The sequence below is a fragment of the Physcomitrium patens genome, chromosome 16 (assembly GCF_059467195.1).
Source record: "Physcomitrium patens ecotype Gransden chromosome 16, ASM5946719v1, whole genome shotgun sequence".
Taxonomy (NCBI): domain Eukaryota; kingdom Viridiplantae; phylum Streptophyta; class Bryopsida; order Funariales; family Funariaceae; genus Physcomitrium; species Physcomitrium patens.
In genome coordinates, this window is record NC_143425.1 from 7,655,353 (window position 1) to 7,716,300 (window position 60,948).

At 35.6% G+C, this 60,948-nt stretch overlaps 4 protein-coding genes across 9 annotated transcripts; 1 reads left to right on the forward strand and 3 right to left on the reverse strand.

Moving 5' to 3' along the window:
- Positions 1-21,283: 21,283 nt before the first annotated feature.
- Positions 21,284-24,697, forward strand: LOC112293310 (senescence/dehydration-associated protein At4g35985, chloroplastic). Of its 4 annotated transcripts, none has more exons than XM_024542574.3 (3): positions 21,284-21,445; positions 22,367-22,844; positions 22,998-24,697. In XM_024542574.3, exons 2-3 carry the CDS (start codon positions 22,499-22,501, stop codon positions 24,095-24,097), a joined length of 1,446 nt encoding a protein of 481 aa, XP_024398342.1. In that variant the 5' UTR covers positions 21,284-21,445; positions 22,367-22,498; the 3' UTR covers positions 24,098-24,697. The 4 variants fall into 4 exon arrangements, with proteins under 4 accessions (XP_024398342.1, XP_024398343.1, XP_090112986.1 ...); XM_024542575.3 differs by having other exon boundaries at positions 21,284-21,442; XM_090256860.1 differs by lacking the exon at positions 21,284-21,445 and adding an exon at positions 21,467-21,945.
- Positions 24,698-38,701: 14,004 nt separating this feature from the next.
- On the reverse strand, positions 38,702-43,458 carry LOC112293891 (ABC transporter E family member 2). Its single transcript, XM_024543850.3, has 11 exons — positions 43,219-43,458; positions 42,974-43,059; positions 42,578-42,675; positions 42,169-42,286; positions 41,788-41,877; positions 41,368-41,672; positions 40,994-41,189; positions 40,562-40,747; positions 40,002-40,271; positions 39,523-39,768; positions 38,702-39,288 (listed from the first exon to the last, which is right to left on the reverse strand). The coding sequence occupies exons 1-11, from the start codon at positions 43,319-43,321 to the stop codon at positions 39,169-39,171; spliced, it is 1,818 nt and encodes a 605-aa protein (XP_024399618.1). The 5' UTR covers positions 43,322-43,458; the 3' UTR covers positions 38,702-39,168.
- A 1,357-nt stretch (positions 43,459-44,815) lies between these two features.
- Positions 44,816-48,184, reverse strand: LOC112293894 (putative apyrase 7). Of its 2 annotated transcripts, XR_016507026.1 has the most exons (3): positions 45,606-48,118; positions 45,298-45,460; positions 44,941-45,149 (listed from the first exon to the last, which is right to left on the reverse strand). XR_016507026.1 is itself a non-coding variant. In XM_024543853.3 (2 exons), exons 1-2 carry the CDS (start codon positions 47,599-47,601, stop codon positions 44,956-44,958), a joined length of 2,190 nt encoding a protein of 729 aa, XP_024399621.3. In that variant the 5' UTR covers positions 47,602-48,184; the 3' UTR covers positions 44,816-44,955. The 2 variants fall into 2 exon arrangements, 1 of the variants encoding a protein (XP_024399621.3); XM_024543853.3 differs by lacking the exon at positions 45,298-45,460 and having other exon boundaries at positions 44,816-45,149; positions 45,606-48,184.
- A 1,807-nt stretch (positions 48,185-49,991) lies between these two features.
- LOC112293892 (uncharacterized) lies at positions 49,992-52,438 on the reverse strand. 2 transcript variants are annotated; one of them, XM_073539489.2, is made up of 4 exons: positions 52,302-52,438; positions 51,200-52,177; positions 50,623-50,712; positions 49,992-50,481 (listed from the first exon to the last, which is right to left on the reverse strand). In XM_073539489.2, the coding sequence occupies exon 2, from the start codon at positions 51,917-51,919 to the stop codon at positions 51,269-51,271; it is 651 nt and encodes a 216-aa protein (XP_073395590.2). In that variant the 5' UTR covers positions 51,920-52,177; positions 52,302-52,438; the 3' UTR covers positions 49,992-50,481; positions 50,623-50,712; positions 51,200-51,268. The 2 variants fall into 2 exon arrangements, with proteins under 2 accessions (XP_073395590.2, XP_090112988.1); XM_090256862.1 differs by having other exon boundaries at positions 50,623-50,722.
- Between the last annotated feature and the right edge of the window lie 8,510 nt (positions 52,439-60,948).

A 60,948-nucleotide genomic window follows, 5' to 3' on the forward strand; every position in this document is an offset into this window, starting at 1 on the left:
GTATTTGTATTTGTATTTGTATTTTTTTTTTCTGTACAAATAAAAAGCTCTAGATAGAAATTTAGAATGGTGTATAATTTTTTTTTTCAAGTTCTTATCAATATATTTTTTGAGTGTAACTAACTTTTTTTTGTCATAAGCTATAAATTGGTCCAAATGGCAGTTGAATTCTTTCTTGAAGATTAATTGAACAATCATAAGAACAATATTTTAAAAAAATATCTACATTTTTTTATCAAAAATATCTTGATAATCTTAATATTGGCTTTAAATGCCACTTAATATTTTTTTATTATTAGAAATGAATGTTGCATTAATAGTAAAAGGTGATTCTTCTTTTGCAGCATGTATGAAAGTTCTTGCATCTATCAATAAGAATATAGTTGTATTAGACTTATGATTTTTTACTTGAATAATAGAATTTTGAATTAAACTATTGAAAAAATCATGATTATAAAAGATCTAATCTATTTAAAGATTACATCTATTTGACCACAATAATTTTAAGATAACTAAATTAAAAGGAGTGTTAGGGACATAGTCCTTAGAATCTTCTAGAGACAAGTTTCTAGAACCTTCTAGAAGCAAGTCTCTGGAACCTTCTAGAAGCTTCTTAGTTGGTAGAAGATGTTAGGGACATAGTCCTTAGAACCTTCTAGAGACAAGTTTCTAGAACCTTCTAGAAGCAAGTCTTTGGAACCTTCTAGAAGCTTCCTAGTTGGTAGAAGATGTTAGGGACATAGTCCTTAGAACCTTTTAGAAACAAGTTTCTAGAACCTTCTAGAAACAAGTCTTTGGAACCTTCTAGAAGCTTCTTAGTTGATAGAAGTCGCTTGAGAAGCTTCCTAAATAGGAATATATATTGGAATCGAGGCTGAAGAGTTCTTCAGTCTCGACAACACATCTCTTGGAGTTCTAGTTCACCTCTCTCGTGTTGTTCTTATATTCATCTGATTAATCTAGTTCTTGCTAGTTCTTCTTGAACTTCTTGTTAGATCTCGACTCTGTATTTTTATGTCCGTGACAGTTCTTCTTGAACTTCTTATTAGATCTCGAGTCTGTATATCTATGTCCGTGACAATTTGTCAAGACTTCACTCACCTCAGACATCAGAGCTAGTTTCTTCCTCGTTAGAGTGTGGATTACCCCTATGCTTGGAAGTGTACTAGCATTTTAGAGGTTGCAGATTACCCTCCTCTAAATTGATACTTCTTTTGTTACAATATTGGAGTCTTATTCTTCTTGGAGAGAGTGGATTACCCCTTTTCTTGAAGCTTCAAGGTATTTTAGAGGTTGCGGAGTACCCTCCTCTAAACCAATATTGTCTTCTTGTACAGTCATTTCTATCCTTCTCTTAGAATGGCCGCAGGCCAAGACATTACTATGACAAAAAGTTCGGAGTCCAAGTTGGATGCTATCATGAATGCCCTCGCTACGTTATCGCAAAGAACTGTAGAGATTGAAGGAGTCGTGGCAAGGCTTCATAATGATGGAGCATCTGGGATGGCACAACCTAGGTTGCACCAACCTCAAACTTCTGCACTTGGAGAAGCAACTTTGCCTCAAGTTCGACAAGCACCGCTGGTTCTACAACATAAAGAGCCCCAAGTTAGCCTTCGGAACAAATTCGATGGTACGCTTTCCAAGTTTCGAGGATTCGTCAACCAAATCAGGTTGATAACAATTTTACAGCCCAAATGCTATCCAACAGAGGAGTCGCGTGTTGGACTTGTTGGAACCTTACTTACAGGACAAGCTCTATCATAGTTTGCTCCTTTGTTTGAGAAATGATCATCCATACTAAACAACTTTGAAATCTTTTTGGAGGCATTTGCGGAAGTATTTGGTGAACACGACAAGGTTCGATGGGCTACAACAAAGATCCGGTCACTACGACAAGGGATGTGCTCTACATCAGTCTATGCATCAGACTTCAGGCAATTAGCATGCGACATCAATTGGGACGAAGAAGCATTGATGAGTCAATTCTATTGGGGTTTAAGGGATGATGTGAAGGATTTGCTGTTAATTCTTCTTGATCCGCAAACGCTCAATGAAGCTATTAGCTAAGTTGTGAAGTGCGATAACTGCCTATTTCAAGGCCGCCAAGACCAATGTTCAAGACAACATACGGTTCGCCACACCCAAACTATGTCGGCAAGCAGCATGAATTCACATTCAGAGGTAGAAGACATGCAAATTAATGCGGTACGTGTCAAATCCCTTACTCTAGAAGAAAAAAAGTGGTGTATGGAGGAAGGTCTATGCTTGTATTGCGGTGAAGAAGGCCACAAAGCTGAAAACTATCTCAAGAAGCAAAATCGACATATTGTCAGAACTAGAGGTACGTTTGTTCAGGAAAACGAGGATGCCCAGCCACAATACAAATCGTGCGATTGGACAGTGAAATATTGCAACAACAACTAGGTTCCTTTCTTTCCGCTCAATTTGCCCTTTGCTTTACAATCCCTTTGCTTATTGGCCCTCAGAAACTGAGAACCTTAGCATTATTAGATTCAGGAGCATCTGCTTGTTTCTTAGACGAAGAATTTGCAAAGCGTCATAAGATCCCTTTAGTACAAAAATCCAAACCTGTTCTCGTTGAGGTCATAGATGGGCGATCTTTATTATCTGGTAGTGTCACCCATGAATCAGAACCTATAGAAGTGACGTTTAAGGGCCATAGTAGTCATATTATTTTCAATATTATTAGAACTCCATCAAATCCTGTTATTCTTGGTCTTTCCTGGTTAGAAAAGCATAATTCATTCATAGATTGGAGGTTGCAAAAGATGACCTTTCCCACAAAACCACCTAAGAGCAAGCCTAATAAAAAACCCCAAATAGAAAAATCCTTATTCATTGGAGCGAGAGTGTTTATAAGATCGTCCAAAGAAGGTTCACCGTTTGTTATTTATGCATCTCCAACTACCGGGAAGAAGATCTCGACAGCAAGTATACCTGAGCAATATAAGGATTTTAAAGACGTGTTTCAAAAGAAGAATGCCGACATGCTACTAGAACACAAACCATATGATTGTGCCATAGACTTGTAGGAAGGAGCACAACCGCCTTTTGGCCAATCTACAATCTATCGCAGACAGAGTTGGCAGAGTTGCGGAAGTACATCGACAAGAATCTAGCCAAGAACTTCATCTGTCATTCAAAATCGTCAATTGGAGCACCCATCTTATTTGTAAAGAAGAAAGATGGCTCGTTGCGGATGTGCATGGACTATCGAGGCCTCAATAAGGTAACAAAGAAGAATCATTACCCGTTACCCTTGATTTCTGGTCTCTTAGAACAACTTGGACGTGCAAGGATCTTTACAAAAATTGATCTAAGGGGAGCTTACAACCTCGTACGAATCAAAGAAGGAGATGAGTGGAAGACAGCGTTCCATACAAGGTATGGCCATTTTGAGTATAATGTCATGCCCTTTGGTCTTATCAATACTCCAGCGATCTTTCAACATATGATGAATGATATTTTCCGACAGCACCTTGACATTTTTCTTGTCCTCTATTTGGATGATATTCTGATATTATCCAAAAATGAGGAAGAACATGAAAAGCTTGTTCGTTTGATTTTGGAGAAACTACGCGAGTGAGGACTATATGTCAAGTTGGGGAAGTGTTTATTTCACCAAATAGAGATGGAGTTTTTGGAGTTTATTGCGACTACAAAAGGCTTGAAGATGGATCCCAAGAAGGTGGAAGCAATCATGTCATGGGAGGTTCCAAAGACGGTTAGAGACGTACAATACTTTCTTGGTTTTGCTAACTTCTATCGAAACTTTATCCAGAATTACTCTCAAGTTGCTGCTCCTCTTACTCGGTTGACATGCAAGGATAAGCTGGAATGGAGACCTCTAGCGGAGAAGGCGTTTCAAGACCTAAAGACCGCATTTACTACGGCTCCAATCTTGGTACATCCAGACTTTACAAAGGCCTTTTATTTAGAAACTGATGCTTTGGATTTTGCTTTGGGAGCTGTGCTTTCACAAATTCGAGAAGACAAGAAGCTCCATCTGATTGCATTCTATTCTCGAAAGTTCTCTGCTGCTGAAATCAATTATGAGATCCACAATAAGAAACTTCTTGCTATAGTGGATTCTTTCCAAGAATGGCGTCATTTTCTTGAAGGAGTTACATACCCAGTGGACATATATACAGATCACAAGAATTTGGAGTATTTCATGTCGGCTCGAGTTCTAAATCGACGTCAAGCTCGGTGGAGTATGTCGCTATCTAGGTTCGATTTTGTTATCACTTATCCACCTGGAAAGCAGCAAGGACTATCTGATGCCTTATCGAGGAGATCGTATCTTATACCAAAGGCTGGAGAAGTAACGTTTGATCAATAATGTACGAAGTTATTGAAGCTAGAGTAATTTTGACTTTGTGCTACTATTGTGCCAATTGATGCTGACTTCTTGAACCAGGTATGTACCGTGACCATTAAAGATTCAATAGCCATTGATATCAAGCAGCGTGCCAATGACGACAAGTTCAAGGTAGAGGGAGATCTTTTATACTTTGAGGAGCAGTTGTATATCTCAAAAGGACCAAGACGACTCCGAGTTCTTCAATCTCGCCACGATTTTCCAGCTGCGAGACATTTTGGATTCAACAAGACCTTGGAGCTTATTTCTCGAGATTTTTGGTGGCTCCAAATGTGGAAGGATGTGAAAGATTTTGTCCTCTCCTGCGACATCTGTTCAAGATCTAAGAATCCTTGGCATCGCCCTTATGAACTCCTACAGCCATTGCCGATTCCACGTCGACCATGGTCTTCAGTTTTCATGGACTACATCACGGACCTGCCATCATGGAACTCATTTGACAACATTTATGTCGTAATAAATCGGCTTACAAAGATGGCGCACTTTATCCCTTGCAAGAAGATATTGTCCAGTGAAGTCACAACAAGGCTCTTTCTCGATAATGTGTATCGATATCATGGACTACCAGATGATATCGTATCAGATCGAGGAACCCAGTTCGTATCAAAGTTTTGGAGATCTCTCTTTGAGATATTGAAGGTGGATATCAAGCTTTCTTCGGCTTTTCATCCTCAAACTGACGGCCAAAGGAAACGAGTGAATCAAGTCTTGGAACAATACTTACGATGCAGCATCAACTAGTAACAAGACGATTGGACCACATATCTGCCGCTAGCCGAGTTTGCATATAACAACACCCTCCATGCGTCGACTCAATATACACCATTTTTTTTCAACTATGGGTATCATCCGAAGCTTGATTTATTGAGTCTGTCAACAAATAACAATCCAGCAGTTGAAGGATTTGCGAAATAACTATCAGAGCTTCAAAATACATTGAAGCTTCAATTACAATCCACTCAAGAATCCTACAAGGCGTCTGCAGATAGATTTCGAAATCAAGCACTTATTTTCAAAATTGGAGATAAAGCATGGCTTCTTCGACGAAATATCAAGACCAAGTGACCATATGATAAGTTGGACTATCAAAGATTGAAACCATTTATCATCCAGAAGCAAATCAATGTAGTGGCGTACCATCTGGAATTACCGGCTTCTATGAAGGTACATCCAATCTTTCATGTTTCTCTATTGGAGCCTTATCGAGAGTCGTCTTTTCCTAGAAGAGTGCTATGTCCGCCACCTAGTATTGAGATCGAGAACCACGAGGAATATGAGGATGAAAAGATGCTGGATTCATGGCGAAGGTGAGGCAAGTTGGAATATCTTATTCATTGGTGCGGCTACGACATTAATGAGCGAACGTGGGAGCCAGCTGAAAATCTTGCCAATGCACCGCAAAAGGTACAAGAGTTTCATCAACAACGTCCTCATAAATCTAAGTCGGTTCGATGATAGCTTCCTTCTAAAGCTCATCTAAGAATATAAGAAAAGGAGAGAGCACCACCAAAATTCGTAGTTGATGTAGTTATTTTTTCCAAGATAAAGTAGAATTTTTTCAGTAGTCATAGTTTGGTCTTCTGATATGGATAGCCAAGAGATAGATACTATGCCAATCAGATTATCTCAACCAACTAGTTCACGAAAGCGACTCCGAGATTAAAAACTGCCTACACCACGATGACGACGGAAGATACCAAGTAACCGATCATTGGTGATTGTATTTGAGTTCAAGCCTACTTACGATGGTCACTCAAAAGGCATGTTTGCAGGACAATTTCACAATGAGGACATGGAAGTTTATGCTTGGTCAGAAGTCGAAGGCGTGGGCCACTACCGTTAGCTTCAAGGGCCAATGAACCACTTGCCTCGTGAACAATAGTTGGAGTTCATAGCAGATGTTATGCAACAGATCTTCATTTTCTTGCGTTGGTATTGATTAACAACAACATTGCTTCTCAGAGACCTCGAAGCTAAAAGAGAGGGTGATGTTAGGGACATAGCCCTTAGAACCTTCTAGAGACAAGTTTCTAGAACCTTCTAGAAGCAAGTCTCTGGAACCTTCTAGAAGCTTCTTAGTTGATAGAAGATGTTAGGGACATAGTCCTTAGAACCTTTTAGAAACAAGTTTCTAGAACCTTTTAGAAGCAAGTCTTTAGAACCTTCTAGAAGCTTCCTAGTTGGTAGAAGTCGCTTGAGAAGCTTCCTAAATAGGAGTATATATTGGAATTGAGGCTGAAGAGTTCTTCAGTCTCGACAACACATCTCTTGGAGCTCTAGCTCACTTCTCTGGTGTTGTTCTTGTATTCATCTGATTAATCTAGTTCTTGCCAGTTCTTCTTGAACTTCTTGTTAGATCTCGAGTCTGTATTTCTGTGTCCGTAACAGGGAGATCTAATCACATTAAATATTATTGAGCTATTATGTTATTATTTGCTACATCTAAAAGAATAGTTTCATGAGTAATTGTCAAGGACAAAGACTCGATGAGGGAAAATATACACCAAAAGGCTATCTCGATATAATAAATCAAAATATAAACAAGTAGGTATATTAAAAGGAAACTGGAATGGCTATTGCCACAAGACAAGAAACTAAAGACTCTTGAACCTGGACTAGAAGCAAGAAAGGAGTTGACAAGAGTGAAGAAGCCTTCACTCTTGTTTCTATATATACTATCTAACTAGGGGCTACGTGGCGACGTTCTATAGGACCTCCAATATGTGTTGACTTTGTAGGACACATGCCTTGACTTACAAAGCAAGTTTTTCTACGTGTGGGCCACATACTTAGCTTGATCTTCAAGCTAACAACATGTGTGGCACATGGCCAACTTGTTGACCACGTTTCTAATCCAAAAAGTCAATTAAAGACACCTATGAAGTCAAAGCAGCATCTAAGAAGTTTCTAGGAAGCTTCTATATTAAATATTATAGAATTAACTTACTTTTATCTACTTTTACTTACTTCTACCTATTTCTATATGTAATTATTAGCTTACATGATTATGGCCGTGACATTACCCCCCCTTCTAGAGACGAGTTCCACGAGGAGCGGTCATCATATGTTGAGGAAATCTATGATGCGACGAATTGTATTTGTCACATACTCTGATCTTTGTTCTCTTCGAAGATGATTGATAGGGCCTCTCAACCATCGGTAGTGTCCCATACCAGGGCGGGAAGACCACCCAGTTATTTGATCATTGTTGAGGCCTTCGTAACTTCTTTCGAATAGAATATTCGGAACACCATCACGAGTTGTTCCTACCTCTAACAAAATCACCAAACATCGAGAGTCCCTTCCCAAATCGTGATACCAAACGCGTTGTATCTCACCATCTGTTCGAGGAAGAACATGTCATTCTTGAAGATCTTCATCTCGATTGCGTCCTCTTGAAGGTTGTGACAATCGTAATGTCTGGTCCGACAGGTCAGCAAACGAAGGTTCTTGAGTTGAATCCGCTGGTTGTTGGCTCTCCATTTAATTAGCATCACAAATGCAAAGAAGTTATAAACAAGGATAGGAAATTGAATGTTATCTTGCCTCAATCTTGTCTCTTTTATAAGAGAGATTTTCATCTTGGTTTTGATGGATGTCGTTGATGAAAAACTTTGACTTTAGCTGATGCATTTCCTAGATTCCTGGATGGCTCCCATGTGCGTTCACTAATATTATATCCGCGCCAATGAACAAGATATTCCAGCTTATTTCGGCGCCGCCTTGAGTCTAATATCTCTTCCACCTCAAATTCTTCATTATTATCTACTTCTATAGGAGGCGGTGGCATTTGTCTTCTTCCTTGTATATCCACTGTCTTATATGATTCAAGAACAGACACGTGGAATATAGGATGGATCTTCATTGACTCCGGTAGATGTAACCGATATACAACTGGGTTGATCTATTCAGAAACAGAAAAGGGGCGAAGCCTACGATAGTCCGACTTGTCACAAGGTCGAGTAGTCTTGATATTGCGACGAAGTAGCCATACCTTATCACCCACGTTGATTTGTGATTGCTCCTTACGATATAGATCTGCGTTTATCTTTTGTCGTTCTTCAGCTTCCTTCAATTGCGTCTTCATTATTGCATGTAACTTTGACAACCGATTTGCCATATCTTCTGCTGCAGGATTATCAACTTTTGAAAAATCAAAAGTATCAAGTCGTGGATGATAGCCATAATTGGCAAAGAAAGGTGTTTGTTGCGTGGAAGAATGTACCGTATTATTATAAGCAAACTCTGCCAATGGCAGAAGGGTTGTCCAATCATCTTGTTGGTAATTGATAGTACACCTTAAATATTGTTCCAAGACTTGGTTTACGCGCTCTGTTTGTCCATCAGTTTGAGGATGGAAAGCCGAAGATAGCTTTATGTCCACTTTTAAAATCTTGAAAAGGGTCCTCCAAAATCTTGACACAAATTGAGTTCCCGTGTCTGATATGATATCATTAGGTAATCTATGATAGCAATAGATATTATCAATGAAAAGCTTAGCTGTTTCTTCACCTGTGATAGATTTTGTAAATGGCACAAAATGTGCCATCTTGGTGAAACGATCTACTATCACAAATATAGAATCATAAGATCTTGAGCTTGGAAGATCTGTGATGAAATCCATAGAAACAGAAGACCATGGTTGTTTTGGTATAGGTAATGGCTGAAGAAGTCCGTAAAGTCGATAACGAGTAATTTTTGATCTTGAACAAATATCACATGATTGTACAAAGTCTTTGACTGACTTCCACATTTGTGGCCACCAAAAATCTCTTGATATGAGTTCCAAAGTCTTATTATATCCAAAGTGCCCTGTTGCTGGAAAGACATGACGTGCTTGAAGAACACGTAAACGTGCTCCTCCTTCTGAAACATATAGGCGTCCTTCAAAATATAATAGATTATTCTTGAACTCGAACTTAAAAGGATCATGAGACTTGGAAGAATCATTCTCGATATCATAAACAAGAGGGTCTGAGGACATACTGGACTAGATTTGCTTGAGAAAAGTTGAATCAATAGTCAATGTTGATTTCATTGCTCGGAGATGAAATTGCTCCGGTTTCAAGACGACCGTTCTTTGTTGCTCAAAAGCTGCATCTCCTTCTTTTGGTGCAAAATAAGAACGTCTAGATAGGGCATCAGACAAACCTTGTTGTTTTCCTGGCCGATAAGTGATAATGAACTCGAATCTTGACAAAGACATACTCCAACGAGCTTGACGACGATTCAACACGCGTGCTGACATGAAATACTCGAGGTTCTTGTGATCTGTATATACAGTGACTGGACTAGAAGCGCCTTCTAGATAATGATGCCATTCTTGAAAGGAATCCACGATCGCAAGAAATTCTTTATCGTGGATCTCATAATTGATCTCGGCTGCTGAGAATTTCTTTGAATGAAAAGCTATCGGATGAAGTTTGTCATCTATTCCCATTTGTGATAAAACTGCACCCAAGGCAAAATCTGATGCATTTGTTTCCATAAAAAATGCCTTGGAAAAACCAACACGATATAAGACTGGTGCAGAGACAAACGATGTCTTCAAGGCTTCAAATGCTGCTTCTGCTTCTTGATTCCATTGGAATTTATCTTTACTAGTCAAGCGTGTAAGTGGAGCTGCAACTCATGAGAAATCTTTGATGAAGATCCGTTAGTAATTGGCAAATCCCAAGAAACATTGGACATCTCTTACTGTCCTTGGAATCTTCCAATCCATGATTGTTTAGACTTTCTTAGAATCCATCATGAGACCATCATTTGAAATGATGTATCCTAAAAAGTCAACTTGAGTAGTGTGAAATACACACTTTTCCATGTTGGCGTACAATCCTACATCTCTAAGTTTTTGTAATACTTGACGAACATGTATTTCATGTTCTTCGACATTCTTAGAATAGATCAGGATATCGTCTAGATAGCAGACGACAAAATTGTCTAAGAATTCACGAAATACATCATTCATGAGATGTTGAAAAGCAGCTGGTGCATTCGTGAGTCCAAAGGGCATGACATTATATTCAAAATGTCCATACCTGGTTCGAAACGCAGTCTTCCATTCATCTCCTTCTTTGATCCGTATTAGATTATATGCTCCTCTTAGATCTATTTTTGTATAGATCTTAGTTTGATTCAACTGGTCAAGGAGTCTTGATATCAAAGGTAATGAATACCTGTTCTTGATTGTGATCTTGTTGAGTCCTCGATAATCAACACACATTCGTAAAGATCCATCTTTTTTCTTTACGAATAGAATTGGAGCTCCTGCTGGAGATTTTGAATGGTGTATGAAATTCTTCGCTAAATTCTCGTCAATATATGTCTTGAGTTCAGCCATCTCATCTTGCGATAAACTGTAAATTGGTCCAAATGGTGGCTGAGTTCCTTCCTTGAGGTCGATTGAACAATCATATGGGCGATGCTCAGGAAGAATATCTGCATTCTTTTTCTCAAAAACGTCTTGATACTCCTGATATTGACTTAGAATGCCAATTGAAGTCTTTACGTTTTCAGAAATAGGTGCAGCATAAATAGCAAAAGTTGATCCTTCTTTTGCTGCGTGTATAAATACTTTTGCACCTATCAGTACGAGTTTTACTATATTAGACTTATAATTTTTTACTTGGTTGGTAGAACTATTAATAACGCTTTGGAAAAAGTCAAGTTTATGCGAATTCCAATCTATTTGAGGGTTATATTTTTCTAGCCAGGATAAACCTAAAATAACTGGATTGGACGGGGATTTAATTATGTTAAAAGCTATGTAGCTATCATGATCGTCTATTGTTACTTTTATAGGATGAGTTTCATGAGTGACATCTCCAGAAGACAAGGGACGACCATCTATGACTTCTACATGTACTGGTTTAGGTTTCTGTAAAAAGGGTATTTTACGACTTTTAACAAATTGTTCATCTAAAAAACATGCTGAGGCTCCCGAATCTAATAGAGCAGAGGCTTTGTAATTCTTAGGTCCTAAATATAAGTCTATTATAAAACAAGGAGATGGTTCTGAGGAGAGGATAGGACCTTCATTAGGAATTGTACAAGGTTCCAGCTGCACGGTCCCTATTGTAGCTGGACGAATCCGTTTTCCGACATGTTGTCTTCTTTGACCGTCGTACCCCTCATTTTATAGTTGCGTCATTTCTTTGGACAATATTGAGCAGTGTGCTTAGGTTCTCCGCAATATAAACATAATCCTTTTTGACGACGACGAATCTTTTCTTGCTCAGTTAGGGGTTTAGAACGTACCGCGTCAATTTGCATGTCTTCTACTTCTGAATGTACGTTTGGCAAAGATGTTGATGTTGCCATTGAGTAATAACGTTGAGGTTCCCGTGAATGATTCTCAAATCGAAATTCAAAAAGTCGATTATCACATTTTACCGCAAAATCGATTGCTTAACTCAAAGTTTGAGGATCAGGTAAGTTGAGCATCAATTTCTTTACTTCGTATTGCAATCCATAAAGAAATTGACTGATAAGTGCAGCATCATCCCACTTGATGTCAATTGTAAGTTGTCGAAATTGTGAAGCATATACTGTTACTGAGCGATTTCCTTATCGCAGAATTTGGATCTTATTTGTTGCAACATGAGTTGCATCGTGTTCACCATACATAGATCAAAACTCCACCAAAAAAGCTTCCAAATTGTCCAATATTGGATTTCGTTGTTCAAGAAAAGACGAAAACCACGATAATGCAGAACCAGAAAGTAGAGTGCCAATAAACCTAACTTGTGATCCTGGAGTTGGATAGCTTTGCGGTTGAAGTTCAATTGCCAATTGTACTTGATTGATGAACCCTCGAAACTTTGATCTCGTACCATCAAATTTCTCAAGTAAGGCAATTCTTGGTTCTCTAGTGCTTATAGGGTGTTGTACAATTGGAGAAGGAACGTGATTTGTTGTAGATGTTGAAGCAGCTCCGATCATCTCTATATCTCCACTTTCTGCTATTCTTGTTCTTTCATGTGTTGGTGAATTGAATTGATGCATCGCAAGCATTAACTCCCTCATTTGTTCTTGCATTTGTGCCATTGCACTCTTCATTTCAACAAGCTCTGCCATAATGACACTAAGAAGAAAAATTTGTTTGATATTGCTCAAGACAAAAGAAAAGAAAGACTTGATAACAAAGAAGATACTAAGAACAATATCAGTTTAGAAGTGGGTAATCCGCAAACTTCTAATACGCTTATGTCTTGTCAAGAGAAAGGGGTAATCCACTCTTACTCAAGAAAAAACAAAGCTCTGATATTGTAAGTGTACTCTTGTCAATTTGTCAAGGACAAAGACTCGATGAGGGAAAATATACACCAAAAGGCTATCTCGATATAATAAGTCAAAATATAAACAAGTAGGTATATTAAAAGGAAACTGGAATGGCTATTGCCACAAGACAAGAAACTAAAGACTCTTGAACCTGGACTAGAAGCAAGAAAGGAGTTGACAAGAGTGAAGAAGCCTTCACTCTTGTCTCTATATATACTATCTAACTAGGGGCTACGTGGCAACGTTCTATAGGACCTCCAATATGTGTTGACTTTGTAGGACACATGCCTTGACTTACAAGGCAAGTTTTTCTACGTGTGGGCCACATACTTAGCTTGATCTTCAAGCTAACAACATGTGTGGCACATGGCCAACTTGTTGACCACGTTTCTAATCCAAAAAGTCAATTAAAGACACCTATGAAGTCAAAGCAGCGTCTAAGAAGTTTCTAAGAAGCTTCTATATTAAATATTATAGAATTAACTTACTTTTATCTACTTTTATTTACTTCTACCTATTTCTATATGTAATTATTAGCTTACATGATTATGGCCGTGACAGTAATATCTCTAGAAGACAACAAACAACCATCTATAACTTTTATATGCATGGACTTAATTTCATTGGTTAAAATTATTTTTTATATTGTAATAAATTCTTTGTTTATAAAACAAGCTGAGATTCTTGAATCTAATAAGACAAAGACTTTATTATTTTTTATCCTAAATAAATATCTATTGTAAAGCAAGGTGAAAGTTCTAAAGTCAAAATATGACCTTTATTAAATATTGTATAAGATTCTAGTTACATAATGTAATAGATTAATGTAAGATAATATAAAAGATTTATTTTTGATATACCAAAAATAGTTTTATTAGAAAAATTTATACCTCAAGTTTTTACATGTAATAATTGACTTTTTAAAAGACATAAAAAAATAAAGATTTAGTTGGAGAGATATAAATCAAGTCATAGCATCAACTTTTAAGTTTTCATAAAAAATATTTAGATATATCAAAATAAGATCTTTCTGTGTTATTGTACAAGCTTTGAGCCACATGATTTCTATTATAGCTAAAGAAACTTGTTTTCCAACAAATGAATCCAACTTGAATAAATCTATTAGGATATTAAGAAAGATGAAATCTTAGATAGAACTTTATTTGTTATAAAAAACTTCAAAAATTTTGATCTTATTGTATCAAATTTCTTTGGCAGACTTATTCTTAGTTTTTTTATATTTATAGTAGTAAGAATTCTTAGATTCAATTTTGAGCTTAATCTACTAGCTACTTTCAACTACTCAACTTCTTGGTACAAAATTTGAACTTTATTATTAAATTCTTCTATAGATATAAGAATAATATATTCTATATCATGTAGAGAATTAACTTCATGATTGGCAATGATAAGAATATAATTCAAAATTGAAAGAAATAAAAATTGATTAATTTGAGGATTTAAAAAATATATATATATAATTACTAAAGGAAGAATTTCTAAACATCTAATGCATTTTTTTTATTATAATAATTTCAAGGTAAATTAAAATTCTTCTATAATCTTATACTTATTATATTTTCTAGTTAAAATTTACATAATATAACAATATAATTATGCATGATTAATTTAGCAAGGCAAGGCCATGTGACTAATAGGGTCATGTAGCCATCAAGGAAAAAAAAGAAGAACCTAAATTGTAGGGCCCTTGTAAGAATGATTTCCATCTTGGATGCAATACACCACCTCTAATGATTAATAACCATTGATAATATATGTATATACATATATGAAAATAATTAATAAAAAAATATATGTATAAATATATAATCTATTAAAGTAAAATTTTAATTTAATAATTTTTTAATCTTATAATTAAATATAGAATTTAAGACTATTTAAAATTTAATTTTTTTTAAAGAGAGTAAAAACAAAGACAATAGATCCTAATAATAAAAAATATAGAATTACAAATGAATATTTTTTGTAAATTTTTTAGAAAACAAAAATAAAAAATAATATTGAGTAAATTTTCAAAATATAAAAAGAAAAGAAATAAAATAATAATAATAATAATAATAATAATATCTCTATAATAATAAAAAATAAATTTATTTAAAAAAATTTGAAATCAAACAATAAAAAGTTTTGTTCGAAAACCACATTAATTTATCAGAGTGAAGTACCATATCATTACTTTAAGTAAGATGGAGAAAATTAAAAAATTAAAAAGTTTTCACATTGCATTACGAAGAGCTATTATAGAATTAAATGATAGCAATTTTAAGACTATACTTTAATATTTCAAGTTATTTAAGATCCAAAAAATTAACAAAAAAAATACATGTTATTTTTATATATTTTATTTTCTATGTCTTAATACCAATATTTTTTGCAAAAAGAATAGATCAAGTTTAAATAAAATGGTTATATTTTAGGTTGCATTTTACAATAAAGATGCTTCTATTGTCTTCTTAGGGCCATAATTTGGTCAAGATGAGATAGAGTAGGTGAACATCCAATTTTGTTACTTCTAAGGTAAAATTGATGTTAAGATTATATAAAATGAATCATAGAATTAGTAGAGTTGAAACTTAAGAAAGAACCATATATAAGACATAATCAAAATCTAACCATAAAACATCAAAACAATTTTCTAAGACAAACAAGGATTTTTTAGAGATTAAATAGCATACTTAGAGATAAAATTCAAAGAAGATTTTATGAATGTAAGACTTGTTTAGGTGTGACTTTGCAAAGATAATAAAAAAAATAAGTTCTTTTTGCAAAAAATATTTTAAAGGTAAAAGAATTATGTGTTGAGTTTGGATTTTTTTTCGTATCTAATGTATTTGATTTACAATTGATCTTCATTAAATATATGGATGTATATAAGATGAGTACTTTTATTAAGTTTTATATTATGTAAAGAATATAATTAGAAGATGTATGTATATATAAGAAGATATTGAAAGTTGATGATTTGAAATTAATTAAGATATGAATAATTTCTATAAATATTTATGTTATATCAATTTTAGAATTTGATGTGCCATTAGAAGATGTCAAAAATAAACTAGTCATTGAATTTTAGCAGAAATTAATGGTTGGATTCAGAAATCTAAATTTTAGGATTTTTTTATCAAAGTAGTTATGAAACACCAATTGATGTTATAATAGTTATATATTTTTTTATTTTATTTTTTGAAAATTATATTAATTTAAAAATCAGATTTTCTGAAAAAAATAATAAATAGAAGAACTATTTCAAGAATAACTTACATAATTAGATAATAACCTTAAAATATATTTAGGATTTATGTTTTATCAAAATTTAATAATTAAGAGTGTTTTAAAATATTTTTTAGAAATTAAAAATTTATAAATTAGAATTATATATTTTTTATAAATATTAAATTTATTAAGATTAATAGAATCATTGTAAAAAAAACATATATATATATATATATATATATATATTATATAGCCAAATTTCCATTGTAATTTTCAATAAGTTTTCATATAATACAATACTATGCATAAATGTGAAAATTAAGTTCATTCTTATAATCTACAATATAAAAAAAATACAAGAGTATTAGACTAAAAGAGATCCAATTTGTTTTCAATTTATATGATTTATAATCTAGAAGAAAAAACCTAAGTATAATGTCACATGGTAATTGTGCTTAAAACAATAGTAATATTGATAAGAACATACCAAGATGAAAAGGGACTTAGGACTTTAGGGTTTATAGCCAAAGCTAAACTAAAGAGCTAAGATGTCTCTTTAATACCAATTAAAAAGATTTGGAAATAGCTAAAAGAAATAACAAGATATTTAAGGCATGATAGAAAAAATTGAAGTTCAAAAGCAAGACAATAATAATCACATGGTAACTAACTTTAGAGCTAGGAATAACTTCAAACTTTGAGCACTCATTAAACAAAAATATTCTTTTGCCACAAATAAGTTTATTAATGACTCTTATTTATTATGTTTCTTTTATTCCAAATAACTTACTAGTCCTTGCTTAGAATTTAAAATCTTCTATATTTCAATAAATAAATAAATAAATATATATATATATATATATATATATATAACATTCTTACTTTCTTTGATCTAAATTTTTATTTTAATATAAAATTAATTAACTAATAAAATAAAAATTGATAAATCATTTTTCTATATAATAATACTCAATTCATGACTTGTATTGAAAAAATTTAGAAAATAAAATGTAAGCCAATCAATGAAGGTGGCATTCGAGTAGTTTATCTCAAATAATTTTAAAAAACTGTACTTTCTAAACATGTGATTAAAGCCTTACATCCAATTGTATTAAGTCCTTAAAAAAAAAGGAGGGGAGGAGAAAGAATTTAGACTCATAAATATAGAATCCAAAGTTCCTACAAAATTTAATTTTGAAAAGAATTTAATTATTAAGCATAAATTAAAGTTTTAGTCCATTATTTGTCTGTATAATAAATCTATTTAGACCTTTGATGTATAAAATAGATATTATGATAGGATTTAGAATTTTAAATTAAAATATCTATATTAAACTTTAAAGAATAGCTAAACTTTAAGTATATATATATATATATATATATATATAAGAGTTAATATCATCTATTGCACAAATATATATTAAGTATCATAACAATAAACAACAGTAGATAAGTATAGTTGGTTCTCAAATTTCGATTAATTATTGAAGGTTATTGATTTTGAATAGATGGATTATTGGTAGGACAATTATATAGATATAAACAAAAAGAAGTACATTTCGATTTTTTACTTACTAACATTGAAGACATCTTTTGGCAACACTTGTGTACCAAGTGTCTAGAATCTTGGCAATTCTTGATGAGAGAGAGTGCGAAATTACCAAAAGTAAGAAACTAAATTTCACTATATTATATAATTAGCACATATCTCTAAAAATATTTCTTCTAATTTTTTTAAAAAATGCGTCCATGACAATAAAGACTTATATGTGTTCATAGTATCTTATCTAATTTGAATAAGTGAATACTATTCTGAAAAAAATGTAAGAATAATCATATATATTAAACTTAATTTTTTTCTATGCATCCAAAAAAAAAAAAAAAAACAAAACAAAACAAAACAAAAAAAAAAAAAAAAAAACAAAAACAAACAGATACACACACAAAACCCAAAAATATTAGAAGATTTAATATATTAATGGATTTCTATATATATATATATATATATATATATATATTAAATGAAATAAGTTTTTCAAATATGATTTTATACAAGATTCTATGACTGTAATTGATACTTTTTTCATTAATATTTGTATTAAGTTTTTATTTGAATCTAAAAAAATCTACAACCTAGAACCTATTTTTGCAATTTATAAACTGCTATACATATAAAAGCTAGTACAGATTACAAATAAAATATTATGTTTATATAAGTTGTATTATACAAACAATATATTTTTTTTCCTTTTATAATAAGTAAATTAATATCTTTCTGAACATGTAAATCTTTTGATATATGTTACTTCAATACCAGTTTTTTAAAGACCTTGAAGCCTTAGCTTTGCAACTTTTCAAAAAATAAAAAAAATGTTAAAAATACATGTTAAACTTATGATCTTATATTTATTTTAATGACCAAATTTATTTATTTATTTTTCAAATCAAATATTTTTTTTTCATTTAATAATATTTAATTTTTAACACAATGATTTTTCATTCACACATATACACACAGATATATTTGTTACATACTCCCCATGTCAAATGGCGACACGGCACATTCCTTATCCCTACAAAATCTACAAATGACAAGTGGAGCATCTTTTTGTTGCAACTCTCTTGACAATCGTGTTGAGTTTTTATTTATTTATTTATTTATTTATTTGGGGGGGGTATGATATTATTGGACGTGGAATTAGGGGTAGTCGTTTTTCATCATTGGATGAGGATGGATGGAATCCCATAGATGTGGACCACAAATGTCCTCGTTCACACCTCCAATCGAAACTCAAAAAAAACTGGATATATTTTTATATATTGCTTTCATTCTTCGCTTTGACATGTTTGCATTGAAGTTGAAAATTTCTATATTGGGCACTGACTACTTTAAAAGGTCATGGTTAGAAAATCCTAAGCAAACTCTGGCGATTGTAGAATGCTTTTCCACTTTTGAATAATAACCAAATATAACCCAACGAAGTGAATGGTCTGAGATTGTGTCCTATTTTATCCTTGATATTTAGTGATGGGCATTTTCTTTTGTGCTTTTCAGAATCATCTTTCTTGTGCCTACTGATAAACAATAACTAAGAATGGGTTGCACCATTGAACATGGCAACAGCATTTGCCTAATTGGAGATCCTCATATGACTTCAATCATTGTCACTGTTTCAATATATATTTTCTACAGCAATATGTGTTGTGAATGTTCTCGAGAACTTACATACTACTTTTGTTGACACTGTGTTCCAATATATCCTGTCAATAGACCAAGTGCAACATGACAGGCCACATGATACATTCTGCTTCTACTAAATATAAAATATAAGTTAAGTATAAAAATAATATGTATACATAAAAATAATAATATTACTTGATGTGGTATTTTTGAAGAAAATGATTTCATAGATTTTATGGACATATAAGAATTTAGGCATTGAAACCAATGCAATGATTTCATGTCATATTTGGAGGAGGTCGAGTTTCTGAAGAAGAAAAAAATATTATGTTAACGCTGACCACATGAAATGTTGAAAGGTTTTTTGTGTTTCGTAAGTCATTTAAAAAATTAATATGGGTCAAAATTGCTTTGTAAATCACATAAGAGATTGCTAATAAAAACAACTTTAAATATTATTACAGGCAGTGTGTTTCAAAAAAGATGCTGCTGACCAACACCATATAGTGATGCTATTGTTATTTTAAAAAGTTTGATGTTTACTTAATTTATCTATATAAAAAATCGAATTTTGGTTGAAAGTTACATATAATTTCTCTGTTAATTTCATTCAAAATAATATAGTAGTTCTCAATTAGAAAGAATTTGTTTAAATATTTTAATTGCAAAAGGATGTTTTATGAAGTTTGCAAAGATTGGTACATTCATGTCCTGTGTGAAATAATAATTCATATTGCTGAGGGATATATACTGTATACTGCAATTTGTAGAATAAACTTGTGCCAAAATACTGATGCTAAAATCTTTATCTTTGATTCATTGAATCCAATTTTCAGAATTTTAATCTATGATTTGCTTTATTTTCGAACTTCATAGTTTTCATCTTTTACAAATTTCATTTACAAAATCTATAGAATTCCTTATTTTTTTTATTCTTATAACTGATCATCCGTTCATCTTATTGAGTAATAGAATCATAAATATTAAATACATAACTTGTTGTAGGTTTTGTAATTAATATTTTTATTAACATACTTATCTTACTTGAAAACCTATAAATTAAATCTCTCCAATTGAATTGTTACAGTTTTCTTAAAATTTAAAAATCTAACGGGAATTCTGAGTGCAATAACTAAATAAATAAATATTGATGTGGCAAAAATTATATTGCAAATAATATCTAATTTCCATCTCCTAGCAACATAGCGCTTGTTTGTATATTTTTCAAACCAAAAAAAGGACAATTTTTTCACATATTATGCACAAATCTACTCAATCTATTATTTCATAACAACGATTACTAGGGTAAAATAATAAAAGATCACTTTAAACTTCTAGGTTCTTTAATTGCTGTGTTTTTCTTTGTGGAAAAAAGACCAAATTTGTAGGGTGTATACAAGGCATTGATCAAGAGTCAGGTGTCATTTTGAAGTTGGGCAAAATAATAGCGTTTTTTTTTTTTTTTTTTTTTTTTTTTTTAATATTTTTTATAATTGCCATGATGTGATTTTTTTATACAACGGAATCCATAACTTTCTTCCATATTTATAAACGGATTTATAAATATCTAACAATATATAATATTAAGAATATTGATATTGATATATATATATATATATATAATTTAAATTTAAATTTACATTTATAAATATAAATGTAAATATTTCTAAATATATAATAAAATTTAATATCTACTGTCTAATAATACATGTTATCTATCTTTTCAAATATCTAATAGTAAAAATTTACTGAAAAGAAAAGGAATTGAAGGATTATGCATTTCAAAACCAATTCACACTTAAAAAAACAAATTTTTATTTTATTATATTAAATAACATGGTCCAGTGTTGTTAGCCGAACAGAATGACAGAGCCAAACTACGACTCAACAGCGCAACACAACAGAGCAAAAAAATCTGTAGTGGTATCCCACAAAAAGGCAAGATAATCCGAAAAGTGACACCACCTTTGCAACCGAAAAAGTGAAAGCACGGTGGAAGTGGAGGAAAGCGCGGGGCCCATGGCCGCGACCAGGAGGTGGGGGGAGGGGAGCTGGACACCGTGGGGCAGGAAGGGCCGGCAATGAGGCGGGGCAATGGCGGCGACGCGCCATCAGGCAGTGGGCGGGGAGGATGCGCTGGCAACGCCATATCAACGTGTTCGCCAAAGGCCGCAACCAGGCATCGGCAACAGGAGGAGGTGTACATTAGAAAGGGGGAATACCTCCCCCTCCCTATTCGCATCGTTTGTCGCTCCCGTTGCATCCGTGTTCTTCGCTGATCGTCTCGCGGGGCGGGATAGCCCTCTACCAATTGAGTCCACCCCGCATTCCTTCATTTTACGGTGGTGTGTTCAATCCCTGGTGTTTTTTTTTTTTTTTTTTTTTTTTTTGTTTTTTTTTCCTTGCGCTAGATTGTTGTGGGCGGGGTGTTTAGCGGTAGGACTTTAGTTCGTGAGATAGGAGTGTGGGTTGCGAGTCGGAAGTCTGCACTCTTGGGACGTGTCCTGGTTTCCCTGGTCGGTTTCATGGTGCAGCGGTGAATGCAGTAGTAGTGGTCTCCACGTCCTGTTCTGTCGGTTAGTTTGTGGATCGGCGTGTAGCAACTCGAAATGTCGATTCCGTGGATGAGTGTGGGTTGAGTTCAGGTTCTTGTTGGGTGGTGCCTGATTTTGCATGCATGGTTGGGAGTGATGGAGTTGTGTAGAACTCACATGTGTTTGAAAAAGAGTCTGGGTTAGCGGGGATGAGTCGATCTTTCATTGAGGCACTGTACTAATTCAAACAGGGCTTTGATGCGCTCAGAATGTGAAATACTGCTTCATTTTGGAGCTCGCAGAAGTTACTGGTTAGTGAAGAATGGTAGTTAGGACGGTGTGGTTCAGAGTACAATTCGTCACGGTTTCTATTGATGAATGATCAGACTGGAGGTTGTAATTTCTTGAGAACGTGATATTCTCTGTGTCCTCTCACTCTGCTCTGTTCAGAGGTCGGTTGTGACTGGAGTTCAGGTCTGGAAGATGAACAGCTTATTCTAGTTTCGGGATTTCTGTGTGTGTGCACCTGCTGACTAGTTTAAAGATCTGAGTGAAGGAGAGTTCATGTGTGAACGATGCTGTCTTTGCTGATATTCTCAAAGGGAGTCGCTGAGTGGTAGGATTGAAGAAGTTCTGAGAATTTAATGGAAGAGCTGTTGAAAAGAGGAGGCCTCAAGGTTCTGATGAAATCGTGACTTGGACAGTCTTTAAATATGCTGCTTGTTTGTGCAGGTTAGAAAAAGAGTGATACTCAGCAGGTCTTGGTGACCTCTGCCCTCAAGTTTAGAAACTTTTGGGATATTTCAACTGGTTCGTATGTCCGAATAACCTTCTGGTTCTAGCCTTGACAGTGGGGTATACTGAATGGGAAGTCAGATGGAGTTAATTAGCATTGGAGAGGCTCAACTGTACCTCGTCAGTGGGAAAGAGAGCGTGCTCATGCAGATCGGCACTTTTTCATTGAAACTGCTGAAGCAAGCGCACTCACCGCTGGCTGCTGTGGTAGCAAGTGTTGGGGAAATCCAGTGGCCGTTGGGAAAAGACGGACCCGTGATGAAGGTGTGGGATCGACGGTATGCGTTTGCACTCCCTAAGCTGCTGTATGGAATGGTCCTCCCTGGTTTTACACCCATGGGCGTTCTGCAGCAACTGGAATCCATCCTAGCCAAGTACAGCATACTTCGGACGCATCATGTGACGGCTAACTTAGGTACTACTCTCACCAGATTCTTGAGTTTAAGGATGTAGGTATCTTCAGGCTTTGCTGTCGATAATTATTGGTGTTCTGAGTGATTCTGCGTTCACAACGTTGAAGATCGTGTGTATAAAATTGACGGTCAAGGATTTGATGTGTATGTAACAGATCAACATCTGCTGGTAGAGACCGGTGTTAGCGACAATCTTGGGTTTTGGATAGCGGTTGCGCCGGAAGTGGAGATGATAAGTTCTAAAGTAGTGTCTAAAATTTATAGAACTTCCATTGCAACGGAGAAAAACATCGGGATGAATTCAGATCGTGCGGCGGTAGGGGTCCAGCATGGCGCCTCATTCATGAAAAGAAAGAGTCCAGACTCGCCTACTGATGATGGTAACGGAAGAGTGAGCTCTTGCATGATGGGACGCATGCAAGAAGCACGCCGCATGTCAGCTGTGGCGAAGCTAATGTCCATGACGCTTCTTAAGGGGGCGATCAGTGCGACGGAACATGTGTCGAAGATTCTTGGATCGGATATGAACTCTAAGTCCAGCAGTCCGATCTATGGTGTGGCTGTCGCAAGCGTCAACGCATTCCGGAAAGTTGTTGAAGCTGTGGAAACTGCGGGAAAGTCGCTTTATGATAGAACTAAGAAGGAAGGCACCGATATTTCTCAGGAAAGATTTGGTCTTCAAACAGGCCAGGGTCTGCAGGATGAATTTGATTCTCATGCTAATGTGACGAACACCACTTGGACTTTAAATGAGATGGGTGTGAAAATGCTCTTGAAAATGACATTGGCTTCAACTGTTGCGTACACTCGCTCCAACTCGAGGACGAGCACCACATCTACTGTCACGAGTACTGGTGATAAAAATTTGGGCTCCCCTGAATCGGTTGGAACTGGATGGGTTCCGTCGAAAAGTCAGAAACGCGACGCTTCTCACCATCAACATAGGACTACTCCCAGTTTGCAGCAAGCGCATCAGGAATCTAGCTCCCCACGCATGCGAAGCGGTCCGCAGTTGCATACATCGCAGCTGTTCCCTACCTCAGCTGAGCAGATGAGAAACCATGCTGTGGTTGGGTTACCAGCTCCATCTCCCTTAATCATGCCTCGCTCCGGAAATTGCACAGCGGCGGCTTCAGTCTCACCCAACGCTCACAACAGCTCGTTCCAGCAATACCATCGACATGCGACGCAGGAAGCGCTGCCAACAGTCCGCTTCTTTCAACCTGAAGCGAATTATATTCAGCAGATGGAGTGAACAAGCAGCTGGTTGAACATCACCATTGTTGGAGACGGAGACTTCTCTTTTGAGAGATTAGTCCATCTTGCAGCAGGCGGTAAAGATTGCCGAGCATTTTTGTTCAGGAGAATCAGTGATATTTTAACCCACCAGAAGCCACCAAATCGACGATCCTGCAACAAGAAACGGGTTGAAGCTTCTTTTGTATAGATGGATAGGAAAGGAGATGATTGAAAATCCCTCTTTGCTTGACTCATGGACTTAGCTTTCAGTGATGGATGAGCTCTCTGGTAACAAACAAAGAGGGGATGCAACAAAGTCTAAGCGGATTGAAATCCACGAGGTTTGATCGAGACGGTGATTTTGAATTGGAATCAATTTTGCGTAGTTCACTTCAGGTTAGCACATGGGTACATTTTAACACTGTACAGAGTCTAGAGTAGGTTGATTTGAAATTGCCCTCGAAGAGAAGTTGGCTGGTTAGTGAGGAGAGGGACTAGATCCTGCGGTGCTGTAGGGGTAAAATGATAGTTGGCATTGCGTTGTTCATGTGATTTACTTGTCGTCCATGACGAATCTCCTTTTTTATATCATTTAAAACAGAAAAAGAAAAAGAAATATGTGCTTTGGTGGATGTCTTCTTCATCGATTTTACCTTTATCATTCTGATAAAAAAATTGAGTTTACTTTCAGATTATTATTATTATTACTATCATTATTGTAATTATTTTTTCCATTTGTTTTAACATGTCAGAATGAAATCAATTACCGACGCAAAGTATCAAACTTTAGGTAGCGAATGGGGGAGTTTTTCAACATCTCTTTTCTTCGGTCAAGTTGTGTAGTACGTAGGTTTGGTTGCTACACAAGTTTTAGAAAACAGAATGGTGCGTTAAATTTAGCTCGGCTAACCTATTCCAGGACATTCATCACCCAAAATTAAATGCATCAAATTCATCAATACAACAAGCAATTATCTCCACATATCATGTCCACACAATATTCAATTACTTTTTATGATTTATGATGTTTGAATCTTTTTTGCATGTGCTTGTAAAATTATTTTTTGATATTGAACCGCACAGTGAATGCCTCAAAAACTCTATGCCACATTCTTACCCTGCAAATATCCTAAACTCTACAATGTACAAGTCACAAAATATCACATTTCAGAATTGTTGAAAGTAAAAAATAAAAAATAAATAAAATCATATATATATATATATATATATATGTCTGTGTGTGTCTGAATATATATATATATATATATATATATATCATCCCTACTTCAATATTGCAACCCTTATAAAAATGAACATACATATTCGTATATATTTACACGCATTCAACACAGTTGGTCAAGGTACTGCTAAACAAACAAACAAACAAACACTTTCAATAATCAGAATCTGTAGAAATCCGGGTTGGAAATGGCAGACCTCAAAGCTTAAATACATGTTGCACTCTCATTCATTCATTTATATAAATACAAATATATATCTACACACACACATACACATGTAAATAACTATCCAGATACAAATAGAAAGCGATCTTTTTCGTCACAGCAGGAGATATAGGAGATATTCGGATGTTGCAACAAACAGCAACAAAAAGGCAGTGAGTGTTAACAACACATCGATCTGGAGGAGGCTACGAAACCGAGAGAGACCAACACTTGTGAAGGCAAGTACCGGAGTCATCCCGTGGTGGCGATCGGGGGACAGTTCCAACTCCAACACCTGCCCGAGACGGACAAGTGAGGAGGCGATCGCGGTGCCATAGGAAATAAGCACATCTTAATGCGGACTCCCCAGGCAAATCGCCTGGCCGGGACTGTGGACCCAACATCTGTCGATCGATCTATCGATTGGACCCAGGGCGAGGCCACCAGGGCCTGCCCAAAGCATCAGTCCTTGACTACCCCCCGGTCGAGAATCTCGTTGAGCCGGATGATGCGTCCCCACGTCGGCCGGATTGGTGCGGGAGCTCCGGCTGCGATGGCTGCCGTGGGGGCTGCGCTGCGTCGACACCATGGATGCCGACCTGCCGTGCGGCGCTTCCTCTGCTGGTGCTCATGCCTCCGCTTCCAAGTCCCCACCTGGCGATGCGATGCCACAAGATTCTTTCCCCCATCGTGCTCTCGCCACCGCCATCGCCATCTCCCCGTTTCTTCGCATTCCCCCAATTCCTTCCTTCGACTTGCATCCGTTCTCATTTGTGCCGACCTTCATGAACAAGAGTGAGCTCGTTTCTTCTTCTTCACTCTCAGACTGTTTGTGTGTGTGTGTGCACACAAGGTGTTTGGTTATGCTACGTTGTAGATTTTTATTACTCCGATGATTTGCACATAGTTTCAACCTTTGATGTTCTACTGGTTTCCGCAGTGTGCTGAATTGCAGCGTTTCGGATTTTGTCTTACTGGATAAGAATTAAAGTGTGACGAAATGTGTGTTTGAATTTTGTGTTTTTTGTGAAAACTTGCTGCATGTTATTTTTTTTGTTATTTATTTATTTATTTTTCCTTTTTGCAAGTATGTAATATAAAATTTGAAGTGTCAAAAACTGATTACATGGTGGCTTTTGGATTTATAATTAGGTGTGTTTGTGATGAGATGTTTAAGACTTGAAATGCTTGATAACATTGAGTCAAGATTTTAATTGAAGATTGTGTTCTTGATGATGGTGCTTACAAGGTTGTATTTGTGGAAAGGATTTGCAAATAGAGCAAATTTTCAAACATGTTAACTATGTGACATAGTTAATAATAAGACAACAATTACAGTTCTATTCTCTCTATGTATAAAATATGGAATTATTTCAAAAAAGATTAGTTGGGATTAAAATAAATTTTGGACCTACAATTATTTCAATGGAAAAAATGACAAGTACACATTTATACAAGCACTTTCAAATTTGATTGGTTTTGCCCTTAAGTAACAAAATCTTGATGTACAAATTTTTCTCTTAAATAAGGATTTATTAAACTACAAAAAATATATAGTGTTAGTGTGTAGTTATTTTACAACAAGTCTTTTGGCTAATATTATTTATTCTAAATTATGCAATTGAGCATGGAAGAACTTGCAAATGTTGTAATGCAATCACAATCCCTATTCTTACATGCATTTGAAAACCATTTGTTTATAAACGACATATTTTGAAAGACTTTACATTACTCATTGTAAATAATTTTGATTTCTAGACTAATTGTTGCCTATAGTATTTTTAGTTAATATGTTTGTTATTTCTTAATCAATTTTTTTTATATAAAAAATAGTCATAATTTTAAACCTAAAAAATAAGTCAAATACTAAAAAATCACACAAGAGTGTTTGAATTTATTATCATACAAAAATATTATTAATTATTTGTGAAGATAAAAGAAATAATAGTAAATAAATCTAATAATGTATTTCTATTTATTTATATTAAAATTATTATAAATATAAAACTAAGCATGTTATATCATCATGTTAAGACCATATATTAAAAAATAACAAATATTACTATATATATATATATATAATTATTTTATTAAAGAAAAAAATAAGATATTATTTGAAACAACTAAGTATATTTGATAAGCATCCAAATTATTGAGGTTATTATTTAGGTTATTATTTAGGTTAATAATTTCTACCATGAAGTTTTTTTATTTTTATTTTTTTTAATTTAAAATTTAGTCTTATATAAGTATGGTAGAATTAAATTATATATATATATATATATATATATATATATATATATATATATATATATATTCATATATATATATTCATATATATATATTCATATTTATATATTCATATATATATATTCATATTTATATATTCATATTTATATATTCATATTTTTAAAAATATATTTATTAAATTACTATTAAAAAAGATAATATTAATTTCATAATTTTTTTTATTAATATCCAAGTTACTCTAAGTCAATTGATTTTCTATTGTTCTTTTGTTTATAAGTGTGAAATACTTTATATTATAAATATTTTGATATAAACTCAAAGGTACACTTATTAATATAATTTAGATATTTTTTTAAAAAAATCTATTTCGTCATAGACATATATCATTACTTAGATAAGAAGTGTTAGATGAAAAATAAATATAAGTAGATTTGATAATATCTTGTAGAAAAGCTTCTTAAAAGCTTTATAGAAAAAAAATTGACTTTATACGTGTTTGTAGTTGATTAGTAGGTTAGAAACTCAACCAACAAGTTAGCCAAGTATTTTGCATGTTGACAACTTTACAAAATATAAGTTGATTATGCAAGACAAGTATCTTACATGTGCGCCACATAGTCATTTTAGTTTTATATATATATGTATATATATATATATATATATATATATATATATATATTTACCCAGTCTTTTGAGTGACACAAAAATGTATTGAGGTTATTATTATTATTATTTTTTTTAATTCATATCTTTGACATATTTATGTGCAAAATCAAAATTTTTCAATAATAAAAAAATAAAAATAAAAATAAAAATAAAAATTTTATATTCTTTAAAATCTATTATATAAATTTTTTATACTTGATATGACATAAGTAATAGTTTTAAATACAAATAGAATAAAATATTAAGTAAATAAAAAGCTTATTGAAAGAACTTAAAATAAATATATAAATAAAATTATAATAAATAATAATATTATTAAAAAAATAAATAATGGTTCTCTAATCTATTTTATATTCTCTTTCTTAAGCTACAAGCACTTTCTAGCAATTGTAATTTTTTTAAAAAAATATTCAATTTAAAATGATACTAATATTTATTTTATTAGAAATACATTGAAGATATAATTAAAATAGTAAAATATTCATAAGAGCTAAATTTTTAAAAGAACTTTGTGATAAAATTATTAGATTTGAAATTATTTTTATATTATAATTTTATAATTTTTATTTAAAAGAATATAAATTAAATTATTATTATTTTATGACTGAAAGTAAATTTTCTTTTAATTTATTTATTTTATAAATTCAAAATAGAATAAGTTTCACAAAAATTATATTTAAAAAAAATTAAAAATTAAAAATTAAATCTCAAAAAATACCATAAATTCAAAAAATAATTTATAAATTATAATATTTTGATATTTTGAAAATCATCAAAAAAATAAACATAATATCATTAACTCAATTGAAGATTGAAATAGAATTCATTCAAAAATAGCTTATAATAATACTTAAGCATATCATTATATATTTATATCTATTTTATAATTATTTTCTTATATAAAAAATTGGTATTATCCATAAAAATCTATAATTGGCTAAAATTTAAAATTAATTATAAAATCAATATATAGACTTTAAAAAAAAATTAATTGGCCAAGGTTTTAAATTAGTTATAAAATCAACATAAAGACTTCACAGGGCAATAATTAAAATTAGTTCATAAGAAAAGATCATAAAAAAAAATATTGCAACCTTAATGGAGAAATGCAATAATTTTGCAAATATGAATTAGATTTGTTCTCACGAGGTAATGCCCATTTGAATTTTGTAACATTTGATGTTGTATTGCATTAGATTTGTAGTTGGCAATTTGGATTTATTTTATTTGCTTATTATTAAATAAAGTGACATTAATTGATTATGAGTAAACTAATCAAATAGATTCTATAATCCAATTGTGGGATGTTGAATTATGACTTTAACAAAGTCGTAAAATGAGTAATATACAAAGAAAAGGAGAATCAATGATTGGAAGGAAAATAAGACTTGCCAAAATCATTACCTTTGGATGAATCCAACAACCCATTTTGTCCAATAATCAATCAATACATACTACATAGATAAGGAAGCTTTTAAAAAGGAGTTAAAGGACAGTTTGGTGATGCTACAAGAGCTTAATAATACAACAATAAAGGATATAACTTTTTCTTCATTAGAAAAGGCCTTGGAATGAATAATATATCAACAATTCTATTGATTTTAGAAGGCAACAATACAAAGAGTCAAAATAGGAGAAAATTGAAAGCATATAGACCAAAGAGATAGAGAATAAATAGCTCTAAAAAGCAATGGAAACAACATCTTAGGCCACACTTTAAATATAATCTACAAATTTTTCAAAAATTTGTAGAAATAATAAAAAGAATCACCAATAATAATTTAAGGAACATGAAACAATAAAATACTTGACTTGTTCTCAATATGGATGCGTAAAGTACAAGTACATAAGTTGAGATCCAAAAGTATAGAATCTCAATAGAATAGTCTGATGTGTATCTATCTACAGACTTCATTTAATAGATGGATGTGAGTTTGATAATAAATGATATTATGTTTCCAACACCCCTTCTTACTACAAATATTGCATCAATAATGAATAGTACAATAGTATTAAAAGTAATATAGAATTTTTATCATAGTGAGTACTTAAAGCCTCCACATTTTCCAACTTTGGTTAATTTCAAAAAAAGGCAATGAAGATGTAGATCAGTAAAAAGACAATCAAGAACACCTCTCTTAATTTGTCATTTTTTTGGAGAGGGCTTGAAGATGGGTGGCAGCAATTTTGTGGGAATACTATCATGTCTACAAAGAAGGATGATATTGACAAGAAGGAAAAACAAGCTAATTGTATATTAGACTATGACATATAAAAGGTGAAGTTTTTTTCATACTTTGGGTTTTAAAAAAAGTGGTTGTAGATGAATTTTATATATATAGATTTGGATAAAATTTATATTATTGTAATCACTTTCTTATTAAATATTTTTTTTCTAAAAATCTATAAGTTTTCATATAAAAAATTATTTTGTTAGATATTGTGGTGTTGGTTGACAAGTGTCTTCTTTTCTTTCGAAGAGCAAAAAGTTGATAGAGTAAGTGATTTTGTATGCCCAAATTGATTATATTAGGATTGTAAAGAAGAGATTGCTGACATAGATTCTTGTAATATTATTTTGCTAGGATCGTGTTTGATTTCTTATTGTTGTGAATATTTGCAAGATATTGATGAATGTCACTTGATGTCAATAGGATGTTGTAGTATCAATGTTGTATTTGTGCTAAAATATAAAGAGGTGGTGAGAAAAAAATTTCCAAGTTCACAAGCTTCTATAAATAATACTTCTTACACAAATAATTTTAGAATAAAAAAAGAACGTGAAGATAAAGGATTGACAAATACAATATAGAAAGAAATGAGGATATTTTATTAAAAGAGTGGATACTATTAGAGGCAATTAAAAAATTGAAAGAAGCTTTTCAATTTTTTTTTTATATCACATAAATTAATAAAAAAAATTAGCAATTTTTAGCTTGAAAAATTTGAAGTTAGTAATGAGGTTCTAAGGTTTTTGCAACTATTACAAGCAAAATGCAAAGATTGGAGGATAAGATTAGCTAAAAAAATGATGATAGTGTAGCTAAAGAAAAAAGACTAAAAAAAATAGTAATGACTATCCACAAGTTGAAATTACTGATTGAAGCTTTTTAATTTTAGTCATAAGTAGATACAAATTAAATGGCAAAAGATAAAGATCCTAGTAACTTTTTAAGGAATTAGGGGTGATAGGTGAGACAATGCAAATTTTGAGGTTTGAAATGTAGAGCTTCAGAGAGAAACATAAGATTTAGGTTATTCCATGTTCTTCAAATAGGCCTTTTTTCAAAGCTTTTGTGAAGATATCAGCAACTTGTTTTAATGAAAGAACATACTTGAGTATAAGTTCACCACTTTGTATTTTTTTTTCATATGAAACGGTAATGCATAGTGATGTGTTTTGTCCTAGGATTGATGTCAAGATTCACTTCCATGCAAATGTTGCCTTCATTATTGCAATAAATAGGAACAAGTCTTGTGATTTGAAGACCAAAGTCTTTGATGAACTTAACCAATTAGGTAGCTTTTTTTTAGAGGTGATAGATAATTCTATATATTTAGCTTTAGAAGAACTCATGGCTATTGCTAGTTGTTTCTTTGAGAGCCAAGTGATGGAGCTAGAGCCAAAGGTGAAGGTAAAATCCATTGTCGAGTATTCATTAGTCATATCTCCACTTCAATTTATATCAACAAATTTGATTATATTGATATGATAGATACAAGATATCATAATCCAAAGTATGCTTGATGTATCAAACTGTCTTTTTTGTTGTTGTTAAATAGAATTATTGAAGAGAAATGAAAAATCTTGAATAGATAGCAATAGCTCTAGAGTTGTCAAATCAAATATGAATAGGATAATTTGATTTTTTTACCATGGATTTGTAGTATGTAGCATTACAAGGTTTGGCATTTATGTTAAGTGTAAGTTTCAATTATTCCTACATTGGTGTTGGGGCACGAGTGCAATTTGTCATGCCAAAGAATTTCAAGACTTAAAGCATATAATTCTATTGAATTATAAAGATACATCTAGGTAATTTGATACACTCTACTTTGAAGTAAAATGTCATATCTCTTTTATTTAGTTTCAACATTAATCTTAATTATTTTTTAAAAAAATGTTATTTTAAATTTAGATATTAATTGTTATTTCAATTAATTTACTAAGTTTAAATAATTATCAATAAATAATAGGCCATTTACATATAAGACAAGTAGTAATATTTTTTACATGTATTTCATAATATAGAGATTGTAATTACTTTCTTTCTTAGAATAACTTTATTTTTTAGAGAAAGAATCAATTTTGTCTTATTAGGCTCTAAAGACTTGTTTGAATCTATTGAATATTTTATGGATTTTATAAATAAGGTGTCTAGTTTTAAAAAAATCTTATGATTATCTAATATATACCTCTTTTTTCAAGTAATTGTAGAAAAACACAATCTTGAAATTTGTATAGTAAAGTTTTCAATCCTTTTGTACTACTAATTCTATCATTATTTTGACTATTTTTTATTTTACAACTGGTGAAAAAGTTTTTTTATAATTTATTTTAGCTTATTTTTCAAAATAAAAAGTAACTAATCTTGCACTTTTTTTGCAAGGTACTATTAGGTTTAAGCTTAGTTTTGAATATCTATTTTGTAGAAATGGATTGCTTATTAGATGGAAGTCTAATAAAAATTCAGGTATTTTTTTTTATTGTCGATAGATTTCATTTCATTTTCTATTGAAGTTTTTCAATTCTCATCTTTGATAGCTCAAGATAAAAATAAGACTTAATATTTGATAAATCAATAAAGTTAAAAAAAATAGACTTATATTTATTTCAATAGTTTAATAATTCATTTATTAGCACAAATCATTCAAAGAGAGGTAATGATGTTGTTGAGTGAACACTTTAGTATCCATTCACCTTCTCTTCCATCATCAAAATATTTGATAGTAGTTTCCGGTTCAATAGAAGAAGTATCATTAGTATTGTAAATAAGCCAAGTATCAATATTTTCGAATTTTGTATAATAGAGTATAAGGCTCAATATTGGAGATAATATAGGAGAGTCTTTAGATGCAAATAGGAGGCTCAAGTTTGATATTGGAAGGTTTAATGAAGTAGAATCTAAGGTGGATATAGAGGATTCTTGATCTTTATAGTTGTCATAGGCTAGCATAGTGACAATAGATGATAATGGGCCTTCAATTCCAACATCCTTATCATTACTAGTAACACTATGTATGGCCCCTTTAGAATAGAGTATTTGGAGGGATTTGGCACTAAGAATTATTATTATAGAGTCTAATTTGAAAAAATAAATTTCATCAAAAGTGACTTAAATTTTATAAAGAGTAAGAAGATATATTTTATAATCCTTTGATTCATCATCAAGTTTTAGATAGATTCTAAATTTTTATTTAAACCCAAATTTGTGTCTTTATATATTATTTTTTTCTATAAAGCAAAAACATCCAAATATTTTTATTAAGCATACATCTAACTTTGTTGTATAAAAAAGGTAGTCAAAAGGCATATCTAAGTTTATTTAGATAAGGTTGTAATTTATAAATTAAATAACAATGTAGACACCTTTAGTACAAAGGAATAAAGATATAATCTTGCTTATTAATATGATTTGTATTGTGTTTAAAATAGTTCTATTTTTTCTTTTTGATATCCTATTCTATTGAGTTTTGCAAGCAACAAACATTTGACACATGATACATTGATTTTACAGATACTTGATGAACTCTTGCAATATAAGCTTGTCTCTTTGGTTAGATCAAACTGAGAAAATACAATTGGAGGTTTATTATTTAACTAATATATGAAATTTCTTAAATATTTCAAAAAAATAATACTTTACAATCATGAAATAGATCCATGGTTTCTTAAAAAAGTTGCCAATAAAAATAATAAAATAACATGAATGAACTAAAGACTTGATGAATCTTCTAACTATAGTAGCCTTGCATTTCTTCAAATTAAGGACCAAGTACATAGTACTTATAAGACTTTAGAATCAAAGACATAAATCATTGTGTGGTTGGAATTCCATCAACCAAAAGTAGAGGCAACTATTCAAGCTCTACCACCAAGACATTGTTATATAGGTGGTATTGACTTAAAAAATATTACAAGTAGTAGTAGGATACGTCACATGCTTTGGAAAAAAAACAAAAAATTTATTTGAGGAGATAATGACTTATCAATTGAAACAATGGATATGATTCATGTTGATGAATATGCAGAATCAGAGATTATTAATGAACCTTTATGCAAAGAATGGAGTCATGCCTTGAAGGAAGAACTTGATTTTTTGAAAGATCATGATACATAGAAATTTTTATTTTTATCCAATGATAGAAAGACTATAAATTCAAAATGGATTTTTAAGATTGTTTTTGCTAGCAATGGCTCTATTGAACATTTTAAAGCATGATCGGTTGCAAAGGATTTTATTTAAGTAAAAGGTCTTGATTATCAAGAAACTTTTGCACCAATCGCTTGTCTTGCAATAATTTACATATTTGTTGCAATTATTGCTATCTTTAATTAGAATATGTTATAACTTGATATTATTTTAATTTATTTAAATCATAAACTTAAAAAAGAAGATATTTATATGAAGATTCTAGAAGGTTTGGAAGTTCCATCAAAACACAAAGGCAAGGTGTTATAATTACCAAAGACTTTATATGGTTTGAAGTAATTTGGACATGGATGGAATAAGAGTTTGGATAAATCTTTATTAAATCTTGATTGGAAGTACTCAAAATTAGACCCTTGTTTGTACACAATGTATATTTAAAGACTAATTCTTGTAATAATCATCTATGTTGATGATATACTTATTGGTCACAAGAAATTTGAGATCCTTATAAAATACACGAATAAATTGGAAGAGTCCTACAAAATGAAAGACCTTGGTGAATCTAAAGATTTTCTTTGCATTGATTTTTTACAAGATAAAAAAATGGTACTATTAATTTGAACCAAATTAAGTACATTTGTTGAAAGTTGGAGGAATTTGGGATGGAAGATGCAAAGGTAATTGTTACACCAATGGTACAAAGTCATTTTATTAAGCATAAGAATGATGAATCTTTGGATATAAAAGGTGTAAAGCTTTATAAAAAAAGCTTTAGGTTCATTCTTGTATCTTGCAAATAATAAAAAATATGACATTGCATTTATTTGTTAATACTTTGCTCAATGCATGGTACATCCTTATATTTTGTATTGGCAAGGAATCAAATGAATATTAATTACTTGCAAGAAATAAAATATTTAATATTGCAATATGGAAAAAAGAAAGCAAATTTGTAACTTGTAGGCTATAATGATGCAGATAGAATAGGTTGTGTAGAGATACACCATTCAATAGGAGGTTATGCATTTATATTAGATGAAGCAATTATCCATTGGTCAAGTAAGAAGCAATATTTAATTTTTTTTTTGTCAACAAAAGCAAAGTATGCAACTTTGGTTGTTGTAGCGAGGGAGACTTTGTGGCTTTGTAAATTACTTAGGGATTATAATATTCTTGAGCTAGAAAAGATTCTTACTTATGAAAATAACTAGAATACCATTGCTATTGCCAAGAATCCAACCCACCATGGTTGTACAAAGCATTGAGATACAAAACATCATTTTATTAAGCAATGTATAAAGAAAGGATAAATTGATTTGGAATATTGTTCCACGAAGCAGATAGCTCCAGACATCTTCACAAAACCTCTTCCTAAAGATAAATTTTTAGCTTTTAGAAATGTGTTAGGTCTTCTTTTAGTAGCAAATTAAGTCCCACTTTTGGAAGAAAAGTATTGAATGTTCCATATTAAATGTACTGAAAGCTGTGACTTATCCAGCTCTTAACTAAGACATCAAAAGTACCCTTCCCTTGGCTTCTGGCACATTTTGTTTGCAACAAATGATGTCCACCCTGCTTTCATAACACATCCAGTTTTCATAACAAAATCTGGACCAAGGGTTGGTTAGTCTACTTGAATGATAGATGTGACCCTTCAAGTAGTCAAAGATGATTCATTCATTGTCCGTGCATTGAAGTATTCTCTGTGTAACAATTTTGGTAGGATAATTCAAGCACATTTCTCTTCTTTACTTGATGTAAAAAATATAAGTTCAGTGTTTTTGAATGTGAATTTTTTACGGAATTAGGAATGGTGCCTGGGTATGGGCATGTCATCGGCGAAATGTGTCTGGATTACAGAAGGTCTAGGAAGATTCTGGACGTGGTGTGGTCTGACTTGAAATGGACTGCCCAGAACACGGAATACGAAGGCCGAGGCAATGGCAAATGCTCACAGACAGAGGATGGAAGTTGAAAAATGCTTATTTGTAGTCAGAAATTCGCAAGGCTGAGGCTCGGGCTGCTACAGCCGAGGTCTTGGTCCCCCACCCTTTATTCTGCACATTTTCTTTGTAGGACAAAGATCAATCCTAAGAGCAACAACAACAAACTTCTCACACTGCTCCGGAGCTTCTCGTCTCGCGCAGGTTGTTTCAAGATCGATACCTGTTTCTACACCCTCAATCATTTAGCTTGCTAACTGGGTTACCTCTATTATATATATTTATATATGTATTTATTTATTTATTTATTTATTTAGAAATTAGAGTATTAATTTCAGTATGACATACAATCGAAATTGCTCAAAATATTTAACTGAGCCTTTTTCCTGAAACCAATCATGTAGGCCAATGAAACAAATAAATGTTTTTAGTAAAATTAGATAAAACCGTCGCAGATGAATACGAAACTCCAGAGTAACATATGGCCCTAGGACATACAATTGAAAAAATTGCAACAAAATGAAATCTCATGTCGAAATGAGTAATCCGAAATAAAAAAGAGCACAGCATCAGACAGACTAATTCATACACTCATACATAGAAGGCCTAGAATGATATTCTGAGGAATCATCAAGCATGGCATCAAATCAATCAACCAGTGGACACAATGACTTGTCGGTATCCTTGAAAGTTTGGTGATCAGACGACGAGGAAAATGTCTGCTCAATCTGCAGGTTTGATCAGACATCGATTGTGGGGAGACCAACAAAAAATTCTGGAAACTAAAAGTTGAGGAATTGAGTCATGGAGGACGCCAATCGAAGGCCACCCTCAACATGCCACGAATCCACAAAATTTACAAAGAAACTGACAAACTAACGAACAAAGCAACAAACAAGCAAACAGACAAGCAACCAAATAAAGCTTTAGAAGAAGCAAGCATATTCCGGACTTCAGTGTTCTTACCTCGAAGCAAAGCCGGTGGTGCCACGTTGAAATGCACAACTGCTGCTTTCTGAACCCCATGCAATACATTTCTTCGTTGGAGAACTTCGATTGCTCAGTGCTTGCAAGCGAGCATCCCAGTCCCACAACAAAGCTGGACTCGTCCAATGGTGCTGAATAATGGGCCGTAACACACAGATCCCGAGTTCCTTTCATGATTCGAAGTTCTGACACAACAAGGCATAATAGATTCTCATCTGTGTTGACAATTAAATTGCCGTCTGTAGCATTCAACTGTCACATCGATTGTTCTTTTATATACTATCATAGATCATAGTGCTTTTCTTCTTTGGAATTTCAAATCCCTTTCTCTTCAGAAATTGAAGTTCATCATTTTAGTTTTCTTGTAATGGTGACGATTTCTCACGTCAGTCATCTTTTGACCTTTGAAGTCGCAACGGTTTCCAAGAGTAGCGTGTGCATGTATAGTCGCGGAGGAGGCAATAAAGGAGCAATGGTCAGAAAGCGAACTAGTTTCTAGTTTGCATCCTTGTTTCAATGTTCTTCGCTGCCTTCCGAGATAAATAAATCTTACAGCCATCGCAGAATGTGCACTCATGGGCTCGACAGATTCTGCAAGACGGTTATGTCCCCATCACAAGTACTTCAATTTATTTGCCTGATCGAACACTCTCCCTAGATAACATTTTACATCGAAGTGAAGAATGTTTGCACCATTTCACTTCAATGATTACCATTGTTGACCTAGAGATAAGGCAACAAACATGAGGTCGAACTGGCACGATCTCGGTACCAGTAATTTTATGAATCCCAATGATGAACAAGACAAAACGTATTGTAGTTGCCCTGTGAATTTTGTGACACGTGGAGCTTACAGAAAGCTTGACGAAACATGTTCATGGATCATTACAGCTGGGTGTGAAAATGGTGCACAACATCACTACTTAGAAACAAGATTGATTAGACCATCAGTGAATAAGACTAAGATTTAAACATCGATTATTATCCAAGACGGCTCTCCCCTCAGCAATTCCAGTGAAATGTCCAGACCGCCGAGAATGAGATATAAATAATACTAATAAATGCCAGCATTTAGCAGTTGTAGAATATAAGCTAGGATCAGAACTCATGCATCATGCAGGTTATGCGTCACGCTGCTAAAACTAATTCTCGTGAAACACAACATTCCCTTGGTACTGAACAATAATTCGAGGAAAAACTCCAAGAAAAGACCACAACTTCTGTTGCGCTCAAGGTCAGTTCAAGGATGTTCACTCCTGGTTTGCGCCACAATAGAGGTAGCTCAAAGAAGAACCCAGCAATGGTTTCATTGATGTGGCCTGGCCTATGACGGAAAACAAATGGTACAATATACGGTTAGACTGGTACTATGTACCCTCACCCAAAACTTTGAAGCAAGCAAGCGAGCTCTATGCCGAGCATTTAGTCGTCTAGGTAGTAGTATGAGCCTGCATTCTTTTGCTCCCTGTCCTTTGTCGAATCCAGCTTGTTGATGCGAGGCCTGTAGTTGGTTGGGTCACGCCGGAAGGTGATGTCCAAGTGCTGTTATTGCAAACCATCCACGGGATTAATACCAACATACACAATAAACTAAGATTAAGGAGAAAAGAAGGTGAAAGTGAAGAAAAGGCATAAAATAGTAATATGCTACGTACAGACATGGAAATTAAAAAGAAATATCTAGTTAAAAGATGAAGGGAGCTCTACCCAATAGAGCTCTAACGCAGAAAAACACACTAATGCTGGTAAGAAATGTTCCCAGAGTTCACAACTCACCGAGAGGAAAAGGTTCATTCCTGTTAGCAAACTCTGGGGTGTGTTTGCTATACAATCGATAGATGGTTGACCTTCATACACAATCACTCTGTCTGCCAAGTATGTGGCCATGATGAAATCATGTTCCACCACAAAAGCAGTCTTCTTTGCATGAAGGATGAATCTCTTAATAACTTTAGCTGCAACAATACGCTGCTCAGAATCTAGGTATGCACTTGGCTCGTCAATCAAGTAGATATCTGCGGGCTGTAACCACAAAAGTCAAAATCAGTAATATGCTTCTCGAGGATTGAAATGGCATCAACCCCCACAGCGCCCTCTTTGGACTCTTCAGCTGCTGCACACTTAAAACAAATACAAACATTTTTGAAGAGGAAATAATACGACTAAAAACCACTTCAACTACAAGTAAACATGAATATGAAAACTAATTGAATCGACGAGTACATTAGACGTGAATTATAAAACAAAATGATTACCTTGCCAAGGCAGAGACACAGTGCCACACGTTGGAGCTCTCCCCCTGAAAGGTGAACAACTTCTTGGTCCATGAGAGCTTCAATCTGTAAAGGCTTCATGACATCGGTATTGAACTGTGGATGCATGTAAGAATCCCTGATCTTCTGATGCAATAGATGTCGTACAGTTGATGTGAACTTGGGACTGATTTTTTGAGGCTTGTAAGACACATTGAACTCTGGAACCTCAACGTCACTGTCGGTAGCCTCATCAGGCTTAAGCAAACCTGCCTGAAAAACTCACCCTAATCAATCAAGGGATAGAGAGAGCAGCAACCCATTTCAAGGATATGAAACATAGAATTTCACAATCTTTAAGTAAAGCACTTCACTACACTCTAATGACCTACTAGCTAGCATTTGAATACTAAGTTACCACACAAAAGTGAGCCATCTTGATCTAGTTAAATAAACCATCAAAAAAACCGTTAGACGGTCTGACCAAAACAAGATATAAACAGCTGTCACTCAACCCCAAGTGCAAAAACAATTGTCCAAATCAAATGAGAAATCTAACTCACCAACATTCGGATGAATGTTGTTTTGCCAGTCCCATTTTCTCCAAGCATAACGATAATTTGGGAGTCAGTAAACTCTCCCTCCTTAACCATCAGTTTGAAGCCACCCTGTGTCTTTGACATCTGAGGGTATTTATATCGTGCATACGTGCGAATCTCTTCTGCACTCTCCTGAGGAGTCTCAGCAACCTGCAGTTCACCACCAAACCACAATGTGTAAATCCCAGCGTATGAGGTGAACCTCGGAATATTAAAATTGTAAGTTGACATCATTTCACCAAATTCAACAATACGTAATTATCTGCAATTCAAACGCTACACCTGCCCAGTCACATCAAGAGTTCTAAATGCTTAGATTATAAGAAAACCCATTGATGATAAAGCCCTCTAGTTAGTCGCTCTTACGGAGGAGTCTAAGCGTGTGGAATTTCATACCTTGAAGGTCAGGGACTCATCCCTAAATCTTAAGTTTTCAGTGGGCACAAACCCAGCTAGGAAGATGTTGATACCTTCTCTGACAGAAAAGGGCAAAGTCACTACTCCATAAGCTCCAGGCTTCCCGTAAAGACAGCATATAAAATCAGAAAGATAATCCAACACACTCAAGTCGTGCTCCACCACAATGACATAGCTGCACAAACAATAGACAATAGAGGTAAGACTTCCACCAGGTTATATAAGGTCTTTACCTTCAATAGGGAACAACGAATCATTATCTCATGATTCAAGGCTACAAATCAGCGACACAATTCAATGTTTAATGCATATCAATCATTAAAAAGCTACCAAGGTCGAGATAAGTTTATCACCTGTTGGGACGGAGAAGAGAACGCACAACTTGGGCAGCTTTCAGCCTTTGCTTAACATCAAGATAACTTGAAGGCTCGTCAAACATGTAAATTTCAGCATGCTGTGTTGCAACAACAGCAATAGCAAACCGCTGCAACTCTCCTCCAGAAAGGTCACCAACGTCACGGTCAAGAACTTGATTGAGGTCAAGGTCTTTCGCCAGTTCAAATCTCATCTCTCTCTCATCCTTCTGGGCAAGAACTTCACCTACATTACCCTTTACGGCTTTGGGGATGTGGTCGACATACTGCGGCTTGATGATTGCCTGTGTCCAATTCACCCAATAAGAAACACTGCCATGATGTTGATAAAAATGTAGCCAATTTGTGAGAACTAGTCGCGGCTAAGCCAAGGAGAGAAAAATTATACAAGAATCGTACCTTCAAGTTGTCCTCCAAAATCCGAGTGAAATAATTTTGAAGTTCAGAACCCCGGAAATAGGTCAGAATTTCTTGCCAATCAGGCGGACTCTACACAATACCAGTCACAGCTCGTTACATATCCTCAGAAGGAACAGATATTGCGATCAGACATCAGCCCCATTGCCGGGACCAACTGGACTCATGCGATTACGACATAGTTCCTTTGGATAATGCTTGCTTCTCTTTTTTGACATCCAGGTTCTGAAAGATCTCCACAACACCTAGAGAGATGACAGCTGCAAGTCCTAAGTTAAAGTGGCAAAATCATCCAATCCAAGCAAAGCACGGTTCACACATCGCTGCAATTGAAAGGTGGCATTTGAGTGAGGCACCACTTACAAGAAACCGTCCAAGGTTTGGCTTGAGTTTTCCAGCCAAAACCTTCAGGGCAGTTGACTTGCCAATTCCATTGGTTCCAACAAGCCCCAGTACTTGTCCAGGCCTCGGAACAGGTAATCTGTACCATGTACAATTCAACGCCAAGTTATTGAAACGCAAGATCCACTGTAGCCTTCAAATTTTGTGCTTAAGTGATTCTTCAGCACTGGTATGTTCGTCATTGGTCGTCAAGTGAACATTCACAGAAGTAGTTCTGCAGAAAGGCACTTCCAACTACCGGAAGAGCGATTGCACAACCCATTCCTCTGCCAGAGGCCAATATAGTAAGTCGAAATGGGCGCAGCTCCAACGGCAAGGGAAGAGTAGTCAAATATGAAAAACGATGCTGGAAATTACACAATCAAAGCACCTGTGCAGCTTGAAGGTGTTGGGACCATAACGATGAGTAGTGTCTTTGTCAAGATCCTTCGGCAGATTAATGATCTGGATTGCTTCAAATGGGCATTTCTGGGGATAACAAAGGACAAAAACAGAAGCATAATTATGAACGATCTTCTTCCACATTTAAAGAAAGAGTAACCAGATCTCACCGTTGGTGAAGAACTATACTAACATATTTGTCCAAAATAAAAATCCTAATGGCTAGCTATCTACACACAGTTCAACCTCAGCCGCTTCGTAGAAGAAGTCAATACACTAAATCAAGTTTTCAGACACATGAAGAATCACAAGCGCAACCATGTGCCTTTAGAGAGGAAATATCTAACTATCGAAACATAAATGAAACTGCGACAATCGGACACACCTTGACACAGATACCACAACCGATGCACAGCTCCTCGGAAATGAATGCAATTTTGGATTGTGAGGTAACCTCAATGCAAAGTTTCCCTGCAAACGTTCACCAAGAAATCAAGCTCTACCCATTCGAACTTCACGACACAATCCAAACCGGCAAATCACATAAGTTGTTCAAACCTCTACAATCGGCAGAGCCTCACCCAAATTGACAAAGCCGCAAAAAAAAGGAAAACCCCTACCCTAACGTACCTGTCTTCACCACAGGACAACTCTTCTTACATTCCTGCCGGCATTTCTTCGGCTTGCATCTATCCGAGCTTACAATGGCAATCCTAGTCAACCGGTTCGACATCTTGATGTCGTACCTTGTTCCCTCTCACTTCCAACCACGGCGCTACACTTGGTGCACCACCCAACTCTTGGGAAAACAAACCCACACCCTAAATTGGAGCAAGACCCTCCCAGCAGCCCAAGCAGCCACAGGTAAAGGCTCTAGAGAGGAAGGGTTTCTGAAGCCACCAACCCTAATATGAACCTCATGCGAGCCCAAACCCGACCAGGCCAAACCTCGCGCTGCTCTTGCAGCTCTTCGCTTTAGCGTTGGCTGTACCCAATCCCATTGTGTTCGCCACGTAGCCCTAAGTGGGTGTGGTTACCACAAGCCTACAGCCCCTTCCTTTTCTGACCCTCAAACTCCACCTCGGTCCTTTTTCCTTTTTATCTGGGGTTTCCAAGTTCTGGGGTTCTTTTGGATTTTGGCCACAGTAACTGTTATCTTGTCTGCGGCGTAAATCAGAATGTTTATCCTGCACAAGTGATAATGTTTGATGGGCTCGGTGGGGGGGATTGGAGCTGGAACTGTTTCGGTTAGATCTTGTCGGTTGTGCTGTGGTCATCAAAATGGTTGAGGTTGTTATATTGATACAAGACTTGCTGGTCCTTCGAGATTTTCAGGTCCTTCCCTGACATGACCCTCTGACCACGGCTAATTACTAATTTTAGGAGTGAGAGTGATTTTTCAATTTAGAATGGAATTCCAAGTACCGTGTTGCGTGCACTCAACCAGTGTTGTCATCTGGAAGATGCCTAATCTGGTTGATTAACCAACATTAAAATGTAGCATTGAAATACTTCTCTATGTCGTTCTTACATTTTACACCTAGCATGTTACTTTCAGCAGATGCAGATGCGCTGCTATACTGGATTGTAATTGACTTTGCAATTCGACACTCGGACAACAATAAATTATTGTTTTCTCCTTTTGCATTCGATTAGTTGCCTCTTTTTTCTACCTAAATATAAGACAGTCACCGTTACGAGCAGTGTGTGCTCAAAAACTTTGCATGTAGACAATCACCAGAAGAGCACCAAGCACGACATCAGTAGCCGGCACATTACTCAATAGTACTAAATATCCATAGTTTTTGGGTTTTAGTCCTTTTCCATGACTGTTCATTTGCTGGTGGTTAAATAATGATATAGTTATTAGAATGAGGTCAGATCTTCAACAATTCAAAGGTAGCTTAATCCTGAGTCTGTTTTGGATGATTGAGATTCTATCATCGGCGCGAAAATTATCACTCCCAATAGGTCAGTTGAATTTGTACTGAACCAGCCAGAGAATCAGGTATCCGATGTCTAAACGCTTTTTAGGCTCCAATGATTGTGGTATGATACAGATGCGGTGGCCACAACATAAGATCTGAGACACACGTGGCATATAACTCCAAAAATCAACAATTTAAAACAAAACAAACAAAGCCGCAAAAGGAGATCACTTTGGAACAGAAAATAGGTCCACGTAGCAAGTACGAGAAAATCAGAACCAAACAAGTAAACCCACGCAGGAGACGAAAAGAATGGAATTTCCAGAAGTAGTAAAAATACAAGGGCTAATGGCTCTGTAGAAACAAACTTAAGATTGTAACGATAAAGCCAAATTAGGCCCACAAATGAATCAAACCACTAAAATGATGAGGAACTGCGTCATAATAATATATTGAGTTCATCTCGTGAAGTAGTCCGTCGACTTTGCAGCCTACTTCGATCAGGGGTAATCTTGGCACTGGCTACACCAGAAGAAACCAACATTTGTAAACTCTCAATTGATCCTGTAGAAGGCTCGTCCGTAAATACCGAGTTATATCCTGGCTGTGGGCTCAGTGGTGTCTTCGAGTCACCTGCAAAAACATGCTTCCTTGATTGTCAAAGTGCCCTTCAAAATCTCTGGTGGGTATATCAATGACCGATGGAGGCCGGAGATTAGTGAATTCAAGATGTCAACGACACCTTGTAACAGCTTAAAACATTCATTCGATGTGAACTGACATGGCTACATCTTCGAGCAGCTACTTCGTTCGGCGGTCATAGTATCCTCCTCAGAAAATGAAGAACCTTGAGTGCTTGGCTACAACTATGCTTTATGCACACGCGCTCATCTCCATCGGTGCATTCACGTTTCCAATCATGAGTATCTCGAAATGGTAGGTGACTTGAAAATATGCAGTATTGGAAAAGCCTCAGTGTAGTGAACACAATCACAATTGAGTATTTCGATCCGAAAAAACCAGTGCGCAAACAGTCCAATGATTAACGCAGGCTCATGAAAGGCACTTAGAGCAGACATGGAGACTCACCACGAGTGCGCAAGTGAGGGGGTAACCAGCTCGCAGGCATGCCCGAACCCGAACTCGAAGTAGACACAGGGAGATATCCTCCACGACGCCTAATTCGCATTTTCCATTGGTACCAAGTAACTACCACCAGAATGGATATTAAAAGTAGCAAGATCGCCAGCGTTATGGCCAAATTCGGATCATGCCAAGCAATGCTCCCAGAGCCTTCGTTGTCGTCAACAGGATCCAGTGCACCAGCTTCCCATAGCGCAGCACCTAAAGTCCAGGAAAAATCTCCTGAACCTATTTGAATCTGATTGTCCTGAAGATGCAAGCCCTCTCGAAGCAAAGTGGTCACATAAGGTGACCGAAAACAATACTGCTCAATACTAGGTTGCGGATCTACGCTACGTTCGGCTACCTTCCAAGGTAACTTACAAAAGTCTTGGCCTTTCGCCAGTAAGTCATCAAGTGGTGCGTCTTGGGATAACCCGAAAAACTTGTACACAACATAAAAACCCGCCAGTCCGTAGAACGTCCCTTGGGGATACGGCTGATGCTTACCAAGTGCGCAAGGAGGGAAAGAGCAACCCTGAACAGATGAAGAATTGATGATATCCTCAGCCAAGGCTTGGCAGGTATCCCAATTGGGAGCTCCTAGCAATTCAACCTGAGCGGCAGTTCCCACATCAGAACTAGGAGCGTTGCGTCCAGATCTACGCGCGGGCAGAGGAGGAAGAACGCAGTGAGTAGAGCATTTATACGGTGCCCTGTATCCTGTTTGCAAACAAGGATGTTCAACCTCCAAGAGGTTACTGCTACGTCTCTTTCTGTCTCTCTTCGTGGCATTTTGTGCCCTTAGCAACAACGCCACCGATTTCTCGAAGGCATCGTTTAAACCAAGCCCAGCATATGAGGCTGCGTAGAGATGGTGCTCTGTAGAGCCCACGCTTAGATTCATCCCGTATTCACCATGAGGAACATCTCTCGGTTCAAAGGTGACTTCTAATGACGACCCCCCTAGATCCAAGGTCCCGTAATTGGACAATTTTTTGGGAACATTACCCAGCCTTCCAAACTTGTAATTCAGCGCTATCCAGCCGTAATATGCTTCCTCGATGCCCTTAATTACCTTCACAGAAGACCGCTTGCATTTGAAAGGCGAGTTTTCAAGAACAGTCCAAGCTTGGTCGAGAATCCAGTCAGACTGGTCTACTGGCAACCTGCGCAGTCCAGCAGTGGCTAAAAGAAAAACCTGCGTGTTACGATAAGCGTGTCGGGGGATGTGCCTGCCCGCCCAATCCAATAGCGGCCCAAGAGCATTCTCAATCCCCGTACTATTGAGATACAGTTTGTCTAGCCCAGGCTCTGTCTCCACTCGTTTGTACAGGCGCTGCTTCCCATTCACAACTTGCATCGGGGCGCCAGGCAAGTGCGTATTCGTCGTTGGATCCACCATGACTGGCAATGAATCCTTCGGGGAGCGAGCCCATCCATGGACATGAACTCGAGTACCCGTGCTACCACCATCAAGCACAATTGCGAATTGCAGCGTCGCTCTGCGCAAGTAAGCTCTCCCGAGGAGAAACCCCAAATACACCAATGTGATCCCTAGGACAATCAACACAGAAATTGACAAACCACGGCACCACCAACGCCGGCTGGAGGGCTGGCTCCCTGGATAAGGCGCTGCATCGCTCCCCAAAGGTCCGCTCCGACTCGGTTTCATTACCTTAGGTCCAGCGGATCCATCCTTGCCAGAACCCACAGAGGGAGCCGGAGCTTGGTACCCATAAGCTCCACCTCCAGAGTCTTCCACGGGGACCTTCCAATATGTGGCGAAACTTGGCACAGAAAGGGAGCTTCTCAACCCAGCATTCTCTCGTCTGTTCCGTCCGCCTCTTGCAGGGGTTGGAACAACGGGCGCAAAGTTCGACAGCTGCACGAGATGCTGACCTGATGAAGAAGAAGACGACGATTGCGAAGCAACATCATTGCTACCAATTCCCGTGCCCATAGCCCCTCTCTCGAACTCCACCCCGCGTGTCCCACGCACGCTCCTACACCAACCGAGACTAATCCCATAGCCCGTTCACATAGCCTCGTCACAGACCACCACTCTCACCATCACCCACCCTCTCGCACCAAACCCTCCACACACCACCTACAACGCACAATTTACCAAGGTCGCCACCCCTCACGGGCAACCACCCACATCACCACCATCCCTTGACCAAGCCGAATTCCATCGCCAAACTTGCGCAAAAAACACGCCCAACCTTAAATTAACACATTCCAAACCCTTAGCAGACAAACAATGACGGCAGATGCTCAGCGCATTGGAATGACGGAGAGATGGCGGCACTGGGCGAGATCGGTACTGCAGGGTTAAGAAGATGCAAATGGGTATGTCAGGCTGCACAAAGGGTTTTTATGAAGGAAAAAAAAAAAAAAAAAAAAAAAAAAAACACTCCTCGGCCTCTCGCTCTCCCTCTCGCTCTCAGGAAGTCGTACACGGTTTTTCCCAGTCTCCGCTCATTACGCCTCCTTCCCGGCGGGGTGTGAGTTTTATCGCCGCTGTGTGTGCCGATGCTTCATCACTCTTTCGTGTGATCGATGACGTTGTTGGAACAGTGGCCCCAACAGACATTCACCGCCGAGATTGTGTGCTCCGCGCCCCGACGACGACTAGTTGTGATATCTGTCCGTCTCCTCCCTCGCACTCCCTCGCACTCCCTGGCACTCCACTTTCTCTCGCCCCTCCTGCTGCTGCTGCGGGATGTGCATCGTCGGTGCGCAGCCGGTTTCGGTCCCAGATTGGCTCGGTAATCGTTCGTCCGTCTTATCGTTCGTTGGTGGGTTTCTTTCGGCGGGTGCTTAGTTGGCGTGATCCATCTGTTCCCTTGTAGTCGTGGTCAACGGTAACGTTGTCGGAGAGAATGGCACCGACATCGTCCAATATTTGTGTTGACTTTTTTCATAGAGAATAATACAAGGTATCGATGTACAGCTAGATTGAATTGTCGATAATTTATGAAATTTTATGTGCTTTCAAGAGTTTAACAAACAATTTGGATACATGTGAAGGAGTGATTTATTGGAAAAAAAAACTTGAGATTCAATCATGAATGTTATATTTGAACATGAATTATGAAATTTATTATTTTGGAGTGAGGGTTAACCGCCAAATAATATACAATATATAAATTTGACAGAGTTCATCATAATTTGTAAGAAAAGACACTTTAGTAAAATTAAGATGTATGTTGTTAGTGCTTGAGTTCATCATGTGACCAAACTTAACAAAAGTTATTGTAAAAAAAAGGTTAAAATTATAAGAACAAAAAAATGAAAAAAAAGTACAAAAAAAGTAAAAACAAACAAACAAACAAACACAAAACTTAATTTTAATAAAACTTCAGATTTCCAAAAATACCATACAATGTAAACAAGACTAACAAAAACTTAAAAACCTTAAATTGCAAGGTCGAAAATATCAAGGTCACATGATATTTAAAATATTATTCAGCTTGCATTTATCAATTGTTTAACATTACGAAGATGTCAGAGATAATAACAAAAAAAGATTTTATAATGTACGTTCTTAGAATTTGTACGAATTACTGCTCAAAATAACCAATTAAAAAAACACAATGAAATTAATTAAATACTCAATTATAAACAGAATATGTTTAAAAATAAAACATTGATAGAAATCATACTAGTTTGCAATTGTGAAAATGATGTTTTTACAAAAATCTTGAGATGGCAAAATATTACAAGAATATATTCATAGAGAGAGAGAGAGAGAGAGAGAGAGAGAGCCAATTTCTACACCAGAAGTACTTTATGTATAAGGGAAACAACAAAAGTACATACATTTCTTCTGCAAATTTTAAGTTGTTATGAAAAAACGTCGTTTGAGAAACACTACACTATCTTAATACACGTATTTAGTTTTTTGAACATAGACTTCAAAATTGGCAAAACAATTATTTATATGTCAGAAGTTTTAGTGTTGCAGGACGAACCCTCTATGAAAAGCAAATGGTGGTAGAACCAATGTAAAATAGTGTATTATTAACTATTCATTGATTATGCAATACATTTGTTCTAAAGACCACATTAAACCTGACACACTTCACGCGTGTAGAACCAGATCCAATCAATTCAATGAGAAATAATGACTATGTCCCAGCCTAACAGTAAATTGGTAGGTCGTCTTTTACACAGAAAATAGAGTTGGTTAGCCCTTACAAATCAAAATGTGTTATAAAATAATAACCAATCCTTCACAAATGAAATGACAGAGACTAGCCAGAACTTGTTGTTATAGAAAAGAAAACCTGATGACATCCACCTAACACATTGCGCAAGGGGAACAGGCATTCATTGATCAAATACAACTGACTTAAATCATAATTTTCTGCTTATTGGAGAAAATCAGCCAAGTAGTACTGTGATACATCAGAGCACGTACATGTCATAGTAAGCCGTTCCCTAACTCGTGTAATCTATTGACACTGCTCTACAAGTCAAAACAGAAAGACAGTGCCGTTAAAAAACCACATCGAATGAGCAATTGTGCAGAAGCTCTATTTTAGAGTACTGCATTACAGCTTCCATGATTTCCTCAAGTTTGGATTCTGAAAGAAAAACTGTACCCGGTCACCCCGCAATTTCCATCCTTGTTGAGTTGCTCCTAAGCTCAAAAGGAAGAGATGTATTTCATTAAAGGGATCATGCAGGTAGAAGAAACTCGACGGCCGCCACAAACAAGATACACCCTTCGTAGGATATTCTATGCTGCTCCATGTAATCCATGGTATGTATGAGAACGTACAAATGTGATTGCAATTGTAGCTGGAGTAGCAGAAGATATGAATTCCACATTAAACTGCAAAACCGCAAGAGCAGGAAGGCAGAAATTGAGATTAGGTTCTAAAGCCAATGCGGTGATTGAACGCCATGTTCATGCAGTACGATCCACACGATGAACAGACACCACAACTCTGTCGGGGAGATCAAGACAAATTACATGAGCGGCGACCTCAAGTTCCAAGCACTGAGATGTTGCACCAGGAATCGCCACCTACAGTTTGTGCTCCATGTTGTTTATCAATGTTTTCTGCAGCACACTAAAAAAATCTAGGTTACCAATCGGTAGGAGCAATAACTGCTGACTTTTTTACTTAAAAATAAAACAAAATGAAATAGTGTGATGAGCGTCATGAGTTTGAGCAGCTTTCTAAATGGTAGAACTTGTAGCTCTCTAAATGGATGCACTTGTAGAACTCCTCACCGACAAATGGGAGGTGTGCATGCCAAGACTATGACTATTATTTCACACATCGACTTAATTTATGTCACATAGTGACTAATTCCAGAACTTATGTTTAGTTTGTTGAGTGCTGATTAGCTATTGAACAATTAAATTCATCTTCCACAGCCTTTTGTCAAATGAGCTTCATAGGTTTGATGTTGATAATTAGCATGCAACGGATTCCAAAATTCGACGCGCAGATTGACGAATTTAAAAAAAAATAAAAAAATAAATCCAATATCATTAACTGATTTAAATTACTAAATGGAGGCTCTGTGTGCGAAGTGCCCACCTCCGAATCAGCTGCTGCTGCATCCATTACAATCGATGGGGCGATGAGATAAACCCCGCAGAATGCAATTCATACGTTTCTGCGGGACGAAGGGACAACCTGAGACACCATGGGTAGCACTTCGTCACGCTTACTCTTCAAGTAATTCAGCAACCCTATGACAGTGCTTTGCTGCCTGCCCTTTCGTCTCGGCGCACCATTTCCATGAGACACAGGATCGCTGCTTCCAAACCCTCCCAAGCTACTTCCACCAGGCAACACGCTCTCATTCGACGCCAGAGAGACAAGAAATGCGAATGGCACTACCCATACCATAACAACTATGAACCCAAGCATCCACAGCGTACTGACATAAGCGCATCTCGGATCAGTTTGAAAGAAGCGGATCCAAACCACATGGCTTAAAATCAGCAGGCCCGCGCTTCCAAGAAAATCGCATGACGTAAGGGAAATGTAAGGGAACGTTTTCAGCATCCGGTAGTAGAACACATGGGAGACAATTCCAACGCCGATAGAAACCACAGGAAGCCCATCAACGACCAACAAGATCACATGGAGCGCGATCACAAACTTGATGACGTAATTAATAATCCTCCTTGTAAGACGAGTGTACTCTTCCACGAGCTCCGCCAAATAAACCAACCCTGTGCAACAAGATACCAAGCAAAATAGCACGAATAGGTAGGCTCCTACAATCACCACGAGCGTGGCCGCCCTCATTACTGTCAACAGACGATCGCTGCGCAAGCAGTTCTTCAAAGAAAATCGTTATTCTCAGAAGATGATGAGTCCTCCTCCGACACCCCACAAGAGAACTGGCAAATGAAACGTGGGGGGCGGGGGGTCTGCTGGGTTTAAGGCTTCTGTCGAGCTGATGATCCCCGTATCTCGAATCCACTTCAGGAACCTCCACTTCCGAACTCATTTAGCAAACAGACTTGCGGAAGGTGTCACGCCCCAGCCATGCCGAAGAATACCCTGCAACGCGATTTCGTCATCACAATTTTGCAGAAGCAAGACGTTTACATTCGCATCATCGGCGCTTCACACTGAAGCGTTGAGCACGACTAATTGAGGCAGCGCAGAGTGAAAAAACGCCTACCCAACAGGGATCAAGCTGGTGTGAAGGTCGTGGTGGATCTGTTTCAACCCCAGGGTCGCATCGACGAGGAATCGTGGCAGCGATTTCGTGGTTTGTTGCAGGGAGCGAGGCTTCGTTCCCCCCCCCCCCCCCCCCCCCGCCCCAACGCTTCGCAGTAGTGGTGCTCATCCCTTGGAACCGTTCCTCCCCCTTTGGCCGTGGGTGCGGCCATGGGTGCCCCGATGTTGCGACGTTTTTGACATGTCCACATGTGATAATAGTACTGATAATGCATTTTAACGTGCAAAAGAGAATTTTCTGCAATTTTAAATTGATATGAATAGATGAAAATGAAGGATTGAATTTAGAATGAGACATTGAAAATAAAGCAATAATTGTTCTTAGGATTAGAATATAGTTTTTTTTTTTTTTTTTTTTTTTTTTTTTTTGGCTTAAGTAGTCCCTTTATTTATTTATTTATTAAAGGCCTAATTAAGCTAGTAAAGTGCAGAGTCAAAGTATTCTTTTACTTTAAGTTATTTACAAAATAAATATAAGAAAAAATCTAGTATAATTTCTCTTTATCAATTATTGTTTGGTTTTTCCATGTCCCAACAATGGGATGCCATATTTGAATCTAATAGAGTATAGAATGTTCACTCATCAAATGTAATATGAGTTATAATTTTTTTTTAACTTGAAACATATTTCTAAAGAAGTTCTCTAAAATAATTTAACATGTAGCAATTGGTTTTAGAAATATTTTAAATACAAGTTCAAACAATAAATTATAACTTCTAACAAACAAATTTGCACTGCAAATTCTTTTAGTGAAGAATAAGAGTTTGACGTCTTGATTACAAATATGGTGACTTAGTCTTGATTGACTACACCAATTTTCCTACAAAGAATTGTTTTATATTACTACTAACTATCATATTAAAGATTGCAAACCACTATCCATGTATTTATATAATAAACCAACATGACAAAAAATATAATATTCAACAACAAATATGATAATAATAATGTTATAAAGAATGTGGTAAAAACACCATGAGTTGATTTAAGTGTGCAAATCAATACAATAGAACAAACTAATAACAAGTTAGTAAAGTTAAGATTAAATTAACAAATATAAACATTGCAACAAATATTAAACAATCTAATAGCATTATTGTGCAATTATAAATGAATTTTATACAATGATAGAGCTGGATCATTAAATTATTTAAATTAGATTGATATATTGTATATAATCAATAAATAAATAAAAATAAATATATAGATGTATTGTCAAGTCAAAACACATTGTTGTTAAAATATACCTTATATATCATAAGCATATGAAATAAAAGACTATTATATTATAAAATTAGAGGTGCTATTATTAAAAGTACCATATAAAAAAATATATCTTTTTTAACTTCAAATTAAAAATACTATTTTAAGATATTAATTCACTAACAAAAATATGAAGCTAATTAATATCTAATAACTTAATGTTCAAGGTTTGGAAGCAAAAAAAGCTATTTTTTAATACAATAGAGTATCTACATAAGTGGAAGTTTTTAATACTTTTATACTATAAAATATTACTTTTGCAATTAACAAAATGATCAATAAATATTCCAATCTAATTAATGATCATAAAAAAATAGAAGAAATTAAAAACATGAAAATAGAAAACAACATAGAACATCTTATCAAATAGTTGGATCTAAATAAAAGAAAATAAATCTCTTATTACTAATAGAGGCTTAAACCAACTTAAATAATCTAAGTTAGAGTTGCAAATTAGAAAATAATTATATAATCTAAAGCATGATGATACATTTGTAAAAGTAGATACTATAAAAGATTATAATTATAGTAATTAATTAGATTTTTAATTTCAAAAGAGAATGCAAATTAAAATGAGCTATAAAAGCATATTAAATATTTACATTGCTAAACTTTAAATATTCAAAGACTTTATATTATTGATTATTAGATTGATAAAAATCAATGATATAAAAAATATGTCAATAGTTGACATCCATAGCAATCCAATTATCATGGATATACATAGGTACTCAAGTAAATATCTATATGATTAGGTAGAAGTAGGTAAAAGTAAATAAAAATAGATTAATTTTATAATATCTTTTAGAGTAGCTTCTTAGAAGCTTCATAGACATTGCTTTGACTTTACATGTGTTTGTAGTTGATTGATAGGTTAGAAACCTGGTCAATAAATTAACTATGTGTTTGTAGCTTGTGAAAAAATTTAACTATGTGGCGCACATATAGAAAACTTGCCTTACAAGTTATGATAAGTGTCTTGCAAAGTCAACATGTTTTGGAGGTCTTATAAAACATCACGACATAATTCTTAGTTAAGAGTATGTATGGATGCAAGAGTGAAGCCTTCTTCACTCTTATGAACATCTTTTTAGTCATTAGTCTTGTTTTAAGACTTTCTAGTCTTCTTGTTTTTGAAAATAGCCATTTTAATTTAATATTATATCATCTTTGAATAATTTTCTAGTTCTTTTCAATGACTCAAGAGTGTATTCAAGATTTTCTTTCTTTGAGATTCATGTCTTTGACAAAATGACAAGAGTACTAACTTACTGTTTCTGTATTGTTTTAGAAGTGAGTGGATTATTTCACTTCTATTGTTGTGCTTTGAAGGTTGCAAACTATCCACCTTTAAATAAATAATTTTATTTTTCAACTTTGATCTTTTTCTTAAAGAGAGTAGATTACCCTTCTTTGTGGAAATTTTTATTTGATATTGAAAGTTGCAGATTATCCTCCTCTAATTTAACTTTTGAACTTTTTTGAGTTGCGTATAGAAGAAAAGATTATAGATGCTATTCTCAATAGAAGTGAGAATAGATTTGCAACTATTATAGATCTTCATGAGCTTACCAACACTTTAAGAATAGAAATCTCATGTATTTCTAATAAGAATCATAAAGGTCCTATTCATATGTATATAGAAGAAGTTCAAACTTTGCAGTAAGACATTATGCAATTAAAAGAACCATATAAATTGACATCACAACCAAATCGAGGGAGTTTTGCTTCCACAAATATGATGGAGAAAAATATTAGTATATTTTAAAAGTTTGATAGAATAAGATCAAAATTTTAAAGATTTTTGTAATAAGTCAAGCTCTATCTAAGGTTACATTCCTTCTAATATCTTGATGGATTTACTCAAGTTGGTGTTAGGGACATATTCTTAAGAACTTTCTAGAGAGAAGTTTCTAGAACCTTCTAGAAAACAAGCCTCTGGAACCTTCTAGAAGAGAAGCCTCTGGAACCTTTTAGAGAGAAGTTTCTAGAAGCTTCTAGAAAGGAAGTCTCTGGAACCTTCTAGAAGAGAAGTTTCTAGAAGCTTCTAGAAAGGAATCCCCTGGAACTTTCTAGAAGCTTCCTAGTTAATAGAAGTAGCTCGAGAAGTTTCTAGAACCTTCTAGAAAGGAAGCCTCTGGAACCTTCTAGAAGCTTCCTAGTTAATAGAAGTAGCTCGAGAAGCTTCCTAAGTAGGAGTATATATAGGGATCGAGGCTGAAGAGTTCTTTAGTCTTGACAACACATCTCTTGGAGTTCTAGCTCACCTTTCTGGTGTTGTTCTTGTACTCATCTGTTTAATCTAGTTCTGCCACTTCTTTTTGAACTTCTTGTTAGATTTCAAGTCTGTATTTTGTGTCCGTGACAGTTTGTCGAAACTACACTAACTTGAGATATCAGAGCTAGTTCTTTCTTAGTAGAGTGTGGATTACCCCTCTACTTGAAGGTATACTAGCATTTTTTAGAGGTTGCGGATTACCCTCCTCTAAACTGATACTTCTTCTATTACAATATTGGAGTCATATTCTTCTTGGAGAGAGTGGATTACCCCTCTTCTTGAAATTCTTAAGGCGTTTTATATGTTGTGGATTACCCTCCTATAAACCAATATTGCCTCTTATAGGGTCATTTTTGTCCTTCTTTTAGAATGGCCGGAGGTCAAGACATTAGTATGACAGAAAGTTTGGAGTCTAAGTTAGATGCTATTATGAATGCCCTCACTACGTTATCACAAAGAACTGCAGAGATTGAAGGAGTGGTAGCAAGGCTTCATAATGATGGAATATCTGGGATAACACAATCTAAACTACACCAGCCTCAAATTTTGGCACTTGGAGAAACAACTTTACCTCAGGTTCGACAAGAACCACTAGTTCTACAACATAAGGAGCCTCGAGTTAGCCTTCCAGATAAGTTTGATGGAACACGTTCCAAATTTTGAGGATTCGTCAGTCAAATCAGGTTGATAACAGTTTTACAGCCCGAGCGATATCCAACGGAGGAGTCACGTGTTGAGCTTGTTGGAACCTTACTTACGGGACAAGCTCTATCATGGTTTGCTCTTTTGTTTGAGAAACGATCATCCATATTAAACAACTTCGAAATCTTTTTGGAAGCATTTACGGAAGCATTTGATGAACACGATAAGGTTCGATGGGCTACAACAAAGATCCGGTCTCTACGACAGGAGATGCGTTCTACATCAATCTATGCTTTGGATTTCAGGCAATTAATATGCGACATCAATTGGGATGAAGAAGCGTTGATGAGTCAATTCTATTGGGGTTTAAGAGATGATGTGAAGGATTTGCTGTTAACTCTTCCTGATCCACGAACGCTCAATGAAGCTATTAGCCAAGCTGTGAAGTGCGATAATCGCCTATTCCAACGTCGCCAAGACCAATGCTCAAGACAACATACAATTCGCCATGCTCCAACTATGTCGGCAAGCAGTGTGAATTCGCATTCAGAGGTGGAAGACATGCAAATTGATGCGGTACGTATCAAATCTCTTACTATAGAAGAAAAAAAGCGACGTATGGAGGAAAATTTATGCTTGTATTGCGGTAGAGAAGGCCACAAAGTCGGAAACTGTTCCAAAAAGCAAAATCGAGGCATAGTCATGACTAGGGGAGTATTTGTTCAGGAAAACGAGGATGCCCAGCCACAGTAGGAACCGTGCGGCTGAATATTGAAATATCCCAACAACAATCAGGTTCCTTTCTTTCTGCCCAACCTGCACTTTGTTTTACAATCCCTCTGTTTATCGGCCCTCAAAAACTGAGAACCTTAGCACTACTAGACTCAGGAGCATCTGTTTTTTTTTTTTTGACAAAGAATTTGCAAAGCGTCATAAGATCCCTTTAGTACAAAAATCAAAACCTATTCATGTTGAGGTCATAGATGGGCGACCTTTATTGTCTGGTAGCATCATCCATGAATCAAAACCTATAGAAGTAACGTTTAAAGACCATAGTAGTCATATTATTTTTAATATTATTAGAACCCCATCAAATCCTATTATTCTTGGTCTTTCTTGGTTGGAAAAACATAATCCATTGATAGATTAGAGGTTGCGGAAGATGACTTTTCCTACAAAACCACCCAAGAAAAAACCTAGTAAAAAACCTCGAAAAAATAAATCCTTATTCATTGGAGCAAGAGCATTTGTAAGATCATCTAAGGAAGGCATTCCATTTGTCATTTATGCGGCTCCAACTACCAAGGAGAAGATCTCAACAGCAAGTACACCGGAGCAATATAAAGATTTTGAAGACGTGTTTCAAAAGAAGAACACCGACATACTACCGGAACACCGACCATATGATTGTGCTATAGACTTGCAAGAAGGAGCACAACCACCTTTTGGCCCAATCTACAATCTATCACAAACGGAGTTGGCAGAGTTACGAAAGTACATCGATGAGAATCTAGCCAAGAACTTCATTCGTCATTCAAAATCATCAGCTGGAGCACCCATCTTATTTGTGAAGAAGAAAGATGGATCATTACGGATGTGTGTGGACTATCGAGGCCTCAACAAGGTAACAAAGAAAAATCGTTATCCATTACCCTTGATTTCTAGTCTCTTAGAACAACTTGGACGTGCGAAGATCTTTACAAAAATTGATCTAAGGGGAGCTTATAATCTCATACGAATCAAGGAAGGAGATGAGTGGAAGACAGCATTCCGTACAAGGTATGGTCATTTCGAATATAATGTCATGCCTTTTGGTCTTACCAATGCTCCAGCGGTTTTCCAACATATGATGAATGACATCTTTCGAGAACACCTCGACGATTTTGTTGTCATTTACTTGGACAATATTTTAATATTCTCTAAAAACGAGGAAGAGCATGAGGAGCATGTTCGTTTGGTCTTGGAGAAACTACGCAAGCGAGGACTATATGCCAAATTAGAAAAGTGTTTATTTCACCAGACGGAGATGGAATTTTTGGGGTTCATTGCTACTACAAAAGGTTTGAAGATGGACCCCAAGAAAGTAGAAGCAATCATGTCTTAGGAGGTTCCGAAGATGGTTAGAGACGTACAATGCTTTCTTGGTTTTGCTAACTTCTATCGGATCTTCATCAAGAATTATTCTCAAGTTGCTGCTCCTCTCACTCGATTAACATGCAAAGATAAGTTGGAATGGGGACCTTTGGCGGAGAAGGCATTTCAAGATTTGAAGACAGCATTTACTACAGCTCCAATTTTGGTACATCCAAACTTTACAAAGGCCTTCTATTTAGAAATTGATGCTTCAGATTTTGCTTTGGGAGCTATACTTTCACAAATGAGTGAAGATAAGATGCTCCATCCAGTTGCATTCTATTCTCGGAAGTTCTTTGCTGCTGAAATCAATTATGAGATCCACGATAAGGAACTTCTTGCTATAGTGGATTCTTTTGAAGAATGGCGTCACTTTCTTGAAGGAGCTGCACATCCAGTAACCGTATATATGGATCACAAGAATTGGGAGTATTTCATGATGGCTCGAGTTTTAAATCGACGTCAAGCTCGGTGGAATATGTCGCTATCTAGATTCGATTTTGTTATCACTTATCGACCTGGAAGGCAGCAAGGACTATCTGATGCTTTATCAAGGAGATTGTATCTTACACCAAAGGCTGGAGAAGCAGCGTTTGATTAACAATGTACAACGTTATTGAAGCCAGAGAGATTTCAACTTTGTGCTACTATTGTATCATTTGATGCTGACTTCTTAAACCAGGTACGTGCTTTGACCATTAAAGATTCAGTAGCCATTGATATCAAGCAACGTACCAATGACGACAAGTTCAAGGTGGAGGGAGATCTTTTATACTTTGAAGAGCGATTGTACATTCCAAAAGGACTAGCACGACTCCGAGTTCTTCAATCTCGCCATGATTTTCCAGCTGTGGGACATTTTGGATTCAATAAGACCTTGGAGCTTATTTCTCGAGATTTTTGGTGGCCCCAAATGTGGAAGGATGTGAAAGATTTTGTCCTCTCTTGTGACATCTGTTCAAGATCTAAGAATCCTCGGCATCGCCCTTATGGACTTCTACAGCCATTGCCAATTCCACGTCGACCATGGTCTTCAATTTCTATGGACTTCATCACGGACTTGCCATCATCAAACTCATTTGATAGCATCTTTGTCGTGGTAGATCGGCTTACGAAGATGGCACACTTTGTTCCTTATAAGAAGACATCGTCCAGTGAAGTCACAGCAAGACTCTTTCTCGATAATGTGTATCGATATCATGGACTACCAGATGATATCATATCAGATCGAGGTACCCAGTTCGTGTCAAAGTTTTAGAGATCTCTCTTTGGGATATTGAAGGTGGATATCAAGCTTTCTTCAGCTTTTCATCCTCAAAGTGATGGCCAAACGGAACGGGTGAACCAAGTCTTGGAGCAGTACTTACGATGCAGCATCAACTATCAGCAAGATGATTGGACTGCATATCTACCGCTAGCCGAGTTTGCATATAACAACATCCTCCATGCGTCGACTCAACAAACACCATTCTTTTCCAACTATGGGTATCATCCGAAGCTTGATTTATTGAGTCCGTCAACAAATAACAATCCAGCAGCTGAAGGATTTGCGAAGCAACTATCAGAGCTTCAAACTATGTTGAAGCTTCAATTACAATCCGCTCAAGAATCCTATAAGACGTCTGCAGATAGATTTCGGAATCCAGCACCTACTTTCAAAGTTGGAGACAAAGTCTGGCTTCTTCGACGAAATATCAAGACCAAGCGACCATGTGATAAGTTGGACTATCGAAGATTGGGACCATTTATCATCCAGAAGTAAATTAATCCAGTGGCATACCAGCTGGAGTTACCGGCTTCTATGAAGATACATCCGGTCTTTCATGTTTCTCTGTTGGAACCTTATCGAGAGTCATCTTTTCCTGAAAGAGTGCAATGTCCGCCACCTAGTATTGAAATCAAGAACCACGAAGAATACGAGGTTGAAAAGGTATTGGATTCAAGGCGAAGGTGGGGAAAGTTAGAATATCTTGTTCATTGGTGTGGCTATGACATTAATGAGCGAACGTGGGAGCCAGCTGAAAATCTTGCGAATGCGCCACAAAAGGTACAGGAGTTTCATAAACGACATCCCTATAAACCTAAATCAATTCGATGATAGCTTCTTTCTGAAGCTTGTTCTCCCAACAATATAAGAAAAGGGGAGAGCACCAGCAAAATTCATAGTTGATGTAGTTATTTTCTCCAAGATAGATCATAGTTTGGTCTTTTTATATGGATAGCCAAGAGATAGATACTATACCAATCAGAGTATCGCAACCGAGTAGTTCA

What these genes read in the sequence shown, in the direction of transcription:
- LOC112293894 (XM_024543853.3), bottom strand. Translation starts at nt 47,601, where the DNA reads ATGGGCACGGGAATTGGTAGCAATGATGTTGCTTCGCAATCGTCGTCT. An exon ending in CCCTCACTTGCGCACTCGTG is followed by an intron (nt 45,150 to 45,605) that starts GTGAGTCTCCAT and finishes ATGTTTTTGCAG; the next exon opens with GTGACTCGAAGACACCACTG.
- LOC112293891 (XM_024543850.3), bottom strand. Translation starts at nt 43,321, where the DNA reads ATGTCGAACCGGTTGACTAGGATTGCCATTGTAAGCTCGGATAGATGC. An exon ending in TTGTCCTGTGGTGAAGACAG is followed by an intron (nt 43,060 to 43,218) that starts GTACGTTAGGGT and finishes GAACGTTTGCAG; the next exon opens with GGAAACTTTGCATTGAGGTT. An exon ending in TGTGTCTCTGCCTTGGCAAG is followed by an intron (nt 39,769 to 40,001) that starts GTAATCATTTTG and finishes TTGTGGTTACAG; the next exon opens with CCCGCAGATATCTACTTGAT.
- LOC112293310 (XM_024542574.3), top strand. Translation starts at nt 22,499, where the DNA reads ATGGGAAGTCAGATGGAGTTAATTAGCATTGGAGAGGCTCAACTGTAC. An exon ending in TCATGTGACGGCTAACTTAG is followed by an intron (nt 22,845 to 22,997) that starts GTACTACTCTCA and finishes TGTATGTAACAG; the next exon opens with ATCAACATCTGCTGGTAGAG.
- LOC112293892 (XM_073539489.2), bottom strand. Translation starts at nt 51,919, where the DNA reads ATGAGGGCGGCCACGCTCGTGGTGATTGTAGGAGCCTACCTATTCGTG.